The sequence below is a fragment of the Euprymna scolopes genome, chromosome 1 (assembly GCF_053919585.1).
Source record: "Euprymna scolopes isolate OS-2025 chromosome 1, ASM5391958v1, whole genome shotgun sequence".
Lineage (NCBI taxonomy): Eukaryota > Metazoa > Mollusca > Cephalopoda > Sepiida > Sepiolidae > Euprymna > Euprymna scolopes.
Genome location: NC_136482.1, coordinates 104,957,624 through 105,029,712, shown reverse-complemented (window position 1 = coordinate 105,029,712; position 72,089 = coordinate 104,957,624).

The window sequence follows — 72,089 nt, the reverse complement described above, 5'->3', positions numbered from 1 at the left end:
AAAAAAGTGATACTGTGCTTTCAACGGTTTATTTTCAATGTTTACAACTGAATTTGATCAAATCAATAGTGCTTCACCATTTCAACTAAACATTCGTGCAGTGCTAACTCATTTTTAACATTTAAAATAGTTCTTTCCTGATTAAAAAATAAAATTTCCTAAAGTAAAATCAAATAAAAAACTTACGCGAAAGCGATTAAGTAACTCGTACGTAATCATACCACTGATAAAGTAAAATCTATAACTAACAAACCCACTTCGTTGACTTCGTAAATCTAATTTTATTTAATTGGATCATTCTTAAGTAAGTTCATACATTTCTAAAAGATTACGTTCATGCGTGTGCAAATCTTGAGTTTACTTTATAAGTTTGGTTTATTGCGTCTTATGTTTGTCTGTCGCGATGAATTTGGAATATCCCTCCTCAAGCTGAATTCATCAATTCAATAACTCATATGTAATAATATCCGTTCTCTCTTTCTCTTCTAGGTGACTAATAAAGTTATTACCCCCCCCAAAAAAAAACAATCTGAGAGTATTTTCATATACTTCTTGATTAGATGCATGTAAATTACTCAATGTATATGTGACGTCATTGCTATCAGGAGAAAATCAGATAAAATATAAAGATTGTGTCTCTATGGCATTTCTAGGGTGGATAATTATCCTGTATTTCTATCGGAGAAATCCTGAATACTCTCCCGACAATTGAGACAATCCCTTTCTGTCGTAAATAGAGGCGGGGGGACGACCTGTTCAATTGTTGGTACGTATGAGCCGTCGCTAATAACGGTCGATAATAACTCGATGATTAAATTATAGAAGCAATCCTGATTACGAAAATATAATACATTTATTTAAAAGAAAACTAATCGACTAGCGATGTTTATCGTAGAGATAATTTCGGGGGTGAATCTATATGCATGAATATATACAAAAATAAAAATGTAATTTTGTTTGCTTTTAAGTTTTTCGTAATTTTCACAAATTTAAGTTTTTTCTTATACATCTACATCTTTAACCAATTTTTTTTTACTTGGTAGACAAAAGACAGTTACAAACCTTAGCCTTTCTCTAATAATTTTTTGTGACATATTTGCTGAGAGAATATCAATTTGTCGCTTTTCTGTTCAGTCGTGCCGATACAGGGACAACGGTAAGTGTCTATAGCTGTTTATTTCATTTATTGATATTCCTGCAAATAGTACAATGTTATCCGGTGTTTTTCTTTTCCTTTTTATCTGTCCTCAGTATTTACATCCTTCTCACATAGGATGACATGCCATAAACCAGAATTTTGGGAAAATAAGCCAACAATCCGAAGTTGGCGAAACCTCGCTTTCTAAAAATTGTCTGAGCAACCCCGTCAGATAGATTAATGAAAACAGATTCTCGATCGGTATATACCGTGGAATCTAGTAGTACTACTACTCACGCGAGAATTTGTCCACGTTAAAAATTACGTTACACGAGGATTGTTTTGGACGAATTGTTGAATTTAATCTGTCAATCAAGCTCAAAGTAGCCTATACTTTTAAAGCCTTTTATATGGGAAGAGGTGAGATTTTGTTTCAAAAAGAATTTTGTGTTCATAGTTGAACTTTTCAGCTTTCCATGTGTTTTTTGTTTTTTTTTTCAAATAAAGGGACATTTTTTGACAGACTTTGTTATTGTTGTTACAGAATTTTTTTTATTTTGAAAAAAAAGTTACAAATTAACGTTATGTGTTGATCCTAGTTAAATGTGTAATCATACTTAAATGTAATAATGTATTTTTGGAAAATGTTATATACGTTGAACAAATATTGCACATTGTTTTAAATGTATGTATAATGTTATTGCATTTGTTCGTCCCGAATTCAAATCATAATTACGTAAAAAAATTAAATTGTTTTCTTTTTCTTTTTTTTTTTTTTTTTTGATGCCCATAACATTTTTCGCAAGAAGTGTATCTTGCCAGGCGACAGCATTAGATATGCGCCTGTTAGGAAAAATTAGATGGGAACCTGCAATATTGTGGCTTACAAAGCATGCTGCACATAACGGCGCCGAGCAGAATTATAAGTCTCGGCACAATAAATGAAAAAGGCAGGCGTTGAAGGATACGAGAATTCCTTAGAGTACCAAAGGACTATAAGAGTCAGTATCACGGGCAAATCACATACACCATTAAGAAGGGAGAAAAGTAAAATATACCGTAAGTACATAGGAAGAAAAGATATAACCTTAAATGTTTTTTTAGAGATGTATGAATGCGGGACATTCATATTTTGGGATCTTGGACGCTCTGATGGAAAAAAAAAATCACAGAAATCCGGGCCATAGTAAAAATTCAGTACTCAAATAGGAATTTTAGCGCAGGAGACGAGGGTTATTTAGTTAAGGGTGATGTTTTCTTTGTCGAAGTTCCAAGAGTCCAAGCAAGGAAATCCGAGCGAATCAGTGGGATGAAAAGGTATATCTTAATAATTAGAAGCTAACCACAAAGATTTAAGAAAATGACCTTTGATGTATGTCCCAAAGGATAAAATATTTAGAAATGAGACAACCCTCTAATTATTAGAATAACCAGGCGAAGGAAATTATCAGGACACGTTTGGACGAAAGAGTCGTCGATTTCATGAAGAGGTTAAATGTGACTTCGGTTTACGGCATAATGGTGGCTGGATGAAGCAGCTGATATGAATCATAAGAGGTATACCCTACACCCAAGAAGGAAATGCCAGAAAGATTAGAGAGAGATTCTGATCTAAATAGAAAAAAACTTATGAAGTCACATGGAATAGGGCTGACTAAAGAAGTTTTATTTAATGAGTACTGATCTTTCTTAGCCAGGTGGATTAGAGATATATAGAGAAAATATACTAGAATTTTAAAATGCTTACATTTTTTTGAAAAACGAGAAGGATGGGAGTGTTACAGGGAAAGGCCGTTCCTTTTCCATATAAATAAGAAGAGTATTAGATAGGTGAAAATGAGATTAGGATAAGCAGAGACCAAAACCATGTAAGGAAGGTTAAGAATTGGAATGCTAGATTTTAGTCTATTGTTAAATTCTATTAGAATAGTTAGATATTGTTTATATCGTAAAAAGAATTGATTGTTCATTCTTTTAGAAAACTGAATATTAAAAATGTCAGCTAAAGAATGAACAATACAAACTAAAAATGTATTGTTAAAAAAATAGGTTAGAATTATATGTTGAGTATTCTCTTATTGTTAAAAGTGTGTTTGGGAAAACATGCTTAGCTGCGTAAATTGGTCACGTTTGGGAAACACACTTCGGACGTCATAGACAAAGAAGGATTCCCAATATAGGAGCTATAGTTAGTCAGGAGTCAGAAGAAGAGTAGAGTTGAGAACAGTTGAGTTGGATTAAGTTGGAGTCAGGCCTTTGGAAGCGAAAGGAAGAACATTAAACTATGTAGATCCCAAATCTGACGTCATCAGCATTCGACCGGTCCAATGAATAAAGAATCATCAATTGTGTTTTTGTAGCTGTTGTCATGTGTCATCTTTCAACACTCAAAAAGGTAATGTGTTAATCATCTTGTAATGAACATTGTGTAATCCTTACAAGATTATGTATCTCCCCTCCTCTTTGTTAAGTACTTGTATGCATCTCCATTCAGTATCTATATAAAGTTCCAAGCATCTCAGAACTGTATAAATGTCCCTCTCATCATCATCGTGTGTTATATGGCCCCAATATTAATCTCCTCGCCATCCTTAATATGGAAACCCTACTACACAACATTACGAATATCAACAATAACAAAATAAAAGTCATAGGACGAAATAATTTCGTATGGCACTGTAACTAGGGGCAAAAGTTTTATTTGGCTTTCCTTTTTCATATTGTGGGAAATATTCCCGTGGTTACACCATAAGCAAAGTTAACCACTCTAAACCATTTAGTTGCTTAGTCTAAAAGTTAGTGCAGTTGTTAATTTTTTTTCAAAGTGTATCGAATGAATGCATCAAAATTGAAAGATTAAGGAATTAGAAATACCAGCTTGTAAGAAATTTCCAAGATACAAGAAGTATAATTTCGGGCAAAGTATCTCTTAAATGAACAGAACTGAAAAATGTGAGTATTATGTTATCCAGCTTGACGTTTCCATAAATATACAAAAATGTAATCACTTCTAAGGTGGACCATGACCGATATTTTGACCAATTTGTGACAATTGGTCAAACGAGGTAAACGCTACACTGTCCACACACACACACACACACACACACACACACACACACACACACACACACACACACACACACTCGACTGAATACATAATGTCATTGAAAGTGATTAGACTGGTAAAACCCGTTTGAGAATATTGGTTAGCTTTAATTGCAACCGCAAAAAAAAAAAAAAAATAATAATAATAAATAACCTAGCATGAGTGAGATCATTAACTTTAGGTACAGTTACAGAGAAAACTATATCCAAACTCGGAAAATGAAACAATGTTTTCTAAACTTTGTTTTCAAATCTATTACTGCTTCATCGATACATTAGCGCAAATGCTTCGATCAGTGATTTCATTCCCGACGTTTAGATAAAAACTGCACCTTAAGGTCACGATCCCACCCTTTAAAAAGTGTGTAATCTTTTACAGTGTAAACGTCCTATCTACTCCGAAACATTTCTTAATGGAAAAAAATACAAAGCAAGAATCTTTTGTACAAAATACCTGCCATAAGAATAAAGGTGCTATAAAATAATCAAGTAAAATGTTCATTGTATTAAATACATTCATATCTAACTCAATAAGATGGATTTGGTTTGGTTATTTTGTCTTAAAAAATATATATAATCTATTTAGCGATTATTTAACGTCAAATTTGGTCGTTTTTGTGTTTGTTTTTTTTTTGTTTTAGAAAAGGTTTTATTCTTCAAGTTCTTTATATTTTCAAATATTTATTCCTGTTACTTGGTTCGGTTATTTTGTAAAATAAAATTAGATATTTGGTTTTGGCTTTGCAGAATATGATTGCGTTTTGTAGAACGAAAGTGCAAACGAAAACAATAACAACAATGCCTTTTGAATATTTTGGTCGAGAATCCGATATTTTAATGCAACCTAATGTGGGAGCATCATTCAAGAGGATAAAATCCATTCATATAATCATACTATTGAAAAAACGATAGTTCCTCATATTTTTTTTTACAGCAAAACCTCAGATAGTTGTACATTATCCTCTTCCCCGTGCGTTCCGAAGTTGTATTTATCCTGCATTTTGAACAGCTTAACACATGCAGGAGATATGCAGAATTTACAAAAGTACGTCAATGGCGTATGTGCGCACTGCGCATAATTTATACGTTGATATTAATTTATTTATTTCGCGAAGCTTATTTTTCCATAAGTGGAGGAGCTTTTCTACAAAAATTCCCATAACAGCAAAATGTAATCGATGAAATTTGAAGCCTGGTTCTCATTCGAAAAATAAAAATCAAAACGAACCGAAATTCAATCTAGAGAAGTCAAGCCGGCTTCCTTCATATGAGGAAATTTCCTGGGAATATGCAATTCACAGGCGCTTTTTTATGACATGTATATTCCACTCAAGATAAATAACGTTACGTTTTGCAGTACTTGCAGGGAGATGTCTACGTCTGTCTATATACAGCGCCTGGTATTCCCGAATTGTCACCCATCTGTTAATGACCTGGCTCAACGTGTAGTTTTTATAGTTACAGATTTATTTTCTTAATTTGATATTCTAACCGAGGGTTTCTATAACATAGCAATTTACAGATATTAATTAAAATATTTCCCAAAGATATTTTAAATAAAATTCTTGTTTAAGTCTTGAATTATGATTTTTGTATGAATAGATTGAAAACAAAATAAAACGACGATTCAGTATTCTGCTGTTTGAAGTAAAAGTGAATGTAAAATGTCGTAAATGTCTATTATATAAAAGTCACTTTTTGTGTGTTAGTTTCTTCCTCATAGGTTCTGAAACTGCTGAGCTTATCTTTTGTAAATGTCACACAAAGATACTTTATCTATCTGGCAGTGTTCTTAGATATGTTTTGTACAGAAGTTCATCTGATAAGTATTGAAAATCGAAAAACACCGATATTAAAAATACCTTTTCTCTCTTACATATAAAACAGAAGAATTTTACAGGGAAACATGTTACGTTACACCGGACAAGGGAGTTAATAAAACCTTAGCAAATCAATTCTTCTTAAAAAAAAACCAGATTTATTTTAATCAGGGTATATAGCTTAGTGGTAGAGCATTCGACAACAGATCGAATGCTCTCCTGTCCAGGCCCGGGTGTACTTCATCATTGTATTTTAATTTTTTTCTTCTCAATGCGTTCACTTTACGATAAAATAGCTACTATTTAAAATCGCCGCAAATCATTTCTTCGTTAGTATATTTTAAAACTAAGTAGTAATCAGAAGTGAATTTTCCAGGGAACTTATCATCAAGCCCAAATATCAACTGACGTTATATAGTAAACAAATACAGATGAAATTTGATGAATGACATTATCATTTACTTTTTTATTTATTTTGCGAATTAGTCCACCGAGCAAATTATTCCTCGTAATACATAATAATCAATAGAAGATGGATTCTATAATAATACATACGCAATCTAAATAAGTTAAAATATCATGTTGAATCATAGTATACAACCGGCCAAAGATGGGCGACCAGCTAGTAAAAGATAAATTTGTAAAACAAATATATAACAACATTTTTTTTTACTTTCAATAAAAAAATAATTACCCTTAAATTATATTACGTATCAGAACTATTTTCTGACTCCTGAAATATTTATATTTTCCCATAAACTGGTAAAAATAATTTCGTATTTGCAAGGGTTGGACAAATGTGTTCAATCATTTTAAATCGCAAATAAAAATTGCCAAAACTTTTTTTGTCCGTATGAGTTGGGGAGTATCTTAATAGAAAATTCCATTTTCATAAAATATTAAAAGAAAAACTACCTGTGTTATCGAATTATATGAAATTATTTTTATTCATGTAAAAGATATTTCCATTAGTTTTGTGGATTATAGATGTATTGATGTAGTGTTTAGTGTTGGGACGATTAACTGGAATCGAAAATTGTAATAATCGATTTTTTTTAGCTATCGGGAAAATATGTACCTATTTTCTGGTTTCAAAGATGATTTTTTTTTTTTCTGCTTTTTAACAAGATTTCCTATTGCTCAAACAAACAAATAATATTTTATTTTAAACTACAGCGTGGAACGATAAAATTGTCGCCCTAGCAAAGATGTCATTATTCCATTTCCGTTTGATGAAAACCGGTTTTCTATTTTGTTGCAAACCATTGACTAGTTGTGTACAAATCCGAAGAGTTGTTATATTTGAAAGTGACAATGTTCAATGAACAAAATCGGAGATGCGCTGCTGTACGACTCCTGCTTTCTATCGATCAAAGTTGTGACAACAGGACCATAGAAAACCCCCTCAAAATGCATCATTAGATTACCACGAATAACAGGGACGTGTTCAGGGTGATAAAAAGTTTCCGGTCATGGTTATGGTCTTTGGTGTGGTTTAAAGTAAGGACCACATCATGCCACCTCATATCCTTGAAGTCGGCTTGAAAGTCAACACCAAAGTGTACCTAGATGTGCTGAAGAGTGCCGTGATCCTTTGAGGCAATCAGGTTGCCGTTGACAAACCCTGGTGTAGCAGCAGGACTCGGTGCCGGCCTACAAGTCAAAAAAGACCCAGGATTGACTTTAGAAGGAGTGCTACGACTTTGTATCCTTCTCCCAATGGAACCCCTTCTCCCCCGACCTGAACCCATTGAACTACTTCGTTTGGTCATACTTCGAGAACATCAACATAATCTCTCACAATACCAAAGCCAGCCTGATCGCCGCTATCTGCCGATCACCCAACGCATGCTCCCAGTTCCGGACCCGTATCGAAGCGGTGATTGAGGTTGAAGGCGGCAACATTGAATAGATGTCAGCTCTACTACATAAGTTACTTAGATTGATTTTTTTTTAGATTAAAGTTATAAAATAAAGCTGAGTGTTGTTGTTCTTTTAGGGCGGTAAATCTATCGGTCCACCTCGATACTAAAATCTATTCATTACGTTGCACAAGTGTATTTTTTATTTGCAAAATGAATGCGCATATATTATTTGCAAAATAAATGTACATATATTACATGAGTTTTAAGGTAATCAGGAAATTAAAAAAAAACAATTACTCTATATTTAAATATAGAGATTTAAAAAAAAAAGAATCGGAATCGGTAATTAAGAACAGAATCGATAACTGTATTGGCCTCTAGAAATCGTCCCATCACTATTATTGCTACTAGGTTTCAGCAGATATAACCACCTGTATTATCCACGTGTTTATGTAATCAAATAAAATTAAGTGAAAAACTAGTTTCTTATTTTTAACGTAATTATATTACGTTATTTTATAAATTGGAGTCAAACGACTTATTTTACATATTTTTATTGCAGTTCGTTATCAAATATGAGCTCGGACTCCAGCGATGTAATGATGCGTAATGAAGTCTATGGAATCGGCAAACTTCAGAGATTTTAATGGAATGAAAAAAAATCAACATTTATAACTTTATGTATTAAAAAAAAAAGAAAAAAGAAAGAAAAGGAGCGGCAGAAAAGACATTGTAATTAGAAAGAAATAACTCCCAATGATTAGAGATGTTTGTATATTCGATCCAAACTTTTATCTGCTTGACGCTGCGAGATCCTGTTCAACGAAGCTGGTTGAGGATTATAGAATCGGCTATCAGATCTATTTAAAGCAAATTACAATTGGTTTCGCAAGTTTGGCGGTATATTCACTATCTTATGGGTTACTAAAGTTTTTAAATGTAATTCTGTAGAAAGTATAATTGTATATTTCTAGAGCGCATTTAAAATCCTAGAACGTCATTACACTTAGAAAGAAATTTTAGAAAGAGGGTACCATCACCATGTCAGAAAACATTACTCTCTGAACGTAAGTAAATAAACAAATAAAATTAATACTTGGTAGTAGTAATATTTTTATCGACACGATTGACCACGATCCACGCAACTCTAGTATTTTTTAAAAGGGGAAAAAAAAGAATTAAGGGGTTTCATTTTACAAAGGAGTAACCACTTTTCAAGACTCGGAGGCCACTCGAGGATAATAGTTAATAAGTGTACAGTAGTCAATGGAGCAATACTACAGCAATCGTTGGTAGTAGAATTCTAGCAAATTTGATTACTGAAGGGGACGGCCCACTAAGAACCTACTTACGCTGGACCCAAAGACAACCACACTGCAGCCAGCCCGAAAGCAGAAAACTGAAGATAGCTCTAAAAGCACACAGCTCCAAGAAAGAAGCCCTGTTCATTGAATCGACGTTTAGGTCCAGGCACACATAAAGAGTGGGGGTAATTATTGATAATGATTTCAGTTAGACAAGTGTTTTTCGTGAAAGCTTGGCGAAGGAGGGCCATAGATTGGAGCTCAGACGAACACTTTCCATGAAAATAATGATAAAGCAGACACCGGCTCGTAACGTTTCTTCTTTGGGAAAGAGATTGCAGAAAAGAGAAAAGGGCATCCCCCACTAGGCTACGAAGTCTATTTTGAACTCTATCAAGGCAGGATAAGTTTTTCTTGTAACCCCTTCTACGTGTGGCAATAGTACTCCATCCTTGGACGTACTTGACTCTTATACAGGTAGAGAATTGCATCTGCAGCGAGATATCTCAGAATGATCCCACCATTTTTTTTCAGCGACCTTGGCAATTTACTGAGTTAATGTAAGTGTTCCATTTCAGAGTATGACTAAAGGTCAGACTCAGAAGTTTGTCAAAACATAAAGCTTCCCAAGGCGGGAGCCATTCATTTCAATTGATACCAGACGAGGATTAGAGCGTTGATGATGTAAAGATAGAAGTTTGGTCTTAGATGCATTAAAATTAACAAGCCACCAATTTCCCCAGTGTACCACGTGCTCAAGATCAGAGGAGAAAACTTAGTCATTTACGGCCTTTGTAGTGTTGCAATAGATGGTAGTGTCGTCAGAATAAATGTCTACGAATAATCTTAGGATGTTATTTGGGAGATTATTGATGTAGATAAGGAAGAGAGTTGATCCCAGGATGCAACACTGAGGTATTCCAGCATTAATACTGTGAGTTTCTGATTTCTGTCTATTAACCACTACTCTTATGGCCATATACGAGTTGAATATTGTGATAAAAATAACATTTTTATAATATGAAAACCTAACATTTTTGTAAGATAATTCAAGATTCAAAATCACATGCTTTGTACCAGAGATCACTTAGATATGTGTACAATAGAATGCAAAGATGAAAATACGAAGTTCCCTTAATTAATTTTTTACTTTTTCTACAGGCATTAAAAATTGTTGCAGACTCTTGAAAATTCAAAAAGTTATTGCTGTACATCTTATAAAATGACTGACAATTTTTTATGATTTCAGGCACAAATGAACAACTACAGCATGGATTGGAATATATCCTACCAAAACCTGATTGTCACAACTGGTGAATTTCAAAAATGCATTCTAGACGTAGGGACACTTTAGAAGAACGATATGCAATAAAATTCTGTTTTAAACTTGAAAAGTTACACAGAAGTGTATAGAATGATTCAGATGGCTTTTGGATTTTTTTGCACAAATCGAGCATCAGTTTTTAAGTGGTATAATAGATTCAAGGAATACAGGGAGTCTGTTAGGGATGTTGAGGTGTAGAAGGAGTAAGGAAGTTAGAACACCAGAGTTGATTGGCTAACTAAAGAATGTCATGGATAAGAACCGTATTGTGTCTATAGAGACAATAAGTGCAAAGCTTGATGTCCGTGTAGGAATTATACACAAAATTATTCTCTAGGAACTGAAGATGCAGAAGCTTTAAGCGAATTTCTTCCAATCGTGCCCAGAAAAGATCAGAAAGAAAGACGTTGTCATAACAGCAGGGAGATGGTCGAACTGATCAATTCAGATACCGCAGTTCTTTATGGTCTGGTGACCTGCGATGAAAGCTATGGCCCAGAAACCAAGAGACAGAGATCCCAGTAGAGCCATGCTGGCTCTCCCAGTTCTGAGACGGCAAGACAAAACAAATCCACTCACAAAATTATGATTGTCCCTTGTTTTGACAGTAAGAGTATGATATACATGAACTGGGTTCCCACTGGACAGACAATCAAAAAGAAATACTATGTTGAGGGTTTAAGGGGATTCAGGAAGAGATTCCACCAGGAGAGGCCAGCCATCTTCAAATCGGCTCAGTGGCATTTTCACTAGGACAATATACCAGTCCACAGCTTTACACTTGTCACAGACTATTTTATCAAGATGGGCATTAAGACAGGTTCACACCTTGCTACCAGTGACTTTTGGTTATTCCTATAAGTGCAAGGAAAACCTTATATGCTGTCGTTATGAGACAATTGAGGAGATGAAAGCGGCTGTGACGAAGGTCATGACACGCTCACACGAGAGGACTCGTCTAGGTGTTGCCAGGGTGTTTAGATGGTGTTGAGCAAGAAAAAAAAGTGATAGTAGGAAGGCAGGCTCGAGCCCGTAACTCGAAGGAGGAAAAGAAAATGAAAAACCAGACGTGACGAATGTTTAAATTAAGGTTAATCAATCGAAAAGAGGGGATGACTTTCAGAAATATCGACGTAAAAAACGACCTCGCCCTGTAGAAAAGTGTCCAGTTAAGGGTAAATAAATTAATATTTTTAACCAATATTTCGATATTTGCCGTACGAAGAGTTGAGCTTCAAAACGATACCGATCTCGTGAAAATCCGTCGCCTCTGTCGAAAGTTTTAGGCAGACATATATACATTAAAACAGACAGGTGATATTTATATTATAGATAAGATTGTACAATTGTTTTAATAGCTGTAATGATTCTTATTCTAGGTTGAAGGTTGAATTTTCTTGTGCAAACGTTTTTAAAAATAATTAAATATGCTAAAATCAAAAAAAAATCCTGTTCTGTATTTTATAGTAAGCAGACACATTCAACAGTTTCCCTACTCCTTTTAAACTTTTATATGATTTCTTCAGATGAAAAAAGAAATACATTGAACAGTGCTTTTTTTCACTTTGATGAGGTCTCCAGTTATTTTTTAAACCAAGTTTAACAAAAAATCGTCTAATTGCATTTGTTTTATTAATATTTATGTAGAATCATCACCTGTGTTAAGGATTTTTAACGTGTAAACCTAGATAATTTTACGTGGCATTTGCATACAAAACTGAAAGCTTTGTTTAATCCTTTAAACAAACCTACATTACCAAATAAGTTTGCTAATCGACCAAGGTCTGTTTGGCTAATTATTGTTTGATTAGGTCAGCGTTCAAAGGATTAAAAACAATTGAAGTACCGGTATTAAATAAAAACTAGTCTTTCATGGCCATATTTTTGGATAATTATTACCCTTTTTGGCAAAAGTTAAGTACATTTAATGTATTAATTCATTATTTTAAAACTTTAGCTTAATACTTCACTTGGAAATAAGTCTAGAAAACTTATATTTCTCTTGCCAGAAAAATGTAAACACGATATATGTCATGATGAATTTTTACGTGAAATATACGGTTTTTCAGATTTGAGATAAAATTATTCCATGTATTTTTTTTTTATTTCACACGCTATTTTTTCTTGGAGAAATTAACTTTAAGCTGTAATCTTTTAAACATAATCAAAAAGTAACCGAAAATTTATAAAATATTACGATTAACTGGCGTTTAAAACCAGGTCCCATACCTAAGCAGGCATTAGAATTGCCCGTACCTAAAATAATCAATTATTACCCAATTTTCACCACTATCGATCACTATGTTGTTGTTTCACTGTCCATCTTACACTTATTAACCCTTATCCTCGAATAGCTTTTGTTTTTGACAAGTAATGATTCCCCTGTGAAAAAATCGTAATCGTAAACATTCGTGTTAATATTCATTTTTATTTATTTTTTATGGGGAAGTACCAGGATATTTTTTAACATATTTATTAAACTTTTGAGTAGAAAAAACCTTAAAGCATTTTTGTCGTGTATTTTATGTTAAAGATTATATAAATAAGATTTACGAGACCTTAGAGATTCGAACATTCGGTCGTGGGAGGGGAGATAATATTTACAATAAAGTCTTTTTTGAGTTCGGCTAGCCAAAAATGCCTAAATCTTTTGGATTTGCGTGTCGTTGTTTGCATTTCGTTAAATGGGGAAAACAGATTTCGTTGAATCCGGCATAAAAGGACCTCATTGGTTCAACCCGATCTCTATACAACAACGTAACAGAAACACCAATAATATAGCCGTACAGTCTAACCTTTCATCAACGAATTTTTTTCCTGTTTTATCTGTTATATTTTCATTGTTAAAGTGTGTTTTATGGGGACCTAAGGTCAACACGAATATTATCTTTAATGTTAGACAAATATTCTAGCATTGTGACTAGGGGACTAAGTATTTAAAGTACTTACAATCCCTGGATTCAGAAATGGAGGATATTGATTATGAGAATTTTTCTGTAGACAGTCCGAAAGTGGTCAAAAGAATTCGGATAACGAATCAAATTTCTTTAGTTATGAACGTAACTTTGCCATCAGCAGTTAATGAGTTAACGACTTCTGATGGTTCGGGTTCCAAACAAAAGTAGCTCAGAAAATAGCAGAAATTAGAAGAAATAAATGAATAAACAGTGCTCGTGTTAGAAGGGCTGCCGAAGATGAAAAAAATAAGGCTAAACCGTATTGTGACAAAAGGGAAATTGCGATTATTGTTGCGTCATATGTTGATATGTGATTAAGTCCGGAGAGACAGTAATTTTGCTGGCCCTTTGGGTCAGGTGTCAATCGTATTTCTCGTATAATTTCATCAAAATGGAGCTGATAAATTGAAACAAAATGGGCCTTAATTGCCTCAAGTAATCTCGTCAAAAGTGGTTGAAAATTTAAGAGACAAAAAGGGGCATACATTAAAGCAAAAGGCAACTAGTGTTGTCTTAAATAATCACGCGATATGGAGTTGAGAAAGTAAGAGACATAAGTCTTAGGACTAGACAAGAAGTTATACTAACTAGTCAAAATATTTCGGAGATAAGTTTTAAAAAACTATTTGGGCAGGCGACATGGAAATCTATCGAACACAAGGACAAGTATTAATATAACTTATGTGATAGGTAGAGGAACTTTGAATGTTTTTAAGAAAATTAAAAAATAAACACGCACCACGAAAAAAAAAACTAATCTGGGTATAGAGTGAACAGTTTAACATCTGTAATGGAGAGTGTCTATAGCTATAAACTGACTATTACTAAATAAATGTATACCGTTTCAGTATTATGATTTAAAAGACTAAATGCTACAAAATATCGACGCCTATTCAATGGAACTTGAATTTAACCTTGCTTCGATTTGCTTGGCTTTGTGACCTATGTTGACATTTACAACTTTAACTTTGAACAACGAAACTTATTCAGTGAGATATCAGGACAAAACCTGCAATCTTCCTATTGAAACAGTTCATTTTTTCCTTTCTACGTATTAAAACGTTTTGTTTAGATATTTAGAGAAAGATGTTAGGATTCTTTTTCTCTTATATTTAAATTAAGTAAAAAGAAGCATTTTCTTACGGAAAAAAAATGGTAAAATGATTGGGATCTTTTATTTTGATTAGTTTGTTCATATTCTTATCAATTTGAGTTTATTTTCTATTTTTATTTTACCTCAAAGCAGTTTCTAAATTCTTGTGAAGAATTTTTTCAGCATTTGAAGGGCTGTAACATAGCGCAGACGGCTATAAGCAAATACCCAGCAGTGAGCGAAATGACATCACGGTAAGGAAACAAAAAGACTATAAAAAGAAAAAAACAATCACGTTAGAGACGGAGATAACGTTCCAGAGCGCCATCACAACCGTGATCAGAAGTCACGCGTGGTGGGAGAACGAGGAAGTAAGCGTCGTTGTACAACAACAAAAATGATTAAGTTCTTTGTCTACTTTGCGACTGAGGCAACAACGTGTTGGGTAATGTTACAGTATCAGGATCTAACAACCTATGGTCAATTTTTGACAATTTTGGGGGCAAATCAACATTTATTTATTTACTTTTGCACTAGGGAAAACTTAGATACAAGGTTAGTATTTAATCACTTAGCCGATTAGGAATGTTCTAGATAAAAAAAATGAGACGAAAAATGTCCGAAAAAGTGATCTCTTCTGTCCAAACATAAAATAAATATTATATCTTGATTTTAGTCCGTTCTCAGTCGTTTGACCACACCCATTTGTTAGTTATAAACAAACCACAATCTGTAGATTCTAATAAATTTTTCTCAGACATTTATTTAACTATAAACAACAAAAGGAAAAGTGGTATCTAACGAATAAATGTTACCAAAGGAAAGTAATGAGGTGTTTTCAATAAGTTTCCAGGCCTTTTTGTATAGGATTGCCCTCTCTGGCTTTTGGTTATTCCCTAAGCTCAAAGAAAACCCTAGAAGCTATTGTTATGAAACCATTGAGAAGAAAGGGGACGTGACAAGGGTCATTGACATACTCACACAAGAGGGCTTCTATGAGGACTACCAGAAGTTGTTCGAACGGTACAAATGCATTGTAGCAGGAGGAGATTACTTAGAAGGGGACGAGAGTTTCATGTGTGTACTATCAATAAAAGTATCAATAGAGTTTCATGTGTGTACTATCAATAAAAGTATCAATAGAGTTTCAGGTGTGTACTATCAATAAAAGTATCAATAGAGTTTCAGGTGTGTACTATCAATAAAAGTATCAATAGAGTTTCAGGTGTGTACTATCAATAAAAGTATCAATAGAATTTCAGGTGTGTACTATCAATAAAAGTATCAATAGAGTTTCATGTGTGTACTATCAATAAAAGTATCAATAGAGTTTCATGTGTGTACTATCAATAAAAGTATCAATAGAATTTCAGGTGTGTACTATCAATAAAAGTATCAATAGAATTTCATGTGTGTACTATCAATAAAAGTATCAATAGAATTTCATGTGTGTACTATCAATAAAAGTATCAATAGAATTTCAGGTGTGTACTATCAATAAAAGTATCAATAGAGTTTCAGGTGTGTACTATCAATAAAAGTATCAATAGAATTTCAGGTGTGTACTATCAATAAAAGTATCAATAGAGTTTCATGTGTGTACTATCAATAAAAGTATCAATAGAATTTCATGTGTGTACTATGAATAAAAGTATCAATAGAGTTTCAGGTGTGTACTATCAATAAAAGTGCCCATACTGAAAAAAGTGGAAACTTGTTGATGGCACCCCGTAAGTTATTATTCTACATACTTGAATAAGGTTTTAGTGTTAAACTTATCTTTGAGCGTTTATTCAATTCGAAAAAAGGTGTCGAAGCTTACGTTAGAACAAGAAAATGGCATAGATGAGAGGATTACATTTTTTAAGTCCTGATAATCACCCCCAAATCGAACATTAGACAGGATAATGGCAAAAAAACTACCCTATGAATGTAATAATAATGTATGTTCTTCAATTTTCTATTTTACAGCAATTTTTTTTTTATTACATTTTCACCCCAAACAAGGCAAATTGCCACTTTGGTGTAGGGGGCTACTATCAGGGGCAACAACTACTGGGGTACTATGTAGGGATTTGGGCAGCAAGGTGTCGGTTCACGTTACACTTGAACTTCTGCACGTCAGTACTGTTGGGGAAGCAGGGACCTGGAATGGAATTCCAAAGTCTAGCGGTTCTGGGGAAGAAACTATTGGAGTAAAAAGATCTTTTACATCTAGGGATCTCTACAGTGTGGGGGTGGGATTTAGCAGCCTGTCGGGTTTGTCGAGGGTGCACACGTCGTGGGGGCACAAGTGATTGCAGTTCGTCAGAGCATTCACCACTAAAATACTTGTAGAAAAGGCAGATGGATGCAACATTTCGTCGATGGGACAGAGGCTGAAGCTTAGATGCCAGTTCAGGGCCTATCAGGTTTGCGACTCTCTTTTGAACCTTGTCAAGGAGCGAGAGACTAGTAGCAGATGCACCAGCCCAGATGTGGCAGCAATACTCCATACATGAGCGAATAGTGGCCTTATAGAGGTACAGGATACTTTCGGGTGTTAGTAGTTTTCTAGCACGGTAGAGAGAGCCCACCTTTCTTGCAGCGGCCCTGGCCATGCCTTCAATGTAATTGTTCCAACTCATGTTTCCAGTGAACGTTAGGCCAAGGAGTTTGAAAGATGGACTCTCAGATAAAGAGTCGTTGGCCATTGCTATGGGTGGTAGAGAGGGTTTCTTGTAATTATTGAATGAAACTAGTTTAGTCTTTGCAGCATTGAACGCGACCAACCACTTTTGTCCCTATTCCACTACAGATTGGAGGTCTTCCTCTAGTGTTTCTGCCATTTCTTTAGAAATGTGTTCATTCGTCTTCCTGTCGTGCCTGCCATAGAGTGTAGTGTCATCAGCATATATACCCATCTCAGAGGCAATGTTGTCGGGGAGGTCATTTATGAATATCAGGAACAATAGAGGTCCAAGGATAGAACCCTAGGGCACCCCCGCATTTATATCATATTGTTTAGATGTACGACCGTCGAGGACAACCTGGATTTTTCTCTTATCTAAGAAGGATTTAATTATGTTAAGTATTCTACCAGTGATACCGTATGATCTGATTTTACTGAGGAGACCCTCATGCCATACCCTGTCAAAAGCCTTAGATATATCTAGAGCTACCGCTCTGCCCTCCCCCGCGTTGTCCAGTGAATGGTATATACGTTCAGAGATCACAGTTAGGATGTCTGCTGTGGAACGGGCTTGTCTAAATCCATATTGTTTGTCAGTCAGTAGTTTAGCATCTGTAAGATGATGGACTAGAGCATGGTTAATTATGGTCTCAAATATTTTGGCAAAAAGTGGGAGGAGGCTAATGGGGCGATAATTTGATGGGTCTGTCCTTTCGCCAGAATTCTTGAATCGTGACTTCAAAGATGTGCCCTTTCATGTAATCATTTTTTTTTTGTTCTAACGTAACACTTAACACTGCTTGTTTTTCGAATTGAATGAATGCTTTAAAATTAGTTTAAAGCTAAATTACTTATCCAGGTAGGTAGAAGAACTTATCTTACCTTTAATAATTCGTTTGTTAGATAGTTTTTGGATAGTTTTTCGTTATGCTGTCTATAAGAAATTATCAATTTTTCAGTATTAATTAATAACTAAAATATTGATATTAACATTTATTTTATTTAAAAAAAAATAACTTGTAAATTCGGTGCTAATGCACTTACTGATCCGCGCTATTTTTTAAATCGTATTTCCATGTTTAATTAAAGTTTTATCATATTTTTTTTTTATTCAATTGTAAGGTTGAAGTATAGAATAGGTACTGAACACCCTCCCTTCCCGTTAAGAGTGTTTTTTTTTGTTTTGTTTTTTTTTAATAATAACGTTATTATTTCAGCACGGATCAATAAGTGCATGAGTACCGTAAATGTTAGGTCACTTTACTTTTTCCTCTTCATGTCAATGAGGAAACACATTTTATTATACTCATAGTCGAAAGTTAGTGGCCAATTTAAAAGGATACCACTCCGGAAGTGTTAATGTTTTAAGGCGACCAGTATGTTAAAGCTCTCGAGACAATTTTACGGTATTTATGCAATTTACGGATCGTGATTTTTTTTTTTACATAGAATTTGTAAGTTAAATTAAATTTTTACAGCACATTTTGTTTATTTGAAAAATACAAAGTATTACCAAAGACCCCCCCCCTCATGTTAAGAATGACTTTCTAAATAAGGTTAATGGTTGAGGACGGTTAGTAAACTGCACAGTACTTTTTTACAGTTAGAATTCCAATTAGTTTTTTTATCGTGAATAAACTTTAAAAGTTGTTCCTTTCTTCAATCATCGGTATTATTTTTTTGTGGTTAATAAACAAATATCGTTTTTTGTTTGTTTGTTTGTTTTTTAATACTTTGAGATTAGGCTTCATAATTAGCGTACTGATTTTTTTTTTTTTTTTTTTTTGAGGATTGTTATCTTCATCTTCATAGTTGTTGTTGCAACGTTTCGACCAACTATTCAATCGGCCTTCTTTAGGTGATTGACCACAACAGGATAGAACTGCTGAGTCAACAACAACTATGAAGATGAGAACAGTCCACAAAATAAAATACTAATTATGAACTCTCATCTCCAATAATTCACAAAAGAATAAAATAAAATAATATCATTCAGCACGAACCGACAATCGATAGCCAGATAAGAACATAAAATTGGACTTATAAAATCATAACATACAACCTTGATAGCCGTTCGGGGCACGAAATGGAAAAAGGCATTGAGTCTCTACGGTTCTAGGTGAGAATTGTCTGAAGACACCGGTTTCAATCCTACCCAAAGCAGGTGGGTGATTTATTGGCCAAAACATGGTAAGACAAAAACAATGATGGAAGACAGTAATTACTGGGGGGGCACAAGGTTCAGCATTCCTATATTGTCGCAGTTAACCGCATGAAAAAGGCCAGAGGAATAGTTAACCGAAACATGGTGAAATAACTATAAAGTTTAAGAAAATAGCCCCCCCCCCAAAAAAAATCAAACAAACTTCGTTCCTTTATATCGGCTCTCCATATCTATAAAATTGAACATGTCTGTGTGTGTAAATTTCCCTACGCAATAACTCTGTCAATTTTGAGTCTACAGACTTGGAATTTGATATACCGGGTACTGCGATTTGGGAAATTCGATGTGATCGGTTTTCGGCTAGAAATTTGGCTGTTAAGGGGGTCAAAGTTCAACGATTTGACCTTTGAGAACGCTACAAACCTCCGACAATTTTGGGTATAAACACTTGAAATTTTAGATATAGGTTCCTTGGATATGGATCTAACTTAATAACTTGATTTGAGCCCAAAATAATAAGATTTAAGGGTCACATTAGGGGTCAAATTTAAAAAAATTGACCTTTGCGATCTCTACCAAATTACTCAGACAATTTCTGGTCTAAACATTTGAAATTTTACATGAAGGGTATTCAGATATAGGGCAAGCTTTTCAATCGGTTTGGGTCGAAAATTTGTAGTTACTAATATATAAATGCATGTATGTATGTTTGCATATCTGACTAAAACTTTCGACAGAGGCGACGAATTTTACCAAGATCAGTATCGTTTTGAAGTTCGACCTTTCAGACAGCAAATATCGAACAATTGGCTAAAAATATTAATATCTTCACCCTCAACTGGCCACTTTTCTACTCGGGGGCGCTTTTTTTAAAGTTATCCTCTCCTTTTCGATTGTCTAGCCTTAATTAAAATCTACGTCACTCCCGGTTTGGTGGTGGTCGTAACAGAGAAGACATCAGGTATTCCCCCGTTCTTTTCCTCCTTCTCGGTACGTGTTCGAGTCCGCCTTCCTACTACCACTTTTTCTTTTGCTAAACACGCACATCCAAAACCCCGGGTAACGCCGGGGTTAAATGTTAGTTTTAGTATATTGCTATACAACAAATTTAATCAAGAACATAAAGGAACGCATTTTTTATATTTTACATATTTGCGAATGATTTTAGTAAAAAAAAAAAAAATTGTACTTACTGAATTTGATTAAAAGTTCTGAAATAAGTTTAAAAGAATAAACATCTTGTGTAACATCAGTTGAGGAAACAGTGGGTAGCAAAAGTATTTGATACATTAATTGATTTCGTATTTCTCTAAAAATATCAAGTTAAATTTAAAATTCACGCTCAATCTTTGAACAGATATTATTCATCTAAAAATGAAGCGGGTGCTAATGCACTTACTGATCCGCGTTATTTTTTGAATCGTATTTCCAAGTTTAAAGTTTTATATTTTTTTATTCAATTGTAAGGTTAAAGTACACAATAGGTACAAAATACCCTCCTCTCCCCATGTTAAGAATGGCTTTTTAAATAATAAAGTTATTATTTCAGCACGATCAATAAGTGTATGAGTACCATGAAGCGGAAAATGAAGATATATTTAATTAACAAATATTTATTAACAAAAAAAAATCAAATTTCCCATATGCACAAGTATTTAACACACTGTCAAATTTCAATCTTAATCTTGCTAAAATATTTCAACCAATCAGAAGGCACGCCAGGGTTTTGGCTCCTTACAGGTCAGTTGATAACACTACGCGGATTGCCTCTTTCATTACTGTTTTAAAATGATCAAAAACAAAGGAATTGACTTTGATATGTCAAGAAATCATAGCAAGTTATAAAGATGGAAGGGGTATAGGAAAATAGCTTCAGAACTAAATTTGGTGGTGGAGCTGTCGTGAGAAAGTGGAAAACAGCAAGTTCATTGCCCTCAAAGCGGTTAATGTGCACTGGTTGTAACACCTGCAAAGAGTGTTTATTCCGAAAGCCGTTCGTAAGAGGTTAAGGGTGTTAATTCCGAAGGGCATTTTCGTATTTTCAACCTCCCCATGTTAGGAACGGGTTTCGGAATAAACATGCTCAACCAAAACATTGACATATATATATATATATATATATATATATATGCTTCTATAATTTATTTTGGGGGGAGGGGTGTTTATATTCATATTAAACCCCCTTTTTTCTGTTTATTTTTGGCGCAGTGGATAGAGACGCTTAATCTCTACAGAAACAGAACCAGGTGAGCATTGTCTGAAGATAGCGGTTTCAATCCTACCAAAGCTGAAAGAGGATTAGTTGGCCAAAACGTGGTGAGACGACAACTATGGAAGGCAGTAATTACTGAGGATACAGTTAAGAAATTCAACATTCCTATCCTGTCGCGGTTAACCACCTGACGAAGGAAACGTCGTGAAAACTATAAAGATGAGGATAATAGTTCGAAAATAAAAATATACAAATTACTTATTTCAAAACAATTCCAATAAAAAAATAATTCAATTTTATTGAATAAAGTGAGAGTATAGAATAATTACAAAACGCTTTCCTAATGTTAAAAATTGATTTCTAAATGACGTTATTATATCTGCACAGTCCGTATTCTGCATAATACCATAAATTGTTTTGATAATTTCTGACACTCAAAAACAACAACAAAAAATGAAATCGTATGTCTGGCAATTTCTTACATGAAGCAGATTTTTTTTTTTTTTTTTTTTTTTTTTTTTGCGTAATGCCATCCGGAACCAAAGATTTAGTGTTTGAATTAATGAATGTCATTTAAGGGCAGGCGACGTGGCGAAATAACTACTAAAATATGTCTGTTTTTGGAATAAATTTATTTTTTCTGTCAATTTTCTTTGTAATTACCACTCCCAATCAAATATGTCAAGCGATTCCATGCAAACGGTGCGGAAGTGATTGTAGACCTTTCCGCCAACTGTCCGTAACAAATGACACCATTTATGGATGTTAGTTTTATTTTATTCACGTTTTAACAAAAAAAAGTATAGCATTCACTTTGTTTTGGTACTAGTGCACTTATTGATCCGTGCTGAAATAATAGCGTTATTATTTAGATAGCCATTCTTAACAAGAAGGAGGGGAAGATTCTATTCTGTATCTCAACCTTACAATTTGATAATGGATATAATAAACCTTTAGGTACTCATGCATTATTGATCCTTGCTGAAATAATGACGTTATTATTTAAAAAGCCATTCTCAACATGGGGAGGGTGTTTTGTACCTGTTCTGTACTTTAACCTTACAATTGAATAAAAAAAACATATCATAAAACTTTAATTAAACTTGGAAATACGATTTTAAAAAAATAGTGCGGATCAGTAAGTGCATTGGCACCTTTTGTTTTATATAGGATTTTCAAGTTAAATTCAATATATAGAGTTATTTTTTTTGTGTAAAATTGTTAGTCGAAAGTACACAGTATTCACAAAAATCCCTAAAGATAAGTTTCTTAATAACGTTATTAATAATCCGTAGTCTGCATAAATCCCCTTTTTCCTTGAAAAATGTTTTTAATACAAGTAATAAAATCAAGCATTTGCTTTCGAAAGCAACACGTTTTGACACTTCAAACAGGCCCTGAAGTTATGTTTCTTTTACTGGAAAAGTTTCCAATATGTAATAATGTTTAGCAAATATATCGTCAAGACTTGGGTAAATTTTTACTTTCTTTCCAACTTAACACTCACCTTTAAAATAACGACTTTTGCATATTTCGGGTCTAATAAAACCGAATATCACATTCAAATTTTGGTACTCAGTAAGGGAGTGATCCGTGCTGAAATAATAACGTCATTATTTAAAAAGCCATTCTTCACATGGGGTGGGGAGGGTGTTTTGTACCTATTCTGTACTTTAACCTTACAATTGAATTAAAAAAAACATATCATAAAACTTGGAAATACGATTTTAAAAATAGGGCGAATCACTCTCTGCATTAGCACCCAAATTTTGGACAGACAAATAGTTTCCTAGATATAAGACATGTTTCAATGTATTACTTAATAAATGTCAGTGTCGCTCGCCATTCTAAACATGGGGTGGAGGCGGTCTTTGTAACACCCATGCGCATTAATATTTTATTGGTTGTGAAAAAGCATGGCTTCATCTGAAAATATAATGGCTTTCATTGGATAATAAAGATCTTAATATATAAAACTACGGTGCTCGTGCATTTATTGGTACTGATGTACTTACTGAACCGTGCTGAAATAACATTTAGAAAGCCATTCTTAATATGAAGAGAGGAGGGTGTTTTGTAACTATTCTGTGCTTTCACCTAACACTTTAATAAAAAAAAGATATCGTAAAACTTTAATTTAACTTGAAAATATTATTATAAAATAGTGCGGTTCAATAAGTGCACAAGCACCCACTTATTAATCCGCGCTATTTTTAAATAGTATTTTTAAGTTTTATTAAAGTTTTATGATATGTTTTTATTAAATTGTAAGGTTAAAGTACAGAATAGGTACAAAACATCCTCATCTCCCCTTTTTAAGAATGGCTTTCTTAATAATAACGTTATTATTGCATCACGGATCAATAAATGCATTAATAACAAAATTACTTGTCTGCCTCAGCATACCCGAAAACTTATAAAAGTCTTCATTTTAAAAGTGAGAGTTTAAGTCAAAAGAAAGTAAAACAATTATCAGGAATTTCTCTATCTAAACACATCTAATAAAACAGATAAAATTGTAATTAATTACCAACACATTCTGCTCAAGGTTTTTATATATAATGAGGTTTAGTTGAAATATATCCTTACTGTTCATCTAGGAGACATCCCTATGATAGTCTCATTTAGTTCCATTACTATGATCTTCAATATTTAAAAAACGCCAACAACATCCTTGTTTAATTACGTCATGCTCGTTGATGCCTTGTTCTTTTGATCCTGTGTAAAGTTACACATTACGTAATCTGGTAATGTAAAGTTACACACTACGTAATCTGGTATACTGGACATAGGTCACTGTGGAAAAGGTCAGAGATCATGACAACACGTGTGCTGACAGCTAATTCATCGGAGTCATGAGAAAATGGAATCGTTGATATATCAGAGACTGGAGCAGTTTAGATTTAGATGTTGGAGTTGCGAGTTTTAACAGAAGAGCTACAAGTTTTAGAGTAGTGAGTCTTGTCGGATATGGAGTCAAATTTTACCTCGTAAATTGTTACTTAGAAGGTGTAGAATAGTTAACTCTGGACTATTTAACCATTGTCACGGTGCAAATTTAGTTCTGGCTTTGCTGAAAACATGTCTGGCCAATCTATGTGTTATATTTATGCTGAAGTTCACATGAAAAACTTTTAGCCATATCAGCTAATTTTTTTTTTTTTTATAGTATGTGCGTTTCTGGTCAGAATATGTATTTCGTGCGTTTCGAAAATACCGTATTGCGGTTTTAGCATGGCATCATTATATATTAATTTTTAATCTTTGTAAAGTTGTACAGAAACACTGTGTCCATAGAATCAATTTGAATAGGTATTCTCCTTGCATGAATATACAGTGGAAAATGTTTAGTCTTTTTTTAAAGGGGTCACCACATATCAAGGACTGGACGCTACTCGAGTTATTGAGTGTACAGTAGTCAATGAGATAATTTCTTAGTAATCATTAGTAGTAAAAAGTAGTAGGTAAATTGGATTATTTAACGGGACGGTTCATCAAGAATTTGTTTACGTTGGACTTGAAGACAACCAAATTGTAGTTCGTTGGAAAGCGAGCTAACGGAAGAGAGTTCCACAGGCGTGTAGCTCTAAGAAGGAAGCTTTGTTCATGGAATCCACGTTTCGGTTAAGGCACAGATAAAGAATGGGGAAATTATTGACAGTGGTTTCAGCTGGACTGGTGTTTTTCGTGAAAGATTGGCGATGGGGGACCATAGATTGGAGCTCAGACGAGCACTTGCCATGGAAATAACGATAAAGCAGAGACAGGCTCGCAACGTCTCTTTTGTGGGAAAGAGGTTGTAGGGAAGAGAAAAGGCCATCCCCCACTGAGCTACGAAGTCTATTTTGAACTCAAGGCAAAATAAACTGCTTCTAGCAGCTCCTGCCAAGGTGTGGCAACAGTACTCCATTGTTCGCCGTACCTGGCTCTTATATAGGTAGCGAATTGCATCAAGAGTGAGATATCTATTGGAGTTGTAGAAGGATCTTACCATTTTCCCAGCTACTTTGACAACAGATTTGATATATGTGTTCTATTTCAGATCAGGAGTAAAGGTCAAGCCCAGGAGCTTGTCGAAATATGCAGCCTCCCCAAGACGAGATCTATTCATTTCAATTGATGCCAGTTGGTGATCAGAGCGTTGATGATGTAAAGAGAGAAGCTTAGTTTTAGATACATTGAAAGTAACCAGCCACCTCTTTCCCAAATCTACTACGTGCTCAAGATCAGAGGAGAGAGATTCAGGGAGAACTTGGTCATTTATTGCCTTTGGGAGATCATTGATATAGATCAAGAAAAGAGTTGGGCCCAGAATGGACCCATGAGGAACTCCAGCATTAATACTTAGAGCTTCCGATTTTTTCCCATCAACCACTACTCTTTCGAACTATCAGACAGAAATGATTTAATAATTGAGAAGACATTTCCAGCTATACCGTAGCTTGAAATCTTGTGAAGTATGCTTTTATGCCATACCCTATCAAAGGCCTTTGATATATCAAGGGTAATTGCCCTAGAACGGAAGCCTTTGTCGAGAGATTCACTAATCCTATGAGATATAACCGTTAGCATATCTGCTGTAGATCTAGCAGAACGAAAACCATATTGGATGTCACTAAGAAGGGTATTTCTGCTTAGGTGGTTGACTTCTTTATTTAACACGGATTCAAGCAACTTACTCATAACGCATAGAAGACTTATTGGTCTGTACTGAGATACTTAAATTTATAGCATACTGATGAGGTCTTCCGGGGTGTTAGGAAGCACTTCTCTTTAAGACAACACTTAAAGAGCGTTTGAAGTATGGGGGCTTGCTCTTGTTGAAGCTTTTTCAACACTATAATTTAAATGCTGCCAGGACCAGTGGCTTTACTAATAGGATTACTATACTACACAACTTATTGAACATAAACGTCTTTTAAAGAGTATATGAGGATGGGGGTTCATGCCTTCTCCAGCGGTATAGTGTAAGTGAGTGCATTAGATCCGACTCACTTTTAAACCGACGGGATATTTCAATAACGCACGTCGGTATGAATTACGTTATTCGTGACTGCCTCCCAAGTCGGTTAGAATTACTTACCTAATAAAAGACAATTCCATCAAATATTTATCGATATTGTTTTTGCTTTTGTTTTTGTTTTTTGTCTACAAAATATAAAATCCTTAAAGACATTAAAGCTGGGAAAATATCGCTAAAAATCTCACATGCCCCCGTCTTTCTTACAGCCAATGTTTAATAAAGTTGCACACTGATGCAGGAAGAATAACATAAAAAATAAATACCATTACACGTCAATCTTCGAAGGCCAATAAAACGCCAAGCCGGTATTGTCAACCGAACGTCTATAAAATTGTCAACCCACCTTTATTCTTTAAAAGATAAAATTGAAGCTCTCTATTTTGTTTCTCCTTCTGAACATGCGCTGTTTTAATCAATCACCCAACATGTATTTGGATATTTATTCAAATGGGACTTCTGACTGCGTATCAGCTATTAGACCGAGGAACGTGAATTTCGCTGAGAATGATATAAACATCGTTCTAAGACAATTTATCTTTTTTGTTTCAAAGAAGAAATTGTTTTAATGACATTTAAAACAAAACTATATAATAGAATAGTATACAGTTATATAGCCCATGGAGTAGTTATCATAGGGAATCATTCACTGACACAGGCTATTTGATATAATTTTATGCATGAGTTCCTATCTATATTTCGACAATACTTGATTTAACGTGTTTTTATTGTACATGCTTTCAAGTTGAACTGACTTCTCCCAAGGTCCTTAACTACTAATAATGAGGCAAAGTATATTCCCCTATGTCCCTGAATCTTACACAAACAAAGAAATTGGCGAAATAAATCTATCTATCTCTATATCTATAAAAGTGAACGTGTCTGTGTGTCTGTGCACATTTCCCTACGCAATAACTCTGTCAATTTTGAGTCTCCAGACTCGAAATTTAATATACCGGGTACTGAGATTTGGAAAAATCTGTGGGATCGGTTTTCGACCAGAAATTTAGCTGTTAAGGGGTCAAAGGTCAACGATTTGACCTTTGAGAACTCTACCAAACTTCTCCGACAATTTTGGGTCTAAACACTTAAAATTTTAGATATAGGTTCCTTGGACATGGATGTAACTTAAGAAACTTGATTTGAGCCCAAAATAATAAGATTTAAGGGTCACATTAGGGGTCAAATTTAAAAAAATTGACCTTTTTTTTTTTTTTGCTCAGCATACACCTCCAAACACGCGGGCAGTCTATATATCTATAAAAGTGAACGTGTCTGTTTGTCTGTGTACATTTTCCTTTGGGTCTAACCACTTGAAATTTTAAATATAGGTTCCTTGGACATGGATGTAACTTAATAAACTTGATTTGAGCCCAAAACAATAAATGTTAATGGGGTTATAATAGGGGTCAAATTTGAAAAAATTGACGTTTTTTTGTTTTGTTTTTTTGCTCAGCATACACCTCCAAACACCGGGCAACGCTGGGCCGAAATGCTAGTATATCTATAAAAGTGAACATGTCTGTGTGTGTATCTGTGTGTGTGTCCGTGTACATTTCCTTACGCAATCCCTCTGTCAATTTTGAGTCTACGGACTCTAAATTTTATATACAGGGTACTGAGATTTGGGAAATTCGATGTGATCGGTTTTCGGCCAGAAATTCAGCTGTTAAGGGGTCATGGTTCAACGATTTTATTTTTGAGATCTCTACCAAACTCCTCCGACAATTTTGGGTATAAATACTTGAAATTTTAGATATAGGTTCCTTGGACATGGACCTAACTTAATAACTTGATTTGTGTCCAAAAAAATACAAGTTAAGAGGGTCATAATAGGGGTCAAATTTTAAAAAAATTGACCGCTTTTTTTACTCAATATACACCACCAAACACCCGGGCAACGCCGGGCCGAAATGCTAGTATTCATTATAACATAACAGGTTTGATTCTTTTAATATTGTAAATGAGAATTAATTATTCGTATTTTTTGGTTCCTCCAGATTACTGTTCTCATTATATAAAAAACATTATGATGAAAATAGAAAAAAGTGCTTGCATAGTGATAGATAATAATTTTGTACATCTAAAAGTAAAAATTGGTTTAAGGCTCCTAAAATTCATACAAGAATTACCTGCAGACTTACAGATAAATTCCTTTGTAAAATTCAGTTGAACAGCAACATTCTAACGGGGAGTGAAGGTGCAATCCTTTGTGCGGGCGACATTCAAAATAAAATTGCGAATTAATTATTTATTTATTGCGGATTATTATCCTCATCTTTTAGTTGTTGTTGTTTCACGACACACAACAACAACAACTAAGCAACAACAACAACTAAAAGGGAGGATAATAGTCCGCAATAAATAAATCAATAAATAATACTTATCTCAATAAACGTTTCAATTAATTAAATAATATACACCATTCGGCACGGACCCGACAATGGAAGATCAGATATAAACGTGGATTTATAAGACCAAAAAAATCCAACCTTGATCGCGGCCCGTGGCGCAATGGATAGAGACGTTGAATTTCTACGGTTCTAGGTGAGCATCGTCTGAAGATAACGGTTTCAATCCCACCCAAAACTGGCCAAAACGTGGTGAGACGAAAAGCAATTATGTAAGGCACTAGAACATGATAATAATACTCATCTCAATAAATATTCCAATTTATTAAATAATACATTGCGAATTATTTTGTAACTTGAGGGCTCTATTCGAAATTCCGTGCAGATTTCCGAATTCTTAGTTCTATAAGATGTACTCGGAGAAGGTCGGAGGTTACATCAACCAAGATATTGTGTTGTGAAACAAACACACAAGGTGAGAGCAGTAGTTCAAAGAATCCAAATCGTACAGATTACTTACATTTGTTGCTGTGGAACAACATTCGCTATGAAAAGGTTAAATAATCAATACTTCAGTCAATAATTATACTTAGTCTTCCTGTGCTCTGCATATGCCTTACAACCCTGCAGAACCGATAACAATTTCAGTAAGTGGAATATAAAGCGATGAAACATGCCTGATACGACATTCACTTTGGTCGGGTTTAGCTTGAAAGTTCTACGGAATTACGTTTAAAACTCATGATACTTCTGAATTTCTCTTTTGTGTTTGGAAGTCTCCAAGTTTTAATCTGGATGTTTTCACTTACATTTTGTTTTATACTAGTGCATTTATTTATTAATTATTATAATTATGATTATCTTTTTGTTATTATTTTTTAATGCTTTTGTGTCTGTTGCTATCCCAAGATAAATTTAATTTGTTTATAAATGTGTGTGCTTTTTCACTCCAGCAGTCTAATAAATGTTGAGGGTTCTTGAAAGTTTAGAATAGCTAATTTCTCATTCAAACATAGTCTATACAAATCGCCTATGATTATAAATGTTCTAGCCCTTTTCACTCTACTATCGCCGATCATTCACTTCCCGTGAGCTCCCAGTAGTAGTTGGCTAATTCTGTTTTTATTCAGCGTTTTTCGGTTTTAAACGTAATTCTGTGGTCGTAATATCTGAAATTAAAATATAGGGAGGTTATTTTTAAGTAATATGTTTTGTTATTTTGATTTTCTTTGGCAGGTTTTGTGGATCGGTAAACGATGCTTTTGGTTAGGCATTTATTTTGTCGTGTGCTTGCAATCTATAGCTACAGTTTCATTTTGTTCAGTGCTAGTGTTTCCATTTCTGTTATGATTTTCGTCATTACAATCTCTTGTAGTTACATTTTTTGTTCTTTGTGTTATTTTTGTTGTTATATTTATTTTATTTACTTTTCCATTAGTTTTTATTGCTCCTATTTAATATTTTATTAATATGAGATTTAATTAGCATGCCTAATTTGCTTGATAAATTCGCATCTATTTACCAGGATAAGTAAGTATATGAATAAGGAAGAATCTGATTCGCTAACTAGCAAACCCAGTACCGCGGGAATATATAAAAACACGGAATAACATAGATTCCATGCAATAGACCGACGAATCTTCACGAGGATGAAACGCGGAACGTTCTGTGTAACTTAACTGCCATATATGTTTTCAAAACTTATTACTTAACTTCAAGTGCGAAAAATAGACAAAGATAAATGTTTAAGAAATATATTCCAACTCTAAAAAAAAAAAACTTGTCCCCTTCTCCAGAATGGAATGAGAGTATTAAATGAAAAAATAAGGAAAGTGGGGTTGCCGAAAAGAAACAAGCGACGTTCTACTCTCCTTAAATAATATTACATTAGACTTAAAACAGATACACCGCTTTAATAAAATAAACGCGTTAGCTGGATAGACAGACAATGGATACGTAGCGTTTTCAACATGCGATACATAACCTGACAACTTATTTTCTTTTTTCTTTTTTAATATTATGTACAATTTGACAAAAACCTATTGGCCGAATAAGTTGAAATTTCTTTTCTGCAACCCCAGTTTCAAAATTGATAACAATAATGTGAATTAATTATTATAATTCTTATCGATGTATCTTAAACGTGGTGGCATTATCTCATACATGTAGATGCACCAACGTTTTATTATTGTAGGTTGGAAATCCACATTTTAATTCGCTCCATAGCAGCTGTACTCCTATTATAAAGAGATTTTGTGAATGGATGAAAATAATGTAAAGTCAGTATTTTTCACATAAGATAAGCATACGATAAGGGCCGTGAAAAATATCATTAGAAGTTAACTGAATAAAGTTAAGATTACGTCACAGTATATGACGTCATGTTAAGAAGTGCATAAGAAAAGAAACGAGATCGATTCGTTTTCTTGGTGTCTGTACAACTATATATATATATATTACGAGATTTTCCACTATTACGGAAGTGGATAAAAAAATGCAGCTCATCTAAATATACCTTGTTGTAAATTACTGACGAAATACAGAAACAAATAAAATCGATATTAACACGTAACAAATAAGATATCGCTCTTCGTTTTTCTAGATTATCGCTTTGGGGACAGCAGCACTTATTCAATGTGATATTATCTGTAAAAAAATGAAACTGTTTAAAGGATTGTTAAACTGCGATAATTTTGTGCTACCATTACTTACAACCGTTGTTATTAATTCAGCGCGCATTAAGATGTGGAACAAAGAAGGAAAGGAGTGAGAACGAATTACTGCGACGTGTTATTTACTCAACACTACCTTAATTGCCTCCGTGCTAAGTCGCTGTTTATATGATCTGCTGAAATTAAAGAATTGGCATACCGTTGTGATGGGTAGAAATAATTTAAAGATAGTCTATCAATTTATAGAAAGAGTTTAGGATCGATATATAAAGTAATACTTTTAATTAAAGCAAAGTTTTAATACGATTGATACAGTAAGTTCTATATGAAAGATCCCATATCGTAGTAAATAATCAAATACAGATAGTATTTTAAGAAGGAATATGTTGTTTAGTCGTGTGTGCATATATATCGAACAGTATATCAGTGTGTGTGTGTGTCAGGATGTTGACAGATGACGGGGATAGAGTTTTAACAAGGGGGAGGTATTTATACTGAGGGAGGGACAATACTGAGTGCATCACGATGATGATGATGATGATGATAGTTTTTTATCATATTATAATACAGACCTGAGAGATATTATGCAACAGTGCTTGCTAACAGAGGAAGAGAGGGGTCATTATTGTGGATAGTGGTGGGCACACATAATACTTGGAGGGAGTTATACAAAGCTCATTAACAGACATGGTAGACAAAAACACATTACCTTTCATTTTCCAAAGACGAAAACGAAGACAAGTTTACAAATAAAAATGACGATTCATTATCATCCGGATGAGTGATGAATCAGAAACTCAAGCGCTTACGATTACATGGTCTTATCTCCCCCTCCCTTCACCTTCAAGGGACGTCCGCTCCCAGTCTGACCGACTCGACTCTCTCTAAGTCTTTTTAACATTTCTCACTAACTGACTCGAACCATCTTAATATATTGGGAATTCCCTTCTTTATGACGACGTGACTCCTTCGCCTGTTGAAATTACACATGCGCTTAATGACATAATCTATAAACTACTTATTTCATCATTATTCTAACTTTTATTGTCCATTCTTTTAACTGACATAATTTACTATATCCAGTTATTTTAAAGAATAATGAACACTCACTGCATTCCTAGAATTGCAATATATAATCGATTTTAACTTGTGAATGGCGAGTTCAAATGTAACTTTTTCCTTTTAACAAATATTATTTTCAACTTAAACTATGTATATGTAAAATATATGTATGTACTTGTTGATTTGTAAATCGCCACTTGTTCTCGTCTTCTCTTACCAACAATGACTATATTTTATTCCTCGCATTGTGACAACCTTATAAATCTCTACTACAACTTAAACTATGCTATTCCTTTAATTAATTGGGTCTGTCTCCCTCCATGTTACAAATATATCAATGTGAATTATATATTAAATCACGTATAAATAAAAATAGCAGGCGATATCGTTATTGGCCAGGAATGATTACTCCTGCATACTTTATCTTTCTGTCTTGAATCCCATACTCCTATTCTATTCTTATGTTTTCATTTCGGACCTTTGGTAGGACAAGACACCCTACTAATGAAAAAGTCAGTTTTGCAAAAATTATATAATATTTAGATGATATATCATCTATGACTAGAAATGAGTCGCGTTAAGATTAGGATTACAGTCAACTATCACTACCAAACTTCAGAATAAACTCCACTGTGAAATGCATCACGGAATGGTGGACAACCATATATGCGGATTTATACGGAGACGGGGATATAAGGAAAACCATGTCTTTATGCAAATGATAAATAAAAGATAAATAAAAGAAGTAGATTGAATTCTCTTGAGTAAATGAAAAAAGAATTATCTTTAAAATTTAATCAGCATTTTGCTGCGTTTTCTCATAAATTTTAATATACAAAGTATTAATATAAAATAAAATGTTGCCTTTGCTGTTTTTTTATGACCCATGAGAAAAAAAGCGAGGGTTTTCTTTAATGAGTTCTCTAATTAAATAGATGACAGTTTTATGCATGGTTAGATTTTATTTTTTTAGTAATATACCACCACTTATTAAGGTTATAAGCCGCTCAAGAATAAAGATTAAAGAGTTAGACAACGATTGCTGATAAGAGAGAACAGAATCAATGGCTGAGATGAGGGAACACTTACTTAAAAGGAATTGAATATTCCAAACGGTGGCTCAACAAGGGAAGTTTGTTCTTGTGGATTTAGCTAGATGTATTCTTGCTGTGAATGTCTTAGAGAGGGCATCAATTTTAGCTCACATAACGATGCAATAGAGATATACATGTGTGTGAAAAAAACTGCAGGGATGGGAAGTTTTTAAGTATTTAATTTCTGAAAAGTTATAGGGACGAGTGGTAAGATTTTGGATCATCAACCCATCAGACTAGTAACTCCACAAAAAAAACGAGAAATATGTGTATTCACAAGAAAATAAATAAAATAAGACACAAAGAAACGATAGAATTCATTAGAAACGAAATAATGCCAACAGTCTTGATGAGAAAAAATTGTTTTTCCAAAATATTTTGGAACTATTAAACAGACCTTTATTCAGTAAACTAATTTTTTACCAACAGTTTATAGTGCTAAGCGTACCATCAAACAGGGATATTTTTATATTGGAGGCTAATATGATAATTCTATCTTATCCTGTATTGTTAGCTTCTGGTTAATCAAGTTTGATTTGTTTGACTCCCTAAAACCCGGTTGTTACATATGAATGGTACAATTGTAACATATTTTATATTTAACACCAACGGTAAACCAGTGAGGGAAGTTCTGGATTGATTCGCATCGATCTTTGTCTATTGAGAGAACAAGTTGTGCCAAGTTATTTTTCTCTCTACCAAGGAATGTTCCTACAACTTGTTATAATGGTGTTGTATTTCGGTTCTACTCTGATAATTCATTACAAGTTTATTATCATACTAGGATTGACAGAGGTGATAATTTATGGCCAATAAAAATGGCATAAAAAGCTGAAATTCATTTTCTTTACTTTCTGGAATATCGAAGCTGAAGGGTTTTAGTTAGCTCGGCTCCAGGAAATTAAGAGCAAAAAGCGATAATTAAAAGTCGGTACACTAGGAGACGCTCACTCGCCTACAAATAATTACTTCAGCAACTTCATCAGCACCAACCGGTAGAGGCGACCCTGGCGATTTTCAATAAACAAACTTCATTTTAATTATAGAAGATTAAGAGTAGAAATGTTGACCCTTGAAACAACAGAACCATACCTCAGCTCGAAAGCAAGAATGCACTGTTTGACTGATTGTCGAGAACGTATCCTCGCTCGTTAGTGTTACTTACATAGAAAAGAAGTTTGTTTGCGCAATGAGTGGAATACAGTAAGAACAAAAACTGCCAAAGTTTTCTATAGTAGCCACAGTTGACAGCAGTTGTAGTGTATAAAAGTTGTGAGATCTTCATTTTTATGGAGATCGCTCCAGACGAGGCGTGATACAACGTCATGTAAGGAATTAATAAGAACGAGAGATGATTATCGTAAAGAAAGTGGATGTCTATTGGTTTTAGTCTTAAAAAGAGTAACGATGTTAATATGAGAGGGAATAATCAGCATAAAGGGTTTTACAAGATTGTTGTTATTGGAAAAAAGCTACTGAAATATATAGCTATATTACAATGAGATATCAAACGGTGAATCGGTGAACATAACTAGACCCATCAGTCAAATAAACTAGAGCAAAGAAAATAGCTCAGACAATTCTGGCATAGTAGTATTTATGCAAAAGACTGAGGCAAGCAACATCACGTATGTAAGAGATGTTGTATAGAAATAGAAAATGTGACGGTAATCAAATTACAACTTAACAAGAACCCTTAAATGAGACAGAATTGCCAACGAAAATATAACAAAACGCTATGAACGATATAATAATCTTATTGTCTGAGAAAAGTCGAATGCGAATTGGAGAAAACAAGGTGACTGATGAACTGCACGCGTTACAGTGAATGAAAGGACGAAAATGTCAGAATGAAAAAGTTTAATCAAGCGCTAAAAATTCGCATCGATAGGCGAAAATAGCTATCTTATTCTAGGTGACATGTCGAAATCCACTTGAGTAAGATGAGAAATGTCTCCAGTCGAAGTAGAATGGAAGGTACGATCAGATCCGAAAGTTCATTGTATTGTAGGGAAAGGATAAATGTCAAGATAACCAAAAGTTCGATTTCGCAGACGGATATTGGCATCTATGCTCTCCTTCAAATCTCTCTTACTAGAGTTTATATCGAAAATTATTCCGATTAAAAAGAGCAAGATGACGTTATGTTAGATCTGGTCCACAAAGTTCAATTAGCCCCCAAAGGTCAATCTAACTGAAATCTTTTTTTTTATTTCTCTAGGTTAAAGATGTAAGAAAATTGGTTGTAAATGAATGTCAGTAAACTTCGGAACACACATTGTTGTGCATTTGTAAGAATGATAAAGCATATTAAAAGATGGCCGACAATCAGTTAAATCGAAATTATGATTTACTTAAACTCTAGTACATTCAAACCAATACAATTTTCCAGTTTAGCATACTTTGTTCTTGACTAAATTTTGCATAGTTTGACATATAGATAATATTTTAGGACTATTTCAAAGTTGAGAATATTTGCAATAAAATGTTTATAAGGCATTCTGATAGATACTGCGTTCATATTTCATACGTATCTTAGGAAAATACATACTTGTCGCTGATGTCTAGTATGCCAATTCTAGTTTGGATCAAATTTATTACATGCTTTTTATTATTTTCTTAAGTGTAAAGCTTATGGTTAGGGAGTTTTAAAGAAAAATTTAAATTAATGGAAACTTGTTAAATGTGTGTCTAATAACTATGGATGAAATTTCATGCAAAGCTAAAATATTTGCCTGTTTTAATGTGACATTTATCCATAGAGCGTTTTTCTAACCCTTACTTCAAATATTCCAGAGAAACTTAAAGTTAGAAAATATTAATTGATCTCCAATACTTATTGTTAAATTTACCAGAAATTCAGATATATCTGGATTTCCACAAATAAATTTCAACCTCATATTGCACCATTGTTTAAAACTAAATAAAACTGAATATATCCTACATTATGGAAACTTATACCTCGCATCTATATTAAATATTTTTAATTGGTTTCGAAGTGAGCTCTCCAAATAGAAGTATATAAACATACGCGCGCGCACACATACGCACATATATAAATATATATAAATATATATGAATATATATATATATTGTGTGTGTGTGTGTGTGTGTGTGTGTGTGTGTGTGTGTGTGTGAATGTCTGCACATATTATGTAGATTTCTCTAAAATTTGGAATTGGCCGGTCATTATTTTAGAAAATTATCCTGTACATATACTGGAGAAACACGTACCAAACATACCCACACACACACACACATATATATATATATATATATATATATATATATATATATATACATACATATATCTACATATATAAATGCATACATATATATAATATATATATATATATATATATATAAATATATATACACATATATATATATAAATATATGAAGCACAGAAATTAGGAACTCGGGATTTTTGGAAAATCTACAACAGCGTAGTTAATAATGGACAGCCAATTATTCCCCCACTAACAAACAATCATGAGGTTGCTTGCACGGCAACTGACAAGGCTAATCTGCTTCCAACTCGGTTTGCCTCAAACTCCACACTGAACTCGGTACACCACTCACTCCCTGATTTTCCTCTGCGAACAGACGCCACACTTGACGATTTGAAAATCACCCCTTCTCAGGTACATGCTATTATAAAAAACCTAGACACCTCAAAAGCATGTGAACCAGATCTCATCCCGGCTGTGCTATTAAAAAAATGCTCTGCCGAGGTTGCTCCAGTTCTGTCCAAACTTTAAAATAAATGCCTTAACGAATCTTGTTTTCCAGACTGCTGGAAAACCGGGTCTGTGGTACCAGTCTTCAAGAATTCTGGTGAAAGAACTGACCCACTAAATTATCGCCCCATTAGCCTCCTCCCGCTTTTCGCCAAAATATTTGAGTCCTTAGTTAATCAAGCCCTAGTCCAGCACCTAACAGCTGCTAAACTCCTGATTGACAAACAATATGGATTCAGGCAAGCCCGTTCAACAGCAGATATCTTAACTGTAGTTTCTGAACGTATATACCGTTCATTGGATAAAACAGGGGAGGGTAGAGCGGTGGCCCTTGATATATCTAAGGCTTTTGACAGGGTATGGCACGATGGTCTTCTAAGGAAAATTAGATCATATGGAATCACTGGAAGAATTCATAATGTAATTAAATCCTTCTTAAGTAATAGAAAAATCAAAGTTGTCCTCGACGGACATACATCCAAACAATATGACATAAATGCGGGAGTACCTCAGGGGTCTATCCTTGGACCTCTATTATTCCTCATATTCATAAACGACCTCCCTGATAATATTGTTTCGGAGATGGGTATATTTGCCGATGACACCACTCTCTATAAAAGATATGAGGGGAAAACAAATGAACACATATCCAAGGAAATGGCAGAAACACTAGAGGATGACCTCCAATCCGTAGTGGAATGGGGACAAAAATGGTTGGTCACATTCAATGCTGCTAAGACTAAGCTTGTTTCCTTCAATAACTACAAGAAACCTTCTCTACCACCAATAGCAATGGCCAAGAACACATTGCCTGAAAGTACTTCTTTTAAACTCCTCGGCCTAACGTTTACAGGGAATATGAACTGGAATAGATACATTGAGAGCATTGCCAAGGCTGCTGCAAGGAAGGTTGGCTCCCTCTACCGTGCTAGAAAACTAATTACGCCTGCCAGTATCGTATACCTCTATAAGGCAACCATTCGCCCATGTATGGAGTACTGTTGTCACATCTGGGCTGGTGCATCTGCTGCTTGTCTCTCGCTCCTGGACAAGGTTCAAAAAAGAGTCGCCAACCTGATAGGTCCTGAACTGTCATCTAGGCTCCAGCCTCTGTCCCATCGACGAGATGTTGCATCCCTCTGCCTGTTCTACAAATACTTTAATGGTGAATGCTCTGACGAACTGCAAACACTTGTACCTCCCCGACGTAACTACCCCCGACAAACCCGACAAGCTACTAAGTCTCATACCTTTACAGTAGAGATCCCTAGGTGCAAGAAAGCCTTTTACTCCAATAGTTTATTCCCCCAGAACTGCGGGTCTTTGGAACTCCCTTCCGGGATTCTGCTTTCTCAACTGCAATGATATGCAGAAGTTCAAGTGTAATGTTAACAAACATCTTTCTACTCTTCTCCCTTCATAATGACCCCGCTAATTAATTCCCTGATAGTAGCCCCCTGCTTCAAAGTAACACTGTGCTTGTTTGGGGTGACAATTGAATAAAATATATATATATATATATATATATATATATATATATATATGTACATGTATATATAAATATATGAATATATATATATATATACATATATTTATACATATATGAATATATATACAAATATATACATATATATACACATATATACACATATATTCGCATATATACATATATATACACATATATACATATATAAACATATATACATATATATACACATATATATATATATACACATATATATACATATACACATATATACACATATATACATTATATATATACATATACACACACATATATATATATACATATACAAAAATATATATACATATACATAGATATATACATATATATATATATATATATATATATATACATACATATATACATACAAGACAGACGAGTGCCACTTCCTCAGTCACTGAATGTACATGAGCCCGAAGATAACTTTTCTTTTTTGTTTTAGTCTTGCCAGTGAATTCCCACGCTCAAGCAGACATGACATTGAAGACGGTCCTTGACATTCATACATATATATATATGCATATACACACATACATACACATACATACACATAACCATACACACATGCACACATCCATACATCCATCCATACATACACAATACATATAACACATACATACAAATATATACATATACACATGCACACACATATACATACATATGCATACACATATATGCTATCATATACAAATACATACACACATATACATATATATTCACATACATATACGTACACATGTATGCACATATACATACATACACATAAAGTTACCTACATATAGCTACACATACATATGCACCTATACGCATACATATATATGCATATATACACGATCATATACATACATACACACAAATATATATACGTATATACATACAAACACACATAAACATATATACACAATAAATAAATAAATAAAAATATATACACACATACATATATACATACATATACAAATAGGTATACATACACACGCATACACTAGTACATATATTAACATGCATACATACGCACACATATGCATATATAGAATGATGGCAGATCAATTATTACATGCTTCCAGCATTTCCGGGCTACACACGTGACACTTTTTCCGTCGCCACGGACAATTTTTATAGACAAATGCCTGAGAAAGTATCTATACAAAGATGATGTTACAGAGTTTTAGCTTTGTACGACAGCTAAGTCTCTCTCTCTCTCTCTCTCTCTCTCTCTCTCTCTCTCTCTCTCTCTCTCTCTGTTCAAAATGTTGAGATCCAGCAACCAGCATGAGCAAGATAGCCAGCAATACACCAAACTGCAGACCAGCTTAATGCGGATACTGGTCTACCGCTTTATGTTTTATTTTTTTTTTAAATCAGAGATTTTCTTCACTCAGAGGGGTTGCATTAACTGGGTTTTGGGAGTTCACTCCACCCCCAAACACATATCGAAATAAGGATATACACGTACACATACAAGCATGCATACAAACAGATGCAGGCAAACATACATACGCAAGAACAAACACACATGACAACATGCACATATACAAATACATTCATACATAAAAGCATGTGCATACATATGCACACACACGAACACATACACGTACATGTAGAATATATATGATGGAGCATTTATGATGACGATGATGAGAGACATTCGCTTCGCCGGTAGCACAGCTTTTAAAATGAAAACGCGTTAATAACGGCACAAATCCTAAAAGTTCATAACGACGACGATGATGGTTGTAACGAATAGGTAAATTCAACATGAATTCAACATGAATAAAAGAGTAAAAGAGTATACATACATATATGCATACATATATATACATATATGCATATATATGCTTACATATATATACATATATATACTTACATATATATACATATATATACTTACATAAATATACACATATATATATACTTACATAAATATATACATATATATACTTACATATATATATACTTACATATATATACATATATATATACTTATATATATATATACTTACATATATATCCATATATATATACTTACATATATATCCATATATATATTTACATATATATCCATATATATGCTTACATATATATCCATATATATACTTACATATATCTATATATCTATAAAAAACAGAGATGTGTGAGCCACAGACGATTTCTGATTGGTTAATCCAATAATCACATCTCCTAAAAAACTATGGTTCTTACGCTCTTAACTTTACCATAAAATATTATGGCTTTATTTATTGTCCATCTTGGAAGGGTTTAATTTTTTCCTAACTTGTTATTTAACAATTACAAAAATACGAAACTTACACAATCTAACAATCTAACCTCCGACATCACGTCCGCCATTCTGGTGCTAGCCGCACACACGTACACACAACACGAAAACAAACGCTGTTCTACCCAGCACACGCGCACACACGCACACACACACGTTCACTACCGTCTTCTTTAAAACATGTTCTTTTGAAGAGACGATTTTTTAAGCTGTTGACACACATGTTTTGAAAATCTAGCAAAAATTAATTTTCCTGAAATTTTTCAATATTTAAAAATAAATTATGCCGGCTGATAAAATTTTAAAACTTTTTTTTAAAGCTAGAAAGATAAAATTTAAAAATGCTTATTTATATATATATATATATGAAACTAAACTAAAAAAAAAAACGCGCGTTCACTCGTGGTCTTTTCATTTAGGGTTTGTATTACTGTACACATAGATTCGAAAAAGTTGTCAAAAAACAAATATATAACAAATAAATGTTATCAAAGGCAAGATAAGTTACTTTTCTACCAAACTGGATATATTTTTCGTGTTTTTATTCAATGTAACATATTTATTCAGCTCGAAAAACGGGTGTGTATTACTGTACACATAGGTTCGAAAAAGTTGTGAAAAAACAAATATATAACAAATAAATGTTATCAAAGGCAAGATAAGTTACTTTTCTACCATACTGGATATATTTTTCGTGTTTTTATTCAATGTAACATGTTTATTCAGCTCGAAAACCATACAGTGTTTACCGATGTATTGGAAAATTCAAGATGGCGCCTCACTCCCTCTTTAACACGGTAAGTATGGGAAAAGATGTTATAAATAAAAAAAACTAGAAAAAATACTATTAAAAACCAGCCGGGTTTGTATTACTGTACACATAGATTCGAAAAAGTTGTCAACACACAAATATATAACAAATAAATGTTATCAAAGGCAAGATAAGTTACTTTTCTACCAAACTGGATATATTTTTCGTGTTTTTATTCAATGTAACATGTTTATTCAGCTCGAAAACCATACAGTGTTTAGCGATGTATTGGAAAATTCAAGATGGCGTCTGACTCCCTCTTTCACACGGTAAGTTTGAGAAAAGGTGTTATAAATAAAAACCTGGATAAAATACTGTTAAAAACTCGCTCAATATATGTTACCGTGACATATATTCGGCGGGCTTTTAATAGTATTTTTTCTATTTTTTTACTTATAACACCTTTTAGTGTTTAGAATTCAAGAAAGATTTTTATATACAAAGGAAGAAGAAAAAGTTCCGATAAAAAGAATGAGTGAGACAGACGTATTTCTGGGGATGTTTGTCAGATGTATGCGACATGCAAAATACAGTACAATATGTATAAATGTTTGTGGAAAGGAAAAGATATCGGCATGAGATAGGCCAAACTTGTCTGTTTTTATCCGTTAGGGTAAACACGGATTAAAAGTTCGCTAACACAATATCCAAGAAAAAAAAAAGTTGAGATGGCGAAAGTTTATCTCTTCCTCGAATCTTAGTTCCAAAGAAGAATTCAATCGACAATACGATTGTATTTGGAATGATAATCCGCAATTTAATTAATTCAAATCTCAGCCAGATTAAATGTTGAGGTTAATCGACAATACCATTGTATTTGACTAATAATCCGCAGTTAAACTGATCCAAAACTCAATCTTCTTTTCGCCAACTTCGTGCTTCGAGTTTCCCGCCACGAATGTTCACTGTCTGGTTGCCATGACGACGTATTTCCGCTCGCTACGGCGATATTCACACCCAACCTCTGTTCCATTTCCCTCAGCCAAGTGTCTGCCACGCCACATCATTCACAGAGAGAGGGGGTTATCTGGTTCATTAGATTTTTAAGAAAGAGAGAGATAGCGAAATATATATAGAGAGTAAGTAGAGAGATTGACTGTTCGCTTTGCTCTGACGTCACAATAAAATACGAAAAATATATCCAGTTTGGTAGAAAAGTAACTTATCTTGCCTTTGATAACATTTATTTGTTATATATTTGTTTTTTGACAACTTTTTCGAATCTATGTGTACAGTAATACAAACCCACATTCATTTTGATTTAAAAAAAATTCATTTTGATTTAAAAAATAGTTTAATTTTAATATTTGTTTATTGTCTTAACTCATATCAAACGTTTTGCTTGTGTTCTGCTTCAAATATTCATAATCTTACATGCATAATTTTCATTTAATTATATTAAATAAACTTCAAGTTTACTACAAATCAAATCGTGTTCCTTCACTTTTTTAAAATGTAATTTATAAGTAATTAAAGACCGCATTCTAATTTTTAAAATCTATAGTACAACGAAATATTCAATTGCTTATAATACTTAAACAAACAACTTGTGTTTGTTTTTAATTATTTTTATTATTAATATTAGATGGGTTTCAGTATAAATGATCGTGTTCTTTATTTCAATCATATTTGGAAGTTTTGCAACGCTGTCTGTAAAAATTACTGTTGATTATTGACAGTCTAAGAGTTCAACATATCTTGCTTGTTGGGACTTCGGCGATGACGTAATTTTTTCAGCTGGCCGGCCATCTTTACAACGAAGGCCACGCAACCATCCCCCCACCAAAAGATGAAGCCTGGCATTTTCTCACCCGAAAGGGGGGAGCTTGGCAGTTTCTTCCCCTAAGGAGGGAGCCAGTGTCCCCCCAAGGGTGGGGGGTGGGCGAAAAGGCCAGGAGGGGTGACTTTTTTCTTGGGGGGGAGAAGCATCCAGGCACCGCCCTCCCTGAAGGTGGGGTTGGGGATTATCTCTCCCTGAAGGGGGGAGGCCGGCACCAAGTATGTAAATCCAGAGAGGTGACTTTTCTTGTTACCCCTCGGAGTGGGAAGGGGGCCGATCACCCAGGCTACGCCGGGTAACCCCTGCTAGTATCAATATATATATATATATATATATATATATATATATATATATATATATATACTTACATATATATCTATAATTACATACTTACTTATATATATATACTTACATATATATATACATACTTACATATATATACTAACATATATATACATATATACTTACATATATATATACTTACATATATATACTTACATATATATATATACTTACATATATATATACATATATATATATACTTACATATATATATATACTTACATATATATATACATATATATATATACTTACATATATATATACATATATATATACTTACATATATATATACATATATATATATACTTACATATATATACATATATACTTACATATATATATACTTATATATATATATATTACATATATATACATATATATACTTACATATACATGCATATATACTTACATATATATATTACATGTATATACATATATATATACTTACATATATATACTTACATACATATATACTTACATATATATGCATACATATATGTATATATATTACATATACATATATATATGTATATATATTATATATACATACATATATATATGTATATATATTATATATACATACATATATATATACTTACATATATATATATACTTATATATATACATATATATGTATATATGTATATATATTACATACATATACATATGTATATATATTACATACATATACATATGTATATATATTACATATATATACATATGTATATATATTACATATATATACATATATATATATACTAACATATATATAAATATATATATATACTTACATATATATACATATATACATATATTTACATATATATACATATATATATATTTACATATATATATACATATATATACATATACTTACATATATATACAAATTTACATATATATACATATATATACTTACGTATATATGCATATGTATATACTTACATATATATACATATATACTTACATATATATGCATATATACTTACATATATATACATATATACTTACATATATATACATATATATACTTACATATATATACATATATATACTTACATATATATACATATATATACTTACATATATATATATACATATATACTTACATATATATATATACATATATACTTACATATATATATACATATATACTTCCATATATATAGACATACAACTATATACTTACATATATATATATACATATATACTTCCATATATATAGACATACAACTATATACTTACATATATATACATCTATATACTTATATATATTTACATCTAAATACTTACATATATACATCTATATATACTTACATATATATACATCTATATATACTAACATATATATACATCTATATAGACTTACGTATATATACATATCTATATACTTACATATATATACATATCTATATACTTATATATATACATATATATACTAACATAGCCATACATATATATATACTTACATATATATACATATATATACTTACATATATATACATATATATATACTTACATATATACATATATATACTTACATATATATACATATATATACTTACATATACATACATATATATACTTACATATACATAGATATATATACTTACATATACATAGATATATATACTTACATATACATAGATATATATACTTACATATATATACATATATATACACGTATATATATACTTACCTATATATTCATATATATACTTACATCTATATACATATATATACTTACATATATATATACATATATATACTTACATATATATACATATATATACATATATATACTTACATATATATACATATATATACTTACATATATATACATATATATACTTACATATATATACATATATATACTTACATATATATATATATATATACTTACATATATATATATATATATATATATATATATATACATATATATATACTTACATATATACAGTGATGATCATATTTATTGGCACGGTAAAAGAAAAGTTAAATTTTGTCTAATAAATTCTAAAAAAGGGATTAAATTAAAGAAAATAACAAAGTATATTATGTATTTTTAACTGGCCTTTCCGATGCAGCAATCGGATTTTAGAAAAAATAAATAACAAAGGAACAACAAACATAATTGCAAAAAACCCTTGTTCAAAATTATTGGCACGGCTTTGTTTTTCTTTTAGTATCAGTATAATATCAATTAATTTCCGGTTTACGTGCTTTCTGAACTTTTTTATAGCCATATTATGCTTGTTTAACGCTAATTCAGTGAATAATTTTTTTCAGATAATTTTTAGATAGCGATTTATTTAAACTATTATAAGTGACTAAATTATAATTTTCAATCGCCATGGTTAAAACTAAGGAACACAGCGAAGACGTCAGGAAGCTTGTTGTAGCATGCCATACCAATGGGGATGGCTATGATAAGATTTCAAAGAAGCTAAACCTTCCCAAATCCACTGTTAGAGCCATAATAAACAAGTTCAAATCGCAAGGCCACGTTATGAGTTTAGAGTGTAGAGGGAGAAAAAGGATTCTTTCCCCAAGAGATGAACGGAAAATTGTTCGACAAGTAAAAAAAAACCAAGGGTCTCTGTTGGGGAGATTGTTGATGAACAGAGCACCTCTGGAGTGAATGTATCTCGACATACAGTTGGTAGAGTTTTGAAGAGAGCTGGTTTAAAAGCATGTCGTCCGAGAAAGACTCCCTTATTGAAGCCTATGCTACTGAAAGCAAGGCTAGCCTTTGCAAAACGTCATATTGATAAAGATGTTGCATTCTGGAAACGTGTTCTATGGACTGACGAAACGAAAATAGAGTTATTTGGCCATAATAAAGTGTCTTATATTTACAGAAAATCTGGCGAAGCTTTCCTGCCTAAGAACACCATACCCACAGTGAAGCACGGTGGAGGCAGTTTGATGTTTTGGGGATCCTTTGCTGCCTCTGGACCAGGGCGACTTGTTAAGGTCACAGGTAGCATAAAAAGGGAAGATTATGTTAAAATATTGGATGAAAACCTGAAAGACTCTGCTAAAGAGCTCTCACTTGGTCGTCGTTGGTGGTTCATGCAAGATAATGACCCAAAGCATTCGGCTAAACTGACTAAGAAATGGCTTGAGGACAATCATATTAATGTTTTGGAGTGGCCATCACAAAGCCCAGACCTTAATCCAATTGAAAATTTATGGAGAACATTAAAATTGAGGGTAATGCAAAGGAAGCCTAAGAATCTTATTCAATTGGAGGATTATTGTCAGGAAGAGTGGGATAAAATTACTACTGAAGAGTGCAACAACTTGGTTGTAAACTATGAAAAGCGACTGAGGAAGGTAATCAAGGCCAAAGGCTATACAATTGATATTAAATAAATCGTGCCAATAATTTTGAACAAGGGTTTTTTGCAATTATGTTTGTTGTTCCTTTGTTATTTATTTTTTCTAAAATCCGATTGCTGCATCGGAAAGGCCAGTTAAAAATACATAATATATTTTGTTATTTTCTTTAATTTAATCCCTTTTTAGAATTTATTAGACAAAATTTAACTTTTCTTTTACCGTGCCAATAAATATGATCATCACTGTATATATATATGCATATATATATATATACTTACATATATATACATATATATACTTACATATATATACATATATATACTTACATATATATACATATATATACTTACATATATATACATGTATATACTTACATATATATACATTTATATATATACTTACATATATATACATATACTTACATATGTACTTACATATAGATACATATATATACACTTACATATATATACATATATATATATTTACTGTTGTGGTTGCAAGGTTGAACAATAATTAGTAAGGAAATACAATGAAGACGCAAACAACAAGATAACGCAATAATAAGTGTATTAAAGAAAAGGTATATTTACAATATGTACAAATGACGGTGTCGAGTCAGAGAGTCTTGGTGGGAGGACATGTACGCTCTTCAGCGTCACTTCCGGTGGCATTTGAGTAAGACACACCAAGGCCAACCTAGGCTTGCCATTTATAGTGTTATGTTATTCGCATATGCAAATAAGTGGTTGCCACCACAACACCTCCCTCCCAAGATTTGAAGTCACACAGATTTCAATATCTTTTTCTTTTTGGGTTTACCATTAATGGTTCATTCACTTTTCTTTTCCTACCTGATCTTCGGGGTTCAGGTGCATTTTGAGGCGGTTCCAAATTAAAAGATTCGTATATGATATCTATATATATTCTGTGTACCTTTAATCATGTATGTACAATCACCAATGCGTTTATCCACTACTCCACATTCCCAGTAAGATGTGTTATTTCTGTAGCACTTAAAATATACTCGATCGCCCGAGTTATATTTCTTTCTTCTCGTGTGTGTAGTGTTTCGGATAATTGCCTGCCTTGCCAATAGTTTGTTAAATGCTGATTTTACCTTTCTGGCAAACATTAGATCAGCTGGTGATATGTTTGATGGTGTACTAGGATGTGGTGTAATCCTATATACTTGCAAGAATTGTTGCAAAGCTTTTTCTGTTGTTGTTCCAATGGATTTCTTTAACGCTCGTTTTAGCGTGTCCACGAACCTTTCCGCGAGGCCGTTCGACCTTCGATGATACGGCGGGGTCGTGATGTGCTCAATCGGAACGTGTCGCAAAATTCCTTAAACTCTGCGGATGTGGACTGCGTTCCGTTGTCAGTGACCAGTGTGTCTGGTACACCGAATCTTGCAAACAACTCGTGTAGGAACCCTATTGAGTTGTTCGTTGTTTTATTCCTGCAACGCATTACCTCCGGCCATTTTGTGAAACTATCCACTACAATTAAATAATAGTTTTCACCTACTGGACCAGCGAAGTCCATGTGGATTCTCGACCATGGTTGGTCGGTTTTCGGCCAAGGTTTGTGTACTATAGGTGGAGATTTTGCCGCTAACTGGCATCCTTTACATTTATCAATTGTTGTCGCTATGTCAGTGTCCATGTTACGCCAGTACACGTAGCTTCTCATTAACGACTCCATTCGATGTATCCCCGGATGTCCTGTGTGGAAATCTCTTAACATCCTATTCTGCAATGTTTTGGGTATTACCACACTCTCGCTGTACAGTAACACATCGTCTCATATGGAGAAAACTTCTTGCACCTTTGTGTCCGTTATAATTTTCTCTTTTATGTCCTTTATATATTCGTCTTTCTCGGCTTCCCTTTTAATGTCCGACAAAGTTACGGGTAGTTCCTTAATGATGTTTGCTACCATATTTTTTACTTCAACATTTGTCCGAATTGCTGCAATGACTGATTCTTCCAGATTGTGTTTCCGTGGTATCAGTCTTGACAGTCCATCCGCATGGCAAATCCTTTTTGATGCTAGATGTTGTAGCTGGAAATCGTAATTAAGTAGTATTGTACCCCAGCGCAGCAATCTATTTGCGGTGTATACCGGCAATCCTTTTTTTGGTCCATAGATCGTGACTAATGGTTTATGGTCGGTTTCAAGTATGAATTGTCTACCATATAAATATCGGTGAAATTTAGTCACGGCAAAGATTATGCTCAACGCTTCTTTTTCGATTTGTGAATATGCCTTTTCGGCTGGTATCAGCGTTCTCGAAGCGTGCGCTATTGGTTTTCTAGACCCATCCGGCATAATATGTTGAATGCATGCTCCTAAGCCGTAGGAGCTAGCGTCACTAGCGACGACTATTTTTAAGTTTGTGTCAAAGTGCGTTAAGAATAATTCGGATGTTAGTGCGCTCTTTATTTTGTCAAAAGCGGTTTGACATTCTTGCGTCCAGTTCCACGGTGTATCCTTTTTAAGCAGATTATTTAAGGGGGCTCGCAAGTTATGCATTCCTTCAATAAAAGATTGGTAATAATTTGCGAGTCCTAAGAAACTCTGCAAGGTTGTTACATTATCGGGTGCTGGCATATTTTTTATTGCCGCAGATCTGTCTGGGTCTGGACGTCGTCCATGTTTGTTTATTATGTGTCCAAGATACTTAATCTCGCTCATACAAAAGTCACATTTACTTTCTTTTACATTAAAACCGAATTCTTGTATTCGAGTAATACTTGTTTCAAATGTTCGTTATGTTCTTCTAGGGATTTGCTCCTGACAACAATGTCGTCCAGGTATGCACATGCGCACTCAATACCACTTAGCATGGTGTCCATCGCTTGCTGAAAGATGGCAGGCGCTACTGTGATACCAAAAGGCAATCAGTTGTATTTGTATAATCCCTTATGCGTATTGATGCATAGTATTTTTCAGAAATTCTCCTCGACCGGTATTTGCAAATACGCGTCGCTCAAGTCTATCTTGGAGAAGATATTACCCCCATTCAACTTCGTGAATATTTCCTCTGGGCTTGGTAGGGGGTAATGGTGATCTTTTAATAGGGAGTTGACCCCGGTCGAAAAGTCTGCGCACACTCTAACTTCGTCATTCTTTTTCTTTACGTATACGGTGGGGGCTGCCCACTCGCTGTGTTCTATTTTTGATAGAATTCCCGTCTGTTCCAATCTATTTAATTCTTTATCAATCTTTTCCAACCCAGCGAACGGAACATTTCGCTTTTTTTCTAAAAATTGGGCTGGCGTTTTCTTTAAGTTCAAACGAGGCCTTGAATTTATTGCAGCGACCTAAGTTAGTCGTGAATGCCTCAGGAATTAATTCTTTTAAATCGTCTTTTATATTTACTGTTGTTGGAGAAGAACATTCTAATTTTTTACAGAATGTATTGATTGGCTTATCCCATAGCACGGATTTCTCAATTAAATCTATTCCAAACAGATTTTCACTATTTTTTAGTACGAATATTTTTAATTTCTTCGAAATCCCTTTCAATTTTATCGGGAGGACAACTTCTCCTTCAAATTTTATACCACCACCAGTTACCGTCCGGGCTGCTTTACTAGTTTTCATCATGGCCGGTTTTCCCAACTTTTTCCACGTATTCAGGTTTATTATAGAAACAGCGGAGCCGGAGTCGAGTTGTAACTTTATTGATGTTTTAAATATTTCCACTTTTACGTATTTTCGCCGATCTTTGTCTAATTTTGTATTTGATTTTGTTTGCTGTACTCTCTTTCTGGTGTAATCTTTATATCTGCAGCAATCGCTTTTGTGTCCCACCTTCTTACAAATGTAGCATTTTTTCTTCTTATAAGGACAATCTGATTCCCAATGCTTTTCTGCACATCTCTTACAGTTATATCTAGGAAGAGGCTTGTTATATTGTGTACTATATTTATGGTTATTATCTTTGGAATATCCCGTTCCATTGCTTTTCTTTGTAAAGTTCTTGGTTGGTGCGTATGGTTTTCTAACTTTTCTTACATATGCCACTCCGGATTCTTCTATATTTTTGAATCCTTTTTTAGTGTAATGGCCCCTTCACAGTCCTCTGCTAGTTTCTGGAGGGTTAAATCTTGCTCAGATTCCAGCTTAGACAACACTCGTCTGCGTATTTCTGCATTTTTAGTGGTAACTAACTTTTGAGCGAAGATTAGACATTTAAAATCTTCTACCGTTAGTTCTGCAAGCTTAAAATTATCGCAGTTTTTATTGACAACTGATGCGCATGTCAAATAATCTTGGTTGTCCATCTTTCTTAGATTCATGCACAGCCATCTTTTATGAAAAAGAGACATATTTGGATTAAATAATTCTTTTAGTAATTTTACAGCTTCCATGAACTCTAATTCCACAGATTTTTTAGGTAATATGTAATCTACGAATTTGCTGTGTTCTGATGTACCCAATTTTCTGAGTAAGAGGCTCACTTTCTGACTATTTGGCCAATTTTTACAGTCCAGTTGAAAAACATCCTCGTATCTTGTGTAGTATGTTTCAAAATTCTTCTCTTCCTCGGGCACATAATGAAATGTGTCCATGCTATTAAAAATAGTTGTATGGGAGAAATTAACACTATCGACATTTTCTCGATTACTCTTTAGTAGTTCCAGTGTTTTAGCAAAACGTTCATCTTGTCTTTCTTCATATTCCAATTGTAGTTTCTTATGCCTTTCTTCCTGTTCCAATTGCAGTTTTTTCTGCTTTAATTGTGCCATTTTCTGCTTTTCTTCTTATTTCTGCTGCCATTTCAATAATCTGTCCTCTCTCTTTTCCTCGCGGTCAGCCTGTGCCTGTATTTGTGTTTGCAAAAGCTCGTTTTGTGTAGCTTGTGCTTGTAAAAATTGCATGAACATTTTTGATAAGTCTTCCATGTTTTTTTGGTTTTGGGGGCAAGGGAAATGAAATAGATGTTTATTATCTTCAAAGACCTCACTTATCCTCTTACCGTTTTTTATGACTCCCACCCAGGTTGCATTCTAACTTGATAAATGAAATAGGAAAATATATTTGGTGGAAATATCACTTTACGGTAATTCTTGGCCTGAAGACGTAATCCCCCAACGTGGGTGATATAAGAAACATGTATGCACATATGTAGCCATTAATGCTTGTATTAATAAAATTAATATATGTAAGTATATATATATATGTATATATATATAAGTATATATGTACATATGTATATATGTAAGTATATATATATGTATATATATGTAAGTATATATATGTATATATATGTAAGCATATACATATGTATATATATGTAAGTATATATGTATATATATGTTAGTATATATATATATATGTATATATATATATATGTAAGTATATATATATATGTATATATATGTAAGTATATATATGTATATATATATGTAAGTATATATATGTATATATATATTTAAGTATATATATATATATGTATATATATGTAAGTATATATATATGTATATACAGGTAAGTATATATATATTTAAGTATATATATATGTATATATATGTATGTACATATATACTTACATATATATACATATATATACTTACATATATATACATATATATACTTACATATATATACATATATACTTACATATATATACACATATGGACTTACATATATATACACATATGGACTTACATATATATACACATATGGACTTACATATATATACACATATGGACTTACATATATATACATATATATACTTACATATATATACTTACATATATATACATATATATATACTTACATATATATGCATATATATACTTACATATATATGCATATATATACTTGCATATATATACATATACATACTTACATATATACATATATATACTTACATATATATATATATACATATATATATATATACATATATATACTTACATATATATATACATATATATACTTACATATATATATATACATATATATACTTACATATATATGCATATATATATATACTTACATATATATACATATATATATACTTATATATATATGCTTACAGATATATATACTTATATATATATGCTTACAGATATATATATACTTACATATATATATACATATATATACTTACATATATATCCATATAATATACTTACATATATATATACATATATATACTTACATATATATACATATATATACTGACATATATACTTACATATATCTATATATACAGATCTATATATATATATATATATACAAACACATATAAACATTATGGTTTCCTTTATTAAGATCATCATTTGTCTTATATGCATATACAAATAGAATTATACCAATCATTTGAATAACGACGGTTCTCTCGTATATACATGGTTTATTACGATATTGCTCAAAGCATTCATTGCAAAATTACTTGTTTGTCATCCACTATTGCCTATTGGCTATTTGGTATACATTTCATGTTTTTAGTGAAATTATTTAGATGTTCTCCCAGTTAGTGGAAGATACAAATTCACCAATCACTTAGATGATTGCATGACTTCATTATCGATCTCATATCAATTTTGCCTAAATCATGGCACGAACAAGAAAAGAAATTTAGAACAATAAAAAAGAGACTGAATCTGAAATGAGTTTTATGAAATGATTTTAAGAGACGAACGCTAACTAAAACAAGTCGTTGCTAAAATCCCTTACTCTGTATTGATTACGGATTGGACGAAGCGATTATGCAAGTTGTAAAGCGAGCGTGACAAAATCGGCGAGATTCTTCGCAAAGTCGCTTCCGAGATGAAACTGTCAGGACAATCTCTTCAACTGACCATCGGTCGGCGTTTAAAATAAAAGAGAAAATGCTTGATAATCGATCTCAGCTTGTAATTTTTTAACTTTAATTTGCACCAAACAAGGTATACTCTCCACTAAAGTGTAAGTGACTACTGTGGTAAAGGCCAGATTTGTAGAAAACAACTTGCGCAGGAGGTGTGATAGAAAAATAGTCTTTCACATTACATTTAATTTTCTGCATGTTGGTGCATTTGTGGAAACAGGGATCAGAATGTGAATCCAAAAGGTTAAAAGTCCGATAAAAAAAACTAATGAAGTAAAAAGCACTGAAATGAGGCATGGGCCTGGCGGACCATGTGATTAGACATTCCCTTTTGCACACTTTCCAAGGCTAGCGATTGTTTTATCACCCGAAACGTGGCAACAAAATTGTGACTTTATAAGGATATAGTATAATGACAGATTAAATAAGTTTTCTTAACCGGTTAGGCTAATACGGTATAATCTCGTTGACACACCGGTTCTCGTTAGATCATCGAAATTAAGCGATGTTGAATAAGGTCAGTGTCAGATTGCTGATTATTTGAGAATATTGTGATCACCGTGTGATCAATATCAGAGGAGAAAGAATCAGAGAGATCTTGGTCGTTTACTGCCTTTGAAGTGCTGCCATAGATTGTAATATCTTCAGCATAAATGTCTTCAGATAAGAAAACGTGTACAATACCCCAGAGATATGAACGTCCCTGTCTCGCAGCGTTCCAGTTTAGCCTTGGGCAAGTTGTAGCACTTATTAACTTCCCTCTCATACCTTGGGTGTTACAATACAGGGGTTAAATGGAGTTTCTAAGAAGATACATCTGGAAAAGAAAAAGGGAGGTCTGTTAACACAACAAACTGGATAGCCGGAGACATGCTACAACTAGCTCCAAGTGATGGTGACACAAACAAAACAAACCGTTTCCAATTTGTCATGAATCAACATGGAAATATTAGGTTGGAAAGACAGTAAAGTCGCGTTTTTACTTCATCACTTTGCAGCATCCTAAGTTGTACACAGTTCTAGTTTTTTTATGAACTTGTGTCTTAATATGGTTTTGCTGTCAATGAGTTGAAAAATATCACGTTTAACTGTCTCAGCCGTCAAAAAATCGGATATTAGTGACATTGTATAAAAAAAATAAACTGCAGAATCTTCAAGGAATATTGGAGCTGTCTATGTTCTAAAATGATAGAAAATGTCAACAGTGTTTTGAAAACTTTTCTTCTTGAAAATATAACTAGTTAAATCGGCGACGTTCCGAAAGATCAAAATTCATTGATGAAGACACCATAAAGACGCTGTGGGGGGCATCAAGAAGCTCGTACATCGTTGAAAAAAAATCATTAAAAAATAAGGAAATTATAGTAAAAATTCAAAATGCTGTAATGAATGTTTCAGATAGAATAAATGCGTTGAACAAAAAGGATACGATTTTCTTTCCAACTTGAGAGTAAACTGGCATGAGAATATTAAAGTGATGGTCAAAACTGGTCTAACCGAAGATAGCGAAACATAGTTATTTGCAGCAGACTTAGCAACAATATTTGTCGTGGATGCTAGGTTAGAGGCTGCAATTCTATTCGTGGAAGAAGTACCTGTGACTAGAAGATAAAAATGATGATAGAGATGGCCATATAAATCATAATTTTTGACGAAGAATTATTGAACTATTTTTATTCGATAAAGCAGTAGAATCAACTATTCTAAGTCTTTAAAAACATTATGTTTACTGAATCGTAAAAAAAAAACTTGTTCTCGGTATTTCTAGACAAAATATTTGTTCATGAATTACAACGATTCCTTCTATGATTCTTCGTTTCCCCGCAGGTTTCTGGAGATTAAACGCGCTTAAGGAGAGTAAATGATTACTCGATCATCATTCAATTTGGATTTAAACTCGATAGAAAATATGTGGTCACTTGTTAAGGAGTAGTTATAAGAAAGAGAAAACTATTTTAACAATTAAAAGCAAGCCTATTTACCAAATTGACAATTTCCCTTTTTTACAAATGATTCACCACTTATCAAGACCGGAAGCCACTCGAGAGTAAAGGTAGATGAGTGTACAGTGGTCAAGGTGAACATGTCATAGTCATCGTTAGTAGTAGAAATTTGGGTAAATTGGATAGCTTAAACGGATGGTTGATCACAAATTTATTCACGTTGGACTTGAAGACAACCATATTGTAGTAAGTTGGAAAGCAGGGAAACGGAACAGAGTTCCTCAAGCGTGCAGTTCTAAAAGAGCAGCTTTGTTCATGAAATCTACTTTTAGGTTCAGGCACTTACAAAGAGTGGGGAACTTATTGATTGTGGTTTCAGTTATACGAGTGTTTTTTTCTGGAAGTCACGACAGGGGGAACCATAGATTACAGCTCAGACGAGCACTTGCCATGAAAATAACGACAAAGCCGAGACAGGCTCGCAACGTCTCTTCTGTGAGAGAAGGATTGCAGGGATGAGAAAATGGCATCCCCCACGAGGCTAGGAAGTTTATTTTCAAATCTCTCAAGAAAGGATATGGTATTTCTAGAAGCTCCTGCCCAGATGTGGCAACAGTACTCAATCCTTATGCGTACTTGTTTTGTATACAGGTAGAGAATTGCATAGACAAGGAGATATCTACATATCAGAGGAGAGAGAATTAGAGAGAATCTGGTCGTTTACTGCTTTTGAAGTATTGCCATAGATGGTAATGTCGTCAGCATAAATGCCTACAAATGATATTAGGCTGTGATTTGGGAGATCACTGATGTAGATCAGGAAGAGAGTTGGGCCTAGAATAGACCCTTGAGGGACTCGAGCATTAATGCTGTGAGCTTCTGATTTCTGTCCATCAACACTATTCTGATAAACCTATCAAAGAGAAATAATTTAATAATTGGAAAGACATTTACAGCTATACCGTAGTTGGGGATATTTTGAAGTAGAGCTTTTATGTCAAATGTTTTTGATATGTTAAGGGAAAGTGTCCTAAAATGAAAGCCTCTGTCAAGAGATTCGCTAATCCTATGAGCTATAACTGTTAGCACATCTGCTGTAGATCTAGGAGAACGGAAGCTATATTGCATGTCACTACGGAGGTTATTTTTGCTAAGGTGGTTGACTACTTCTCTATTTAACACATATTCTAGTAACTTATGGCGCACAGGAAACATATTGGTCTGTATTGAGGGGGGAGATGAGCGATTATCTGAATTTTAAAATACAGGACATACTGATGAAGTTATCCGGGATGTTGGGAAGCAATTCTCCTTCAGACAACGCTTTAATAGCTTTGTAATTATGGGGACTAGCTCTGGTTGAAGCTTTTTCAGCATATAATTGGAATGCCACCAGAACCAAATCCTGGAATACAGGTTTTTGATTAGCTTGATAACATCACGTACAGATATTTGTAAGTCACATAGCGTGTTTTCAGACACGGGAAGGATATACAGGAGACTGGCGATGTTGATCGCATAAGGGTATAATTAGCTGCAAAGTTTTTTGCAAAGAGTTCGATATTGTCTAATGTTGACGAAATTACCTCGGGTGCATTGATGATGGATGGGATAGATCTCACACTTCTATTCAGGGTTTGTTATTTGCCGAAATTGGTGGAAACCAAGCCGCTGCTCAGGTACTTTAGACTTGACAGAATGAGCAAACAACTCTCTCACGTTCTTAATTACGCTTTTACAGTGGTTTCTGGCAGTCCTGTGGGCGTCTTTAGTCTCAGTACTTCTATTACGTTGAAAACAATGGAAATTGTGATTTCTGTGCGCACATTCTGGAAAGAACAATGGCTGGCTGTTAGATTTTTGCTGGAACGTTTTGAAGGGTATGACACGGTCTATAGTTAAAATTAACTATTTTGTCAGATCTGATACTATGAAGGACACATTCTTCTAACTCTGGAACGCAGAGTTAGATCTGATTTAAATGTACAAAAGCTAACCCAGTCAGCCATAGAGTATCGATATACTCTACGATGGAGATGCATGTCGGAGGATTTATTACATTTTGTTTTTATCTTAAGGAAAACAATCGAGTGGTCGGAAGATCCCAGTGGGGGCAGAACAGAAGACGAACATAGCTCAAGTTGCGAGAAAAAGTCTAGGAGAAGCGAGAGTTAGGGAGGGGGAGATGCCGACAACGCATCTACAATGCATTGTTTACTCTCCATTAAAAAAACACGATAATAATATTAGGTATTCCACTCAATATAAGTTCAATTTACCTGTTTGGGGCAAAATGTGGCGATAGGTTCCCCACTTACTAACTGAATTAAAGAAAATATAAAATTGACAAATTTAACGTGTGTAATTCTTCAGCAACTAAATTTCCGACTTGATTTGAATGGAAATTGTCTACCCCTTTTGATTACATTCGACGCTAGACGGTGCATTTATTAGTATGCCTATTTAAAAAGTATACTTAAAAATGGAATGGCCTCAGCAGTTTTTTCTTTTTTTTTTTTTTTGCAAAAGGAATGTGGGAAGACGTTGAATTTAAAATTGGAGTACGCGTTTCGTCATCATTGAACAGATAAATGTAGTTGACTGGAATTAAACCTAGAAGACTGACTCTGTGAATTGGGTATTTCTAAGACAGGGGATCTGTATCGACCTGAAATTATTTGATTGCAATTTAAAGAACAAAGTGGAATTAGCTAAGCCTTTGTTGATCAGTTAATTAGTACGGATATTAAATTAAACCATTTTACTAGTCGAGAGCTTATGTTTAATTAACCTATTCCATGTTAAGAATGCATGTAATCATTTCCTTGAAATTAGTAAATAAATAAAATTTATTCTATTTTATGTTGGGAAATATTTTTATACGCCATTTATATGTATTTATTTATGTATTTATATCCCAAACTTAACTTAAAGGATGCATTTTTCTCCACATTTGGAATTTTTTCTACGTATGACAATTTTTGTCAAATATATATATATATATATATATATATATATATATATATATATATATGCAATTACTATTGAATATATAAATTCATATATATATATATATGACAAAAATGAATAAAAAATATGTTTATATTACGTCTTTTTGTCATATATATAAATTTATATATGCAATAGTAACTGCATATAAAATATAACACGAAGTTATCATTAAAATAGGTCAATAGTGCAATGTTAGAACTATACATATTCCTTAAAGATCTCACTTTAGAAGAAACATATACTCATATTATTACTAAAAGTCTTTATTAGCAACAACTCCTGTACAATTGTTACTGCCTAATGTTAGCGTATAAAAATGTAATAGTTTATTAATTATACTTTTGAACAACTGGACAAACTCATCAGCGCAAAGAAAAATCAATTTTCCTAAGTTTCTACATCTTATACATATGAAACATTGCAGGTATTCATTTTTTATCCACACTATATATAATGCGTCAAGCAAACATTATCAGCATTTTATAATAAAGTTCACTTGCCTTTTACATTCCCTTAATGCATGTACGAGTAGCGAATTTTCTTTATTTGCTTTGACCATGCTACATATATAACTTACTTTACATTTAATATATATATATGTGTGTGTGTCCGCGTGTACAAGAGCTTAATAGTATAGAACTAGTAGTCTAATTCAATTAAATGCCAAGTGCCAACGTATCAAAAACTAAAAACTCGAGGCACATTTTGTAAAAAAATATGAGAAAACGGGTTTAAATGATGACAAGATTGGACGGAAGAAATTACGGATTTTACTTCAACAATAATGTTTAGTAAAAACATTCATGATTTGAACGTATGTTTTAACGATGTTCATCGATGAAGTAGAAACACGCTGAATAAATGCTAAACCTACATGGAACGGACATACAAAGATTTAAGCATTCAAATAAAAAAATTAGTAGTAAACATATGATTTCCATTGAATAATAACGATCAGCAAATAGAATATATACATACATACTAAAAATGAAAATAAATCAATATAAATGCATTTCCAATATTCTAGATTCATAAGTGAATTAATATAGGCCCCGATAAAGCCTCCAAAACAAATATACATATCTTTTTTTATATATTCTGTATATGATGATATGATTGACGAAGATCGAAATAATTACAGGCAAATAAAAGCATTTCGGATAGGATGAATTGATTAAAATGTTTCCGTGTATTTGTTAATGGTGCATATGGTATTGAACACACGCGCACGTACGTACACACTAACACATGCCTATGCACATATACATTGCTATATATATTGCTATATCTATATATGCATATATATGTCCATATATATATTCATCTATAATATAAAGTGCAAAAATCTGTTTTAGTGTATGTATGTATGTATGTATGTATGTATTTGTGTCAGGTCATGTCATATGTATGTATGTGTGTCAGGTCATGTCATATGCTACTGGTACCATGTAACCCAGTACTACCTGCCTCATGGTCGAGTCACCGGCGACTAAACTGGTTCCTCCACCAGACTTGTTTGGTGAGGAGGGTGGTTAGTCTCCCTGAAGGATTAAAAACAAGACCTTCCAAGAGCGAATGATCCCATTTTCGGGGTCAACGGCCAACTAGCACCATGTGTGTTTGTGTGTTGGGGTGGACAGGGCTCCCATAAGCCGTGGTGAAGGCAACCTTTCTAGGAGAAGCAAATCTCTGATTTAAAAAAAACATAAAGCGGGAAACCAGTACCCGCATTAAGCTGGTCTGCAGTTTAACTTGTTGCTGGCTATCTTGCTCATGCTTGTTGCTGGATCCTAACATTTTGAGCGAGAGAGAGACTTAGCTGTCGTACAAAGCTAAGACTATGTAACATCACCTGTGTATAGATACTCCCTCAGGCATTTGTCTATAAAAATGGTCCTGTGGCGATGGAAAAGTTATAACGCATGGAGGCTTGAAATGCTGGAAACATGTAATAATTGATCTCAATGACCGTCTTCAGTATCATGCCTGCGTGAGCGTGTGAATTCATCAGTAGGACTAAGAAAAAAAAAGTCATTTCTGGGCTCATGGACATTAAGTGTCTGAAGGAGTGGCACTCGTCTGACAAGACGTTTGCAATCATCATATTTAGATATGTATGTGTATATATGTATATTTGCATTTATATGTGTGTATGCCATTGACCATCTTGTGTATGTTTATGTATTATTTATTATGTATTGTTTATGTATGTATGCATATATGTGTGTATGTATGTGTATATAAGTATGTATGCGTGCATGTATATATATGTATGTATACTAATGACCGTCTTCAGTGTCATGTCTATTTGAGCGTGTGAATTTTGCCGGCAGGACTAAAGTCATTTTCGGCTCATGGACTTTCAGTGCCTGAGGGAGTGGCATTCGTCTGACAAGACGTTGCAATCATCATCAATGTATGTATGTATATATGTATGTATGTATGTATGTAGATCTACCTAAAACTTTCGACAGAGGCGACGGATTTTCAGGAGATCAGTACCGTTTTTAAGCCTGACCCTTGGACGACAAATATCAAAAAATATTGTTTTTTTCGCTGGCATTTTTTGCAAGTCATTCAACCCTCGCTTCTACGATATCGCATAAAAAAACGTTATTTCGATCGTCTATGACTTCACAACCACGGTGGGCACATTAGTAAGACAGTCCTTTTTTCACCTCTTTTTCCTCTGGCGTGATACAGGTTCGAGTCTGCTTACTAATCCTATATTTTTTTATTTTGCGCTCGTAATTTTCCCTAACCCTAACCCAACACCTATACACATACCTCTACTTTCTTTTCTGCCTCTGCGTCTCGGGTTCGAGCTAGCCTGCCTACTACCACTTTTTGTTTTGCTCAACACACACCTCCAAACGCCTGGGCAACGCCGGGCACCCAGGCTTATATATATATATATATATATATATATATATATATATATATATATATAATGCTATGCAGTTTATATGTAATTTAAATACACGGGACAGTAGTAACATATAAATAAATATAAATACTTATTTAGGTATATCTGTGACCTAACCACCTGTGATGATCTAAATTTACATCAATAACAATTATAATAAGAGACGAATTAGAGCCTTTTATGTTGTAAATAATCCCGGGCAATTCCCGGTTATCTTGCTGATTCCATTTGTTTGATTTGTCATTCAGGCCACGATAAGAGAAAAATAAGTTCAGCTGACCGAATTTGAGATTGATAATAATATTTTGATACTAATAATGTTTTCCTAATAAGCCATGTATTTCGAGTGATGTTAGTGAAGTTGTTTATTTTTTCGAGTTTTTGTCAAGACGGATGTGAACCCGATGTCAAGGTTTCAGAGTTTGCCTGTGTGAGAAATTTATTATAGAAAATTAAACTTATGATTGAAAATTAATTAATATGCACAAATGACTTTACCCAATTCGCCAATCAGGGTGAATTCAATTTTGACGCAATGAAAATAGATAGACTGAATGAAAACCAAGACCTCGTCACACTCACCCCGTTACCTTCCTATAAGAATATGAGCAGAGCTTATTTGGCAGTTGAATTGTGTTGAGTTTGAGCGCCCCTCCACCCACGCTACACCCTCGCTCACTGACCAAAGAGAGAGAAAGAAGGGAAGGAAAAGAAGAAACAGGGGCAATCGGTCGTCGCAAAAGTTGTTTCTTACTAAATGAATTGTTCACGCACTCTTCATTGTTAAAGTAAAAGGAACATTGCATATTTTTCATTTAACAAAATAGCAAATATCGTAATATGTCATTTAATAATTTATTTTTATAAAAACAAGATCTTAAGACTAGAGTTTATTTTATTCGTTGCATACGAAATTCGTGACTCAAATATCAAACGAATGTTCTCTATTTGAGTTGATTTCTTTTATGAGAAAGTAAGCAGAAAAAAGGCAGCAAACCTTACGCCGGTCCAGAATATGGCCATAGCACTCCTTATCTCCCTAGAGACTTTGAGTTTCCTCTGTTTTTTTTTTGTTTGTTTTTTTTTTTCAATTTTTCCCCTTTGTTTTTTTCTCCTTTTTTTTTTTTTAATTTTATATTTTACCTACGGACCACTCATAAAGCAAGGAACAAGAAGAATTGCACATCAAACCCCGTCATCGTATAGGCGATCAAGGCTTCGCTTGGGTGTTTCGAAATCGGAACCACCAAGAACTACACTTACGTACCAATGAACTCTTCGGGTCTTCATCCATTACAGCTTAATAATGCAATACTAGAGCTACGAATATTTTCTTTAAAGAAACAGCGTTAATAGAACTAGACCCACAATATTTACTCGTTTTCGGAAAGTTTTTAATTTATTGATAACAAACTTGCGTACTTTTCTGTCTAGCAACCTGTTGGTGTTGGCATCTAAGAATATAACCGTTTATCAAATTATAATTTGCACCCATTGGTCATCATCAACGCTTAGAAAAACATTATTTAAAAAATTTCACAGTCGACGAATAGGACCTTTCTAATTAATAGAGCGGGTGTTCATTTTTTTATCAACAACACTTCGTATTTGATTATATATATATATATATATATATATATATATATATATATATATATATATATATATATAGTTTAGTGGAAATGGTAATATATGCGTTTTATTTTTATTACCGTATTTTTCTGTTAAGTTACATTATTGTCTCAGCTACTCGGCCGTTTGTTTGGCCGCCTGTAGCTTCCTCATATTTCCCCAAGATTTCTGTAAAAGTCTGAGGAAGCTACAAACGGCAAAAAAAAAACGGCCGGGTAGCTGAAACAATAATGTAACTTAACAGAAAGATACGGTAATAAAAATAATATATATATATATATATATATATATATATATATATATATATATATATATATATATATATATATATAGATAAAGTTTCTGGCGGCCTTCATCTGCATTTAGAAAAAATAAGCCGCATGCAATAGATGGAAACCGAATGTTTTACCAACTAAATACTCGGAAATACAAACGATTACTTCATTGTAAAGAAAGTATGTTCTATTTTTCTACTTCCGGTGGTTCAGACTTAAGTTATTAGCTTCGCAGCATGTGTTATTATAATTCAGTTTATTATTTTCTATTGATTAATTTTTCAAATTATTATTTGATTAATACATTTCCAAAACATACTATTATTATTGCTAGATTTAAAACCAATTTTTTTATACCTTACGTTAATGTTTACAATTTTTTTTTACAGTGAGCTTACAGTCTACAATGCGGTACCGGAAACAAAGATTCGCAGTTATATTTTTATAATTCAATTTCAAGTTGCCTATATTGGTATCTATTACCGTAATTATCAATATCATAATTAAATTAAATTTGTCAGCATGCATGTTATTTTATTTTTAAATTTAAACACTAGTCGTTATATGCAAATTTTTTTTTCGAATTACACTACTGGTTTTGCTTACATTTTTATGCTAGTGGCGATTCACTTACTGTAAAACTCACATACGTTTACCTGATTCAATCTTAGATCTATCAGCGTCCTATTCCACTAGACGTACTTTTAACATAATTATTTAGTAAAAAAATAAGTTTTATAATTTTATAATCTTTATATCTTAGATGGTTTTTATTTATGTATAGGCATATATATTCAACGTGGTAACGGTTTGTTTACATCTACGGTAATTTAAATTTCTGATTGTTCTATTGCATAGTGTTTATATAATTTACATTGTTTATATTCTGAATTTATTATTAATTTATTTATAAAAATCTATTTACACTCATCGGTCATTATTGCCAGATCGTATGCTTTAATATAATATTGTAATTCACGTAGATTTCGTATTTATTATAATAGAGCAGATTCTCAATTAATTATTATATTGTACACAATATATAAAGCAATGATTTCAAAAGTTAAAAAGTAAAACGAATTTGGTTAACTAACAGGTGAAATCAAAACCAAAACATTCAGCGTTCCAAACTTAGTCTGGAACGCTGAATGTTTTGGCTTTGATAGGCTTTTATTGAATTTAGCGCTTCAGCTCTGATGCTTCCCGTCTGAGCTATTGCCAGATGGATGGAAATTGCTAAGAATTAAGCCAGTTCAAACTAAAACTAGATATTATGCATGTTCAGAATTTAGTCAATTTACTCCTGCCAACGTCAATTGTTTTTTTTTCAATGTTTATACTTTAACAGCTATTTTTACAGGCGTAAAATTAACTCGAAAGTGTTCCTGAGATCCAAATACCTTATATATCAAGATTCAAGTCTGTAGACAAAATACTCAGAGAGGAGTTTTATAAAGATTTTTCCCACACACGAATACAATGTCACTTTATATATATATATATATATATATATATATATGTGTGTGTGTGTGTGTGTGTGTGTGTGTGTGTATGTGTGTGTCTGTGTTAGAACGTTCTTCCTGAATTCTACGCAATGCACTATAAAGAAACTATGCGTGGATAGAATTATGCATAATAATTAAATGACACCAATTATTTAATAAGAAACCATAAAAATCAATAATTAATTAACGAACGTTCCTTTTCAAAGGAATATGCAAATTAGTTAAACTTCACGATATTAATGACTAAGTATATTAATAAGTTCGTGTTAATAAGTCTTAAATAGAAAAAGTAAGGTTTAAATATCTGCGTCAGAGCCAGAATAAAATATTAATTTTATATATATATGTATATATATATTGCTATATATTTTAACATATATGTATATATATATTGCTCTTTCTCTTTATATATATATATATATATATATATATATATATATATATATATATTATTTTAGCGATGATTTCTGTGTTGGTCTTTTTCTTCGGAGAAGTTGAAGATCTTGATTCAAGTGAACCAAGAACGGGCTGAATGGAACCTATCGAACAAGAAGGTATTGCCCTCTTCAATGTTTAGCAATCTATATATGTCTTGTGAAATGTTATACATAACCACCAGACGATCAATACACAAATATGTATAGTTATGTGTACACACATAAACCCATATCTATCTATTTATGTTTCAAACCTCTGTATATAACAAGAACAACGAGTTCTCTCTTACAAGGATAAAGAACCTTGCAATAGGTCGATCGCAACGATGGTAAAACTACAGGAATTTCAATATTCCGGTAATATACAGCTTACAGAAAACGAAAACGAAAAATTGAACTTACCATAATACAATGAACCTTAATCCGACGGTTAGATTTAAATATTTAATCTTTATTAATAACTATCATGGGTGCCCGGCGTTGGCCAGGTGTTTGGAGGTGTGTGTTGAGCAAAAAAAAAAAAAAAAGTGGTAGTAGGCAGGCAAGCTCGAACCCGTACCGCGAAAGAGGAAAAGAACGTGAAAAACAAAACGTGACGTCTTTGTCTCTGCGTGCAGCGCCAAACCGGAAGAGGCGAATGTTTAAATTAACGCTAGTCAATCGAAAAGAGGCGGTGGGTTTCGAAAATATCGACGAAAAAAGCGACCCCTCCTTGTAGAAAAGTGGCCAGTATAGGGTGAAGGAATTACTGTTTTAACCAATTCTTCCGTATTTGTCGTTCGAAGGGTCGAGCTATAAACGATACTGATCTCGTGAAAATCCGTCGCCTCTGTCGAATGTTTTAGGCATACATACATACATACATGCATACATAGATGATGATGATGATTGCAACGTCTTGTCAGACGAGTGCCACTCCCTCAGACATTTAAAATCCATGATTCCAAATGTCTGAGGGAGTATCTATACAAATATGATGTTACATAGTCTTAGCTTTGTACGACAGCTAAGGCTCTCTCTCGGTTCAAAATGTTGAGATCCAGCAACAAGCAAGAGCAAGATAGCTAGCAAAAAATTAAACTGCAGACCAGCTTAATGCAGGTACTGGTCTTCCGCTTTATGTTTTTTTTTTAAATTAGAGAGTTGCTTCTCCTAGAAAGGTTTCCTTCACCACGGCTTACGGGAGCCCTCTCTACCCCAATACACATATACACACACACACACAAATATACATGGTGCTAGTTGGCCGTTGACCCAGAAAAAGAGTTCATTCGCCCTTTTACATACATACATACATACATACATGTAAATAGACAGGTGAGATTTATATTATGGAAGACTTTATCAATATATAATATTTACAATTTAAAACAGTGACGGGGACGAGTGAGTATAAGGGAGTGGAGAATACGGACAAGAAGAATAAACTGTTTAATATACAGTGATGGAAAATGCACTACGGAAAGAAAAATGTTAGTGAGAAGTATATAGGTATGCATATATATATTTTTTTAAATAGAGCTGTAGTTAACATTAGTGATGTGAGTTCCGTTAATTTAAATAAAATAAAATAAACATTAGGTGTGCTTGAAAGCGAAATTACAACGCAATATTACAAAAATAAACAAATATTTTCCTTGTTTAAAATTTATAATTTAAATATATTTTGGAGTTAAACTTCATCCTCAGGATTTTGTACATATTTCCTTTTCTTTTCTTTTTTCTTCTTCTTTCTTGTCATGTCGCAAAGTTTACAACATTGTAAGAAAAAGAAAGAAGAAAAAAGAAAAGATGTACAAAATACTGAGAGTGGAGTTTGACTCCGAAATATATTTAAATTATAAATTTCAAACAAGTAAAATATTTGTTTATTTTCGTAATATTGCGTTGTAATTTGGCTTTCAAATGCACCTGATGCACATTTTATTTTATAGAGCTATAGATATTTGACACCATACCAGAACATTGTATTCAAATTTCAGTTATGTAAGTAACCTAAGTGTTGCTTGATATTTTAATAAGATTGAAAAATAATAGTTCATTTAAATACTATTTACTGCATGAGATTTTTGTAAATAAAAAAAAAAGTAAAATTAATTGTTCAGTGAAATCTATTGGATTTTTAGCGATTATCAAATTAATTTTAATTATTTATCCTGTTCCTTTCTATCGTTTTCTATAGTTTCAAGTGTAATATGAATAAAAGCAAATTAAACTAACTTCTTTGGAAGTTTTTGAATAAAATACTTTGCGCTCACTTTGTAAATTAATTAGATTTAAGTGTAAAGATATATGCCATCTTGCCAGTAGATATTCTATACATATATAGATTTCCATATAGACATATATATCGTAAAATGTGTGCATGTCTATATAAAAATATTGTAATTTATCGTATATATATATAAATAAAATAATATATTATATAATATATATAAAATAAATATATATATAGTAAGTTATAAATATATATATGGTGATTAAGCTACACTGAACATTCCGCGTTTCATCCACTTTGGACTCTTCAGGCTTAAGCTTCATTAGCAGGGACCCAGGCTTAAGCCTGAAGAGTCCTAGAGTGAATGAAACGCGGAATATTCAGTGTAGCTAAATCCCCATATACATTTTATAGCTTACTAACTAGCTCTACCTACGTATTGAGCACTTTTGAAGTAAATACTTAAAGTTTACGCATAAATTTATACTTTCGTATATTTATTTTATGTGAGTAAATGAAGTAGTTATATATATATATATATATATATATATGTTTGTGTGTGTGTGTGGGTGGGTGTGTAAATATATATATATATATATATATATATATATATATATATATATATCTTTTATACGTTGATACGATCCGGTAACAGAAACATGTGTAACTAAAGAGACAAAATGGTAATAAAATAAACATGCATATATATATATATATATATTATATATATAAGCGTCATTATATATATATATAACTACTTCATTTACTCACATAAATTTAATATACGAAAGTATAGATTTATGCGTAAACTTTAAGTATTTACTTCAAAAGTGCTCAATACGTAGGTAGAGCTAGTTAGTAATTTATAAAATATGTAAATTATGCCTCTATGAAAAATTTGCTATCCTGTACTTTAAAGAACCCCTAAATCTATTAAACTGTAGACGAGAAATAGCAAACAACTGTGTTCACAAAATAAAACTTACTCTTGGATAGCGATATAAAAAATAGCTTTCAAACTAACAATAACAATAGAAAACAAACAAATAAATAAATTAAATAAACATGAATATACATAAACGATCACACATATATGTATATATATATATATATATATATATATATATGTATATATATGTGCATGTATGTGTATACACATAGGTATATTTGTATATATAAAAAAGGAAAACGTCTACCTTAAACCAATAACCTAGTTCTAAAACAGATCCTTTGTTCGATAAAATGGATGTCCATTGGCTGATAGGAAGGGGCGCGGTGGATACTAGAAAGCTGATTGGCTAACTAAAAATCCTCAACATATATAAAAACAAGAAACAACCACAGAATTCGCGCATAAGCCTGACGAATCCTATAGTGGATGAAACGCAGAATATTCAGGGTAGCTTAATCGCCATATATTTTTTATAAATTACTATATATATATATATATATATATATATATATATATATATATATATATATATATATATATATAATGGGCGGAAGTGTCCCGTACTTTTGGCACATTCAATAGTTCCCCATCAGAACTCTTTACTTTCGACATAGTATTATTATTTTACGCAATCGATTTTCTCCTGATGAGATGATAGCTGAAAGAGCTCTCGAGAGACTTCCGCCCATTATATTTAAAACTGTATCTAAATTCTGTACCTCTCAACATTTATATATATATATATATATATATATATATATATATATATATATATGTCACTTATTTCAATAGTTTTTTTTATCTAATTTAAAAGAATTTCATGCCAAAATCTATTTACAATTCCTTTAAAGCTAATTTATTTCTACTCATAATAAAGAAAATTCCTATTTATCCTTTCAAATTGTTTTGTGGGCAGCAACTTCTTAAAATGAAATAAAGTGGGACTTCTTGTAAAACAGTAAAATAGTCTACCGTCTTCAATCTAGTTTAAAACCTAATTACTTTGGACTAAAATAGTTTGGAAAAATTTAGGATTCATATAAATATGCATCTTAATATGTGCACATCTATATGAATCTGATAAATATTATAATACACACAAAATATATATACACACATATATGTATACATATACACACATATATATACACTGACACACATATATATGCATATATATATACATATATATATACACAAACACAAGAAGAAAAGATATGGATGGTAGAAAAATATATATGGATGCATATTGATCAATTTGAAAATAAGGGGATACAATACAGTATGGGGGTTAGGAAAGGTTCTTCTCATCAGAAAAGAAAAAAGGGCGCTAGGTCAAAATTATGGGTGTGAACGAATAGCAATAGGCATATTGGCGGATCTTGTATAGGGATATACATTAGAGGAGGAGGAGGAGGAGGAGGAGGAGAGAGGTATCGAGAGGATTGTTATATAGTTATATATATATATATATATATAATTATTATAGTAAAGAATTATGTCAGCCGCTTTAAGAAACGCGTTTCCTATCATTGAGCACTTTCAGTTAAAATAAAAGTCGGTCAATTTAGCTCATCATATAATCATTAGATCACTCTGGCAAACGTTAAAAAGCATTACAAAAATATTTTTTTAATTCCAACAATATTTCTCGTGGTTAACGGTGATCGAACTGATCGGGTCCCTGCTAATGAAGCTAGAGATGGTTTCTGTTGCCAGGTTCGAATCTATCGACTGGTGTTAATCGTGACACCCTGCACTGATGACTCTCGAAAGGATGAAATACTAGTGTCTGTAGGTATTCAATAATTATTAAAGTTAATAATTATATATATATATATATATATATATATATATATATATATATATATATATATATATATATATATATAAAGAGAGTGAAAGAGAGATAGGGAGAATAAGGGAGAGAGGAATTAGATATATCTCAATATATACGTACACGCATTTGATAAATCTAAATATATATGAAATTAATAATATGTGTGCATACATGTTTATTTCTGCAAATGTTCATTTCTGCATGCATTTCAAAGCCTACAGTATGTAGAATATTACAATATATATGCATATATATCGAATTATATATATATATATATATATATATATATATATATATATATATAATTCTCATCATGGCATGATAGAATTAAAATCTTCGGATTATTTCGATAAGTTCGACGTAACAATGTTGTTTTTGAAACACGCAGTAATAGTATATCTCTTGTCATTTACTCACTTCCATTAAAAGCTGAATTAATGTGTCTGTTGGAAAATATGCTTAGAATCGCACGGTAGTTTACTTGAAAGAGAAGTTTGAATTCCAAGTTATTACTGATAATGGTTGCATGTATTTTATTTCTTCAAGGATTCGTCGGAGCATGTAAAAGAATGTTGAAAATGTTTTCAGTCAAATCTTTTCACAGTAGATTTCACCACCGAATACGCCTTAGCAAAGATCATGGAATAATATATGTTAGTCGCAATCCAATTTACAATTTATTTTATATTTATTTTTACTTTTATTTTTAATTTTATTTTCATTTTATCTTACTTTGTTTATAAACATCAAATGCTCATATTTTCCTTTATATTTTATATATTTTCCAGCCTTACTTAAAAAAAAATTATAGGTTTAGTTTTGGCGTCTTTAAAAAAAATCCACCCAATAT